General features: G+C 32.0%; 4 protein-coding genes across 7 annotated transcripts; 3 read left to right on the top strand and 1 right to left on the bottom strand.

Moving 5' to 3' along the window:
* Positions 1 to 3,556: 3,556 nt before the first annotated feature.
* LOC110998773 lies at positions 3,557 to 4,806 on the top strand. Its single transcript, XM_045630244.1, has 2 exons — positions 3,557 to 3,633; positions 4,524 to 4,806. The coding sequence occupies exons 1-2, from the start codon at positions 3,606 to 3,608 to the stop codon at positions 4,739 to 4,741; spliced, it is 246 nt and encodes an 81-aa protein (XP_045486200.1). The 5' UTR covers positions 3,557 to 3,605; the 3' UTR covers positions 4,742 to 4,806.
* Positions 4,807 to 11,078: 6,272 nt separating this feature from the next.
* On the top strand, positions 11,079 to 32,854 carry LOC110998770 (mycosubtilin synthase subunit C). 2 transcript variants are annotated; one of them, XM_045630190.1, is made up of 17 exons: positions 11,079 to 11,205; positions 22,403 to 22,525; positions 22,916 to 23,063; positions 23,196 to 23,329; positions 23,900 to 24,076; positions 25,232 to 25,458; positions 25,840 to 26,107; positions 26,245 to 26,412; positions 26,889 to 27,047; positions 27,326 to 27,465; positions 28,096 to 28,186; positions 28,423 to 28,635; positions 28,968 to 29,106; positions 29,603 to 29,745; positions 30,314 to 30,460; positions 30,603 to 30,760; positions 31,979 to 32,854. In XM_045630190.1, exons 2-17 carry the CDS (start codon positions 22,405 to 22,407, stop codon positions 32,117 to 32,119), a joined length of 2,574 nt encoding a protein of 857 aa, XP_045486146.1. In that variant the 5' UTR covers positions 11,079 to 11,205; positions 22,403 to 22,404; the 3' UTR covers positions 32,120 to 32,854. The 2 variants fall into 2 exon arrangements, with proteins under 2 accessions (XP_045486146.1, XP_045486147.1); XM_045630191.1 differs by having other exon boundaries at positions 22,390 to 22,525.
* A 357-nt stretch (positions 32,855 to 33,211) lies between these two features.
* Positions 33,212 to 41,738, bottom strand: LOC110998769 (alpha-sarcoglycan). 2 transcript variants are annotated; one of them, XM_045630162.1, is made up of 10 exons: positions 41,652 to 41,738; positions 40,738 to 40,861; positions 39,664 to 39,806; positions 39,021 to 39,169; positions 38,169 to 38,300; positions 37,509 to 37,683; positions 36,898 to 37,139; positions 35,589 to 35,657; positions 34,874 to 34,975; positions 33,212 to 34,559 (listed from the first exon to the last, which is right to left on the bottom strand). In XM_045630162.1, the coding sequence occupies exons 2-10, from the start codon at positions 40,856 to 40,858 to the stop codon at positions 34,187 to 34,189; spliced, it is 1,506 nt and encodes a 501-aa protein (XP_045486118.1). In that variant the 5' UTR covers positions 40,859 to 40,861; positions 41,652 to 41,738; the 3' UTR covers positions 33,212 to 34,186. The 2 variants fall into 2 exon arrangements, with proteins under 2 accessions (XP_045486118.1, XP_045486119.1); XM_045630163.1 differs by lacking the exon at positions 35,589 to 35,657.
* A 336-nt stretch (positions 41,739 to 42,074) lies between these two features.
* LOC110994146 (inositol polyphosphate-5-phosphatase A) lies at positions 42,075 to 59,973 on the top strand. 2 transcript variants are annotated; one of them, XM_045630099.1, is made up of 13 exons: positions 42,075 to 42,350; positions 44,446 to 44,676; positions 49,648 to 49,815; positions 50,267 to 50,392; positions 51,194 to 51,322; positions 51,693 to 51,854; positions 53,164 to 53,288; positions 53,947 to 54,036; positions 54,298 to 54,397; positions 54,657 to 54,787; positions 55,669 to 55,840; positions 56,190 to 56,226; positions 59,645 to 59,973. In XM_045630099.1, exons 1-13 carry the CDS (start codon positions 42,270 to 42,272, stop codon positions 59,788 to 59,790), a joined length of 1,698 nt encoding a protein of 565 aa, XP_045486055.1. In that variant the 5' UTR covers positions 42,075 to 42,269; the 3' UTR covers positions 59,791 to 59,973. The 2 variants fall into 2 exon arrangements, with proteins under 2 accessions (XP_045486055.1, XP_045486054.1); XM_045630098.1 differs by lacking the exon at positions 59,645 to 59,973 and having other exon boundaries at positions 56,190 to 58,729.
* The last annotated feature ends 975 nt before the right edge of the window (positions 59,974 to 60,948 follow it).

Genomic DNA, 60,948 nt, shown 5'->3' with positions numbered 1-60,948 from the left:
TGAGAGGGTGAGACCTAAGAACCTAACAAACCTACGGATTTCTCAGCCCTAAAGCCCTAACACATATGTATATAGTAAATATACTATATTAAGTACGGGATGTCTACACCAAGAAGGTAAAGGACGGAGCCCTACTTGTGAGATCAAGAGTTCAAGGTGGTGGTTCTTTAAGCTATCGGGCAGGCACACCGCGATAATTAAAGGCTTGAAGGAGTCTTCGCCACATTGAGAGGAAATTATAAATAAATAAGCCAGAACAATATTTAAATATCATTTATTGTTATTAAACTATCTTAAATACTTCTTACACTATACTACTATTTACATACATTATATAATTCTTCTCATGAAATTTTACTGTTATTCTAATTATAATTAAAGTAAAATTAATCTACAGAATTTTGTGTGTATTTTTTATTTCAAAATATATTCTAATTCTAAAGGCTGCAATTATTTTTAGAATATTTTACATTTTAATTAGTGTTACGAAACTTTTAATTAACACTTTATTGCACATAAAAAATGCAATTGCAAAAAACAATGCAATTAAAGAAATTTGCTTAGGTTTATATTATTATTTTCTAGGTAACCCCGAAAGAACAATAATACAAAACAAAACTTTAGGCGATTTTGGTTTTCACTAATAACGCTTTTCTTAAAGATGAAAAAACTTTATTCACGATAAACCATACTTACTACATTCCCTATGCTATGTGGGCAGCCAGTACCTGCCTTTGGAGTCCAAAGTTTGGACATTTTAACTGTACCTGACAATCATTTGCTACATTTTCTACACAATTTATAATTAAACAATTTTTGCACAGCAAGAATACTTTTAGTTTCTGTACCATATGACAGTTGTTGTGTGGTGAGTGTCACAAAACATTGTCTTTTATAGATATAATACTAGCAGACTCGGCCAAGCGTTGCTGTGGCTAAGGTTATTGTTATATTAGTAGTAAACTATTCAAGGAGTACGGTAGGAGAACTTATGTGAAAGGTAGATAGCTTATGTGAAACGTTGGTACATTTAACACAGCGTCATCTGTTAGAATTGTATCAAATAATAAACAAATATTTGCAATAAAATGATATTGCGGCTATAAATTAAGATTTAAGCTATCCTATCTTTTAAGTTAGACCAAACTGCACACGGTGTGCAAATTTTATTGATATCGGTTCGGTAGTTTAGGAGTCCATAGCTGACAAACAACGTGACGCGTAATTTATATATATTAAGATAAAAAGAAGAGTACCGAGAGTTTTTTACGCCGGCTTTTTCTCTCGGCCTACACCCTCTGTCTTCTTTGCCGATGAGTAGGGATCCCTACAGGTTCGAATTGATTGACGTGGAATAAGTGATACCTAGATGATCTTATGTTCCAAAATAAACGTATTTTATTTTATTTTTAAAGCAGAGCGCGATTCCGCATTATATCATGAATATTATTTATTTTATTATTAACTTTTTGTTTATATTATTAACTGCTGTACATTTGCCAAAGCACACAGTACTGGTTATTGTTCCTCGTAGGTCAGCCAACCAACCTTTGGTCTACCTAAATGTATATTTTTTATTAGCCATTATATTTACTTCCGTCACTATAGATGGTTTATACAAATTTCCTGATCACGTTTAGTGTGCTTTATAGGTTCCGTAATAAAAAGTATTGGTGTTTCGGTCGAAGCCAAATTAATATGTAATTTGTACTCCGCCTTGAATATTTTAGGACGAAGAATTCATTTCGACTGAAAACCCAAACAGTTCTGGTAAATTCAAATTAGGTTAAACATCTAGGGACCTCTTATAGTGGATGAAGCAAGTTCGTTTTATAAATATAATCTTCATAGTTAGGCATAATTATTATCTGCGTTTTCTTACACAAAGGCTTACACGGTAAAATAATTCATGATAAATTTATTTCTTTGAAATTATGTATTTACTATATAACATTTAAAACATTATTATGAATTGAACTTAGCGCATTAGTAATACTACTCCTAATATTCGAAGCAAGTGAATTACTAATCACCGAAAGCAGTGTTGGTTTAGTGGTTTCAGCATGCGACTAATATCCCTGACACAGAGATTCGATCCCTGGCCGTCGAGCGACACAGGGGTATTATTATTAACTGATATTAGTAGTGATGAAAATGGACATCCAGCATGGATATCACAGTTCAACACTTTTCTCCATACTTATACATATAAGTTAGTAAAGTTTAATACGTATATTTTTGCCCTGTAACCTAGCCTAACCGAGACGCCATAGCGACGTGGCCAACTAGTTCTTATTGAGATGTCTGCCGGCTAACTCATAAACCGCTTCGCATGCGGCGACTGGCGACGCTGTCTACCTGGCAACTGGCGACGCTTTCTACCTGGCGACGTCACCATTTGTTTGCACGTTTTTGTATGCTCCGTCACTCTGTCGCCAACCAGTTGCCGAATTGGCAGACCTTCGGACTTTTTTTATTTTTCATAGTCTCTTAATTAGGTAAGAAACCTAATTAATTATCTGAAAAGAAATTGTTAGTAAGGCTTCTGCTCTCCTAATTATCAATATTTAACATAAAACATTATTTTACATTTTTTTGATAAAATAAAAATTAATATTTGATTGATAATTTTATTTTAATTTAGTTTTGATTTTGATTTTTGTGTCGGGACAGAAATGAATGCATTGGCGCCTCAGAGCGTTTTCACATTACCCGATCCGAAATCGGTGTCGGACGCCGATCCGATATCGGGGAAAGTAAAATGTATGAAATATGTACCTGGCTTTCATATTGTCCGGCCCGATATCGGATATCGGAGCCGACACCGATATGCTGGCGGCACTATCGGACACCTGTGAGCCGTCGGGCGATAATGTTTGTATGTGTGCTATACGTGTATCTAAATTGTCTCTGTGTGCGTAGACCCCGATGCGTGGCGGCCATTGTTTACAGTTTGGTAGTCATCATGGCGTCGTCTTCATTTAAATACGATAACGATAATTGAATGTGGATTCACTCATACGAAAGTAATTAAAAAACTTGCTAGGTGCTTTTTGTAGCTTGCTAAAAAGAGTATAAAAAGCTCCCTCTGAATATCTAGCTTCCACGATGGGATGTATCCAATACTGTCTGTGAACAGATCTTTTTTTGCGTCTCAAATATAATAGATACAGCAAATAAAGTTTTCTATTATAGTCTGCCAAGATAACCTGCCCGCACTAAGCTTATAGAGCAAATGGCCGTATCGGAACGATTTTGTCGGAAATATGTGAAAATAGCATATGGTGTCGGCTAATCGGATATCGGTTATTGGGTCCTACACCGATATCGGATCGGATAATGTGAAAACGCTCTCAGTCTGGCGACGCGACGCAGGGACGACAGACGTAGCCATGGTAACGTCGCTGGCCACAATAAATAAAAAAAAATATAACCATTATTATTGAGAGCAAAATGTCGTTCGATATTGAGAGATTTATCATAGAAATTGAAAAACGGCCGTGTTTATGGAACAACGCATTGAAAGAGTACTCTGACCGCAACTTGAAAATTAAATGCTGGGGCCTGGGCTAAAATGGTGAATATTTTTTAAAGAAAAAGTAGATATGACAAACGAAGAAAAAAACCAGCTATGTAAGTGCAATGTTTATTAATTTTAAACTTATTTCCATCTTGTTATGGTAGTGGGTTATGATTTATAAAATAGTTTTTTGTTCTCCCTCCTCTTTTGCGCTCCTGATCTGTAGCAAGTTCGAATCCCGTTACTGTCAAAGTGTTGTTATGTCTAGCCATTTCTAGAACGTACAAAATTATGCAAAATACAACATGTCTTAACATCTTCTTTGCTCAATCTATATTTACATTCAGTGGCCTGTGGAATATCCTCCACTTATTGGATAATATATCTAATGTGAACTGGATATAACGGCGTGCTCGTGATAGTTGACAAGGTTTTGTTTGTATTTGAGATGGTGTCCTCCATAAGGTCTCATGAGGTTTTCATGTAGCCCGAAAGCTTCTCCTACATTTGTATACGGAATACTGTCACCATTTTCTATCAGTGGTTTGGCCTCAGGGATACTTAAAGAATTTCTCATGAGGTTAGTTTAAAAACAGCTATCCATTAAAATTCCCTGAATCGCGCTGCATTTTCCATGCACTCCAACATCTATTCATGTGAAATTATAATTGACTGAATAATTCTGACGTATTCTGTCTGATCTGACGTCAATGGTATCAATGCAATGTGGGAAATTTGAATTTTATTTTTAAATCTTCTTGCAATTCCTTTCCCAATCGTTTTCAATAGTTGGTAGGTATTATTATAAACTGTCCTTGATATATGCATATAGCGTCACACACTTTTCTAATTATTATAAGTATTATAACCGAGTAAGTATAACAACTAAGTTGTACATATAACCGAGTCTGTAGTTGTAATAAAGTTTCATAAATGTATTGTAATGTAGTGTATGTTGAAAAAAATATTATTATTATATACCTAACTTAAAATTTACTTTCAGCTGTTGCATTACAAAGAAAGTGGAAGAGTATCCGTGGCTGCTTCACAAGGGAAGTTGGCCGCCAAAAAAGTTTAAAGTCCGGATCTGGTGGTGGACCACGTAAAAGTGAATATGTCTTCTTTCAACAACTGCAATTCTTAAAAAATGTTGTAGCTGTAAAGGAGCCTGAATACGTTGTTGATAAAGAACCTAAGGAGGACTCTAAACCAGATATATAGATGGTAAAACGTAAAAAAAAAGAAGAACAGAGGCAACTAAAAAAAAAAGAACAATGTCTCGAAGATGATAAATTCCTTGAAGCTTTTTTAGCTACAGAGAAGTATCGAGACGAGAGAAAATTCTGACGCAAAAAATAACGAAGACGAAGACAGGTTGTTTATGTTGTCTTTGGTAGGTACGTTAAAAAAAGTACCTCCAGAAAGAAAAATGTTTACGAAAATTAAGATAATGTCTATACTCGACAACGCAACTAAGCCTGAATATTACCCCCAAAGCTCATGATCGCAATCCCAACAAATACAACAGTCTCCTTCAAAGGAAGATATCCTGGATATTCTAGTCATTCCGGAGGTTCTGAAATGAAACATAGTATCTTTTCGGATCTGTTAAATTACTCCGAAGAATTAACCAGACGCCATGGCAACATCGCTGGCCACGTCGCCATGTCGTCTGTGACGTATGGCCCTTTTTGTAAGATATGATTAAGGAAAATTCAGCAACTCACAGTTGCATGTAGCCCCTTTTAGGGATTTTGAAGTAAAACCTCAAGAGGGTAAAAATTTTACACAACGTCACGGAGATGTACAGCGTTTCTATCGAAGAAAAGGGAGAGAGCGATTGAGACCGTTTTATAGAGAGAGTGAGATAGGGAGATTGAAAAAAAATACACTCTATGGGTTTACGTATTTGTTTAATAGTTACATTTATGGTAAATCTACTCATATACTATTCATAATATTTTTTTTATTAATATTACGAATATTTATTTTTGTTATGAATAAAATTTGATGTTTAATGTCATCGTTGTGTAAAATAATTATAAAAAATAATAAAATTATTCGGACACTTATAAACAAACTTTCCTGTGCCAATATACCGCAAACATGATGAATATTGAATAAAAAAATTGCTGAAGACAACTTTTCCGCGCGTTTATGAAAAAACTAAATCAACATTGAATTCTCAGCGTAATACACACTTTAGATGTATAAAAAACCTCTTCTATAAAATTTCTAATCAAACAGAATAACAAAACTTTTATTACCGTTATGTTATACAACATTTTATTATTGGACCTGAATAAATTATGAGTAGACTGTTTTGTTTCCTGCTGCACAGGAGAGGGAGAGGAAGAGCTGGATATTTATCGTTTTGAAGACACGTTTTGGGTCGCAGAACCAGCGGAGAAAGTGTGCGTGCATATTTCAGAATTTCAATTTTTTAGAACTTACAAGTAAGGCTTATTAAATAGTTGACACATAGTACATATTTTAATGTTCTAGTAACAAACAAAATATTTTTTTTGGTGAACCATACATTATAATTAAAATAGGTAAATCAGAATATATTTAATGAAATTAGTTCAGCGGATTGATGTGAATTTATTAAATTATGTACTTATTTTTAATAACAATAACTACTTAGATGTCTTGAGTGAAACACAAAAAGTACCCTATAACCAAAAATGATATCAAATCAGATTTAGAGATTTTATATAATTTACTTTGTACATCATGCTTGTTATGTAGTTATGGACGTAACATACGTTTTACGGCTAGCTATATCTAAATGCGTACTACAAATAAAGGCTATTGCAAACATATAAGTTGTTTTAATGATTAATTATAAAATTTATTGAAAAACGCCGTCAGCTACAAATGCGGAATATATACTTTATTGAAATATCATAAAAACATAATCATACATAATAACTTATTCGATAATTGGAGGTAATTGCACGTACAGAAAACAAATAATTATGGGAGTTTATCTATAAGGTGGCAACAAGGACGTAGAAAATGCTAACGAACATGGACGGTATTTACATAATACATTTGTTTTTGACTCTGAAGTAATCTCAGAGTAAAAAACCAGTGGAAAGTTTTGTAGTGGTTATTGGATGGATGTTCAAATAAACGAAATATTTTAAACAAAGCTAAGGGTCAACTATTTTTAAAAGTTTTTTTATATAACATGGTGGCGGGCAGGCTTACCTGATGTTAAAAGATGCTCACCCATGGCCACTCAATGCCAGAGCGCTAGTTAAGAGTACCAACCCTATAGATATATGCTTTGCTTGCACGAATCCAAATGTAGGTCATGCGTCAGCAACAACCAATACATAGTAATTAATTTTAACGTAAAATTAAGTGCTGTCACTCTGTCATATAAATAAATTATTTTTAAACCAAAAGTCCGTTGCCATTACTTTACTGGCAACTATGGAGATCCTATACGCTGCGCCACAAACAATAATCGTCTTGATATATATTTCTTCTCGTATTTATACATTAATATAACTTACAAAGTATTGGTCGTTGCTGTTGCATGACTTACATTTAGTTTCGTGCTAGCAAAGCATATATTATTTATAGGGTTGGTACTCTCAACTCGCTCGCGAGAGTTGTTGCGCTCTTTTCTTGAATCGGATATACTTTTATGGGCAGCTGATTCTACATTGCGGAGGTGCACGGCAAAAATTTATAACTTATAACTAACACAAAATTTGGGTTACGACGCCGGACAGTTCTATACTAATACGTGGGTAACACTGAAAACGTTGAGAACTGGCCAGAAACATTGCTAGTGAACACTTTTTTTGAATTTCAAATTTAGAACTCTTTGGTAACCTAATGTAGTATATTGCATTCATTTGCATGCGGCAAATATAAAAATCTTGTTACACATGAAAATGAAGCTAACGCAAGAACATTTTCAGTCCACGATTTACTATACTTTTGTTGTGAGCTTATACAACAACAAAGCTTTGATAGGCTGCGATTAGCATTTCTTAATGAAGTCTATGACCACTATTTACAATTACTTTAACGAGTTTAAGCTTGGACATAGCAATCTCAATGACGATCCGCGTGAGGGACGTCCTTTAACAACGACTACTGAAGATAAAATCAGTGCTGTGCAACGCATGATAGAGGAAGATAAGAGAGTGAGTATCAGCAGATACGAGCCTATGCCTAGCCTAGGCATTGCTATGAGTCAAGTTCAAAAAATATCACACGAACATTTTGGCGTCAGGAAGCTTTGTACCAAATGGATTCCCCAGTGAACACATAGACTGAAAATTCATTGGTACAAACCGGAATTTCAAAGATGGCCAGAAAAAAAAAATAATGCAATACTATAGTAGAAATATATATTTGTAGTAGTTTTTGTTATCAAATCACACTTACATTGATTTGTTAAAGTAATTGTCCGTACCGACGTCGAGAGGATGTTTCCGTATATACGGCGTGTTCTATCTCCTTTTATTAATATTTTAACCTTTGCTATAATACATATAATATTTTTGTATACAATTCCTATTACTTCCTTGACTTGTATAGTTCATTTTTCTATCTGCATTTATTTCATTCAAGAGTTTCGTCGACATGTAGGCGGAGTCCAAGCGTCGAGCTGTCTGTCCCTGGAATATGGCGAGGGGCCGATGGCTGGCCATGAGTCATATTCGTGGACGGGTGTTTCTTATGGTGACTGGTTGGACTTGAATTCGTGTATGCGTGTTAGTTATTTCGACTATGTATTTGCGTTTTGTTACCACGAGAATGCGTGCTCCTATTTCACCATGCCTCGTGCTGATAGAGGACAAATCTTGGTTATTCATTTATTTTATTATCATTAATTAACTATTCATTACTTAAGATGTCAAGTCTTATTATTGCAGCTCCTTAAAACATTGTGAAAAACAAATAACTTGGCGATTGTGGCGGAGAGATTATTGTTAGTTCTTCTATTCCGTTCTACGCCAATGAGTTGAGAACTGGCTATAAATGTTTAATTAGAAGCATTTAATATATATATTTCTTTTTGACGTTCATACAGTACACATTACCTGCATAAATAAATTTTTTTGATATTAAATATAGTCTTCGTTAACCGCTACGCGACAGTTGAATTCTTATTCTCTTTAGTTTCATTCATTAATTTGCAATCCACATTCGAAGTTATGAATATAGATGGTGGTTTCACACGATGATAGATGATGATAAATAAATGGCCGAATAATATAAGAAAACGATTGTTTTACCATGATAATACATACTGGTGATACTAATCCGTAGTGTCAGTGTAATATTGCTTGTTAATGTAAAATAAATAATTTCTAAGAATATTACCAGCTCAAGAACTCACAAGTAAGCGCAATCTATTATTTTAATAATATATATTATATGACATGGGCCGGGTCAATGGTGTCTTAAAACGTAACTTGGATAAGTTTACGTGGTTGAACGATGCTGGTAATACTATTTTCATATTAACGAATATAATTGTAAAATGTATAGAAAATTATAAAATTAAGTTCATAATTAAATATATATTTATCAGATCTATAAACATGCGTATGATGATCATGAGGCATATTCCGGCCATAAAAGTAATTTGGAAAGTCGAAAATTAAATTTGTTTGAAAAAATTTTGACACGAACTTTATACTTTACCTATATCTTTACTTGCTTTAATATGTTGATGCAGCATCTAAATACACTTTCGCCTCTTTAATAGTAGGATTTTTAAGTGCGAATATTTAAATAATTTATATGCATAAAAAGAACAAAAAAATTGTCTGTTTCCAACGCCTTAAAATTCTTCAGAAATTGATGAATTTTATAATAAAAACATTGAGATTGTGAAATTCCATAACTTTGACACGACCTGGGATAGATTATTTTTCGTCCGTCTCATTGATAATTTTTAAATAGAGCAAGAAATATATAAAAAATATTTAATTCGCCAATCATTACCTAACTTTAGCATTGATTTCAGACAATAACAGTGATTACAATTGCATTATCCTCATTAGCTCTGTATTTACAAATTCTCGAAACTTCCCAAATGCAAATTATTGTATGATTCATGTAGGTATTATGGTTATTGTTAATGTTTTAGTAAAAGCCGTCAGAAAGTTTTGAGTGCCACCAAGTGGTTACATTTTCAGAGAAGCTGTATATTTTTTAATGCATACATTTAAAAAGTTAATATCAGCATTGGGAAATGAAGTTTCAGATTACTCGGTAAATATTTTTAAATCAATTCTTAATTTAAGAAAGAACAAAGATATTTTTTTTTCTGTTAATCATATTGGTTAACTACTTTGCCTAAAATAGCTAATACATAATGTGGTAACATTCGATGTTTTAAACTATGTTGTTGATGATGATGATGTTAGTAAAGAAATCGCTGTCGACAAGACAGTCAGTAAAAAACACAATGAAACGTTTTGCACTAATAATGCTTGTATATGTCAAAACTTTGTTGTTGTTTGAAATATTTCATAGAAAAGTATTTTATGGTTGTTGGAAGGGCTATTTTGATATCTTTTGTGCCTTCTATCAAAAGTAAATATCGTTTCTCCGAAAACAAAAACATTTTCTCAACATGACCCCCGGTTTTTACGCGATGACCACTGTAATGGTATTTAAACTATAATATATTGAAAGCGAATACTATGTATCTCTCTCGAAATACTAAACCGAATATATTTTTTTTATCAAAAGAGACATGTAGATAAAATTAGATGCCAAGAAGATACAATTTTTGCATTCTGTTTCTACGACCATTAATATGATTACGAGGTGTGCTTAAGAATGAAAGGTTACTGTGAAACCTGAAGGTGTATGAAGTGAGCAGGATGGCTTAACAATCAGATTTCGTAGATGTAACCTTTGAAGACAAAGCGAGGATGCGTATTCACATTCAATACAAGGCCCTTCCAGATTCAAATTCAAATATTATTTATTAATGTCGGTAACATAATGTAAAAAAGTCAAGAACGTCAAAAAAAGAAATATACATTAAATGCTTCTAATTTTACATTTACTGCCAGTTCTCAAATCCAGGATGTAGAACGGAAGAGAAGAACTGGCAATAAACTCTTATTAAATTACTTATCTTAACAGTGTGTACAAGTATTTAATTCAACTGCATTGGTAACTAAAATTCCGATAGGTCCGAAAGTCAGAAGACCTTATAAAAATTAAAAAGCATTACAAAAAAATTCCACACATTCATACGACTATATCTCTTTGTTGCCGTATTATTTTTCCTCCATAAAAGTTTAAAGTTTACCAAAAATATTGAATTCGAAACCCGCAATATTTTGATGAAATGTGATAATTTTACAAAACAGTATAGTCTGTGTTCTTATTTAACTACACAAAGCCATGGGACAACAATTGTACGGTTGACTTAACTACTCTGGTTAAAAACCTGACGCTTCTAGATACGAAATAGCCACAGGATAAAGGCCAAGGCACATGCTGTAGAGCACCGACAATCATTACCTTCTATATAAATTGGTAAAGTCCGGCTGCGCGCGCAGTTAGTTCGGTGCACTTGCAATATTGTGACTTTGACAGCTAGCCTATTTTACGCGCGTTAGTGACGTTTGGTGCGTTCTATATTTTAAAAGAGTTTTTAAGTGAGTGCGGATTAGTTTCTGGAAAGAGTGAGTTTTTTAATATGTATAAGAAAATATATTTTTAAATTACATAATTTATTTAAAAAATTTTATTTTATCTAGTATGCCGTAGAAAATAGCATTATTCGAATATTTCTATCATATATTTGGAATTAAAGCACAAGCAAAATTAAAAAAATACTAGACTTTAAATTAAATAATTTAGCAATAAATAAATTCTCGATTTCTTAAAAAAATTTAATATAATGTAATATTATTTTTATAAGTTCATAAATCACGTCAATATTTTAAAAATCCGGCCTAAGAGCCAAGGCTGAAGTTAATAAGCTAACAAATTACGATCTATTTTGACAAGGTTTGTAGGTTTTTCTTCAAATGCTAGTCAAATATGGTCAGCAACTTTGGTATTTAATTAAACGCTTTATAATTAAACTAGTTGACTCCGTTAATCTAGACTAAATAATCTCATAAATAATAATTTATTTTTGACGTCGTTTTATTTTTTTTTAGAAAGTTTGGTCAATAAGTTTGATGCGGATAAAAAATATAGAAAAGTTAAAATGCATTGACCTTTTCTTGAATTAATATTCCTATTTAATTTCATTAATTAGAAGTTCATGTTTATGTCTCATTGATAATTATTATTCAATAAATTAACAGTATCAATATATAACAGAACCATTTAATAAGTTACGAATTTACGTGTGCAAAATTTGTCACCTATTTAAAAAAAAACATGCAGAACTGTTCAAACGAAAAACTAATTTGCCTGATTTTAGTTGGTTAACATTATCAAAAATCTTCATTATATAAATTAAATATTCAAAATTGTTTGTAAAATAACTGTGTAGGTCGGTTTTTAAAAATCTTGCGTGCACTGACGTACAGAAAGTTGATGGAAAAAGTCATCAAAATTAAATTAAAATCAAGGTTTAAAAACAATGCACGATCTAAAAATAACTTCTATATGAAATCTTTATTGCGTTAGCACTGAATTAACACTTAATACAATTAATTGTAAATTCAGTTTATATTTTTAAAATTTCATAAGTGTTGATTCTTAAATACGCTTACGACTCAGCGATTAATTGTTATTTAGGTATTTTAAAAAAGTAGTTAAAAGTAGGTATTTAATTACAAAACTTAACACGTTAATAACTTTAAATACAAGCGGAAGACAAGTTTTAAGCTGTATAAAGCTGATTATACTTTTTAATTAACGGCGCGTGGCTATTCATGTTTATATCCGCCATTTTTTCCAGATAAATCTATTTATTCTTGAAAATTCTTGATATTAAAATTAATGGGTTTAATATTATGATTTTATGATTTAGGTAACATTTTATACTATATATAAATATTATGATGGCCTTGTTGATTTTGTGTAAATAATATAGGCACTATAAACGCGATTAGGCATAATTATTTTTAACCAAAACTTCATATTTAAAAGCCGATTTCTGGTATCACACTACACCTGTATGCAAGTAGTAGTTTCATCCGACCTTTTTTATATATACGTTGCATTTACAATGGAAAACAAATAACTTTCGTTTACTTAAGGTAATTAATTAGTGATCAGATTTAATACGACGACATTGATTTCAAAAGGCCGATAAATTATTATTACTTTAAATTAAAGTAATAAGGAAACATAAGTGTGTATAAGCCTTAATTATTGACGTAGGTTATGGATTACGTATAAATGAGTTGAAAACGTTTGTAATGTATGAATTGTATTAGCTATTATAGCCTAAGGATAAGATCAATAACGGTAAATACTAATCAGAGTGAGACTCAGAAACGACACTTAGAGCTAACTATGACTATGATTTACTATACCCGTATACCCGTATGTCAAAATCTAATACACTTCTCACGTAAGGTAGTCAGAATGATGATATGTGTATGGTATGGTAAACTTGGAGGTCGTGCGATTGAATCCCGGCTGCGGTTTTTTAATGTGTTTAGCACAGAAGACCTTCAGTAAACGCGAAAATTTTGCCCCATTAGTGGGACTTGATACAAAGACCGACGTGGTAAGAGAGCCTTAGAAAATAAAGTTATATAAACTCTAATATCAAGTTCACTTGAACGCGCCGGATGGCGGCGACTTATTAGTTTCCGGTGCCTCTGGGTAGGTAACACTTGAATCTGGTCCAGTGGCTGTATAAAATCCTATTTACTTACAAATACACAGAAGCTTTGACAGCAGTATGTTCCTAAAATATCGAGTGACGAATGGAAACAACGAAACACTTGACTTATTTAATAAAAAAGCCCATCAAAAATAGGCTTACTATTATTTGTAAATGACTTCTGAAATACAGTTATCAACTTCCAATCCTGAGGTTCAGATAACTGGTGTGGATGGATTTTTCTTATATGAGCAATTAAAAGAATGATTTGAAATATCCTTGAACTTTTTAAAATTTGTCGGTTTGAACTTAAACATAGACGTGACATGTTTAAAAATACATTATTATCTAACTGTGAATTATTATTAAATCTATTATGTGATTATTTTGGCACGTTTTAAATTGAACGGCTACACTGGGTCAATGTCAAAGTGGTTACAAAATAGTTGTAACCTTACTTGGTGGTCAAGTACCTAAAATAATAAACTTAACGACCGTAAATAGATGACAAATTATTTCTAATAACAGACGACGTCGCTCCTTGGTTTGATTCTCACACATAAAACTTATTTCGGATAGGCACAAAAAGTCCATCTTGCCTTAAAATGATCTGATGAAAAAAAGACTATATCGAAATTCTTATAAGACAAAACAATTTAGTTTTTTCTAGTTCACGTATATTCATGGAGACGAAAACTTTTACCTAAGTAACACTGAAAATGTTTAGAAAATGAAAAAAATATAGAAAGTTTTATTGTTTTTCGAAGTAATCTCCGTTCCGTTTACACATCGTCACATTCAATGGAACAACTGAGAAAAGCAGTGGCCCTATTCTCTTCCATGCCATTTTACGCTTTCACCGCATTTTCAGGGCTCGTAAAGCGAATTCCTCGAGTTTTATCAAACATATTTTTACCCACAGAGCTGATTGTCTCTTGGTTTCGGTTCGTAGCAATATATGCTGTCATCACCTGTGACGATATCAAATAGAGCACCTGAGTCACCGCCGTTCAACTTATCTAACATTTGGCGACACCAGTCCATGCGAAGGTGTTTCTGGTCGTCGGTAAATGTATGGGGAACACATCTTGAGCAAAGCTTCCTGATGTATAAGTGTTCATGTGATATTTTTTGAACTTGATTCATACCAATTCTTAGGCTTACCCGTATCTGCTGATAGGTCGCTCTCTTATCTTAATCTATCATGCGTCGCACTGCACTGATGTTATCTGCAGTAGTCGCTGTCTCGGGACGTCCCGCACGGGGATAATCATTGAGATTGCTACTTCCACACTTAAAGTTGTTAAACCAATTGTATATACTACATTTGGTTACTAAAAAGTTCTAAAATTGAAATTCAAAAAAAAATTATCAATAGCAACGTTTCTAACCGGCCAGTTATGAAGGTACGTACGCACATAGAACTTGTATTACTGCAGTGTTAAAATTCTAAACAATATGTGCTTACACATTGAATGTTTTTCGGCAGTAATCTTTTACTTGCACAGACTACTAGATGAATACTTCAGCTTGCATACCTTTGTTGTTTATTGCTAAGGTTTATATTCTGTATCAAAACATGTCTATATAGTCCAGGGGTTTAGTCAAGTTGTGTTACATACACTACTGTTACGGCATCGGCAGCGGTAATAATTGTTCGGAATATACAATCTCATAATTTCTCTGTTATTTACTATCTTCAAACCCAATTTTATTAAAGTTTTCTGTATTTATTAAAGTCAAAGAATGTCCACAAAGTTTTTGTGAAAAAAAAAGTTCTTATGATCCGTTTCTTAAAATCTCCAACAAGAACTTCGTAGGGTAAAGGTAAAGAAAGAAGATGTATTTTCTTTTATATAAGGTTCCAAGGAAAAAGAAGTTTCTTTTGATATTATAAAATATTCCTCTTGCGAGTAGTTAAGGAATTGATTGTTAAAATATAATTATTCCGACCGTGGAATAAGGTGACTGATCTGAAAAAACCTTCAACATGTCACATATTACGTATTATCACTATTTTTAGATTAAAGGGATTACGTTATATTGCGAAATAATTTCTGAACTCATGAAGAATTCAGTCGAATATATTTTATTTTTAATTTTACATTGACATAAATAGGAATAATAAATAATAATAGGAAATAAAAAAAATCTCTTAAAAATAATATTTTCATTTTAGGATGTATACCTCGACTTTATAGGAGAAATTGAGACTTTAATCGATGCTATTTACTCGAATAGATCTTGTTTAGTTATTAAATGAAAATTTACGTCTTTTAATATAAGTAGAACTTGTATAAACAGGATCATGAATGTCATGCGAAATTTTTCCTCCCAAAAACATTTCTGTTACTTGTTACGCTCCGAGCGGATTTTTGCTCCAGTTGGCTCTTTAATATATATTAAAGCCTATATGCCTTTTTCAAAGATAAATGTTCTGATCTAATAAATTTCAAAGAACAAAATACTTTAATTAAATTTGCACTTTAAGTACATCGTATGGTGTAGCCTTCTGCCACTCACTTCCGACCGAATTCCGAATTCAAGGTACATAGTCAAATCGAATAGTGGAAAATCAATCAATATATTTTTTAACTTAATGTAATAAATCTTATATCTAATATTTTGTTAGATTAGAACTGTTTATAATCTTGACTAGGTGGTAGTAATTGGTACACATATATATACATGAGAAAAGAGAGGAAGATTCAATACAACGCTGAATAAGAAAAAAACAACTGCTTATTAACAGATAACCTATTGTTATTCGCAGCAGATATCCATCGGTTATACTTAGCCTTTAGTTAATTAAAAAACCCTTCACGAAACAAAAGAAGGTTCTTTCTCTACACAATGTAAAAGCAACCGAAGGCTTAATAGACCCGACCCAGAATCTACTTCAAAACCAATCGTAATTGGTATGAAGCGTGGCTTGTATACTATGTGAATTTGACATCCTCTTGTATTTATAGAAAATATATGTTTCCTAATTTTACGACTTCTATTTTTGTATAGAAACTGTACATTAATAATGAATTCCAAACTTTGTATGTATAAATTATTTATTCATTTACACTTTGGTACCTTTATCATACATAATATATAAAATAAAAGGTTACATAAGTAATTATTAAGTTAAGGCAGCTATATAGATAACAAGATAATTTCCTCCTGACAACCCTAGTATGGAATAATAAAAAAAGAAACACCTACTGAGGTTAAAGTACAAAAAGCGAATAAATAATTAACAAAAAACATAAGATTACAAGTAACACTTGAAATATAAACCAGTACTCGACCAATACATTATAAAGATAATAATGTATTGCATTATTAATCTATATACAATATGTATATGATAAAGTAGACATAAATAAACAGAAAAAGAGTTATCTTATAATCCAGTGGCAACCCTAAATTGTCTTGACTTCAGATGGCATTTTTTCTGACATATGTCCTAAATTTTTTGGCTTTGAAACATGAAGTTTTCCTCACGATGTTTTCTTCACCATACGAGCGTTTGATGCGCACATAGAATCTTCATTGGAGCACTAATCCATGTGCGCTGTAATAAAAAAGTTCAAATTAGGAAGTAAAAAACCTAAACTTGTCAATCATTTAGATACACTATATGTCATTAAACGAATATTGTCGACAATTTTTATTTCCGCTATTCTTAATGGAAAATTTGTCGGCGTTCTTTGAATCAAATGTTAAAATACCTCTTATTGAATCAATTCCTGACAATACGTGTTTGGATACTATTCGTAGTAATAAATTGTCTTGCATTTTTTTAATAATTATTATTAAATTTTTGCGCTTAAGCAGTCGCAAAGCAGTTCTCTGGTCTTGTCACAGACCATGAATTAAAAGTTAGGTGTAGTATATTATTTTAATAAGTTTAAGTAAGTAAGTAGTAAGTAATTTTGAAAATCAATTGTCATCCCGTCTTTAGACGATAATTTAATGATTTGATTTTTATTTTTAGTTAATTTATTCTTATTTATCATAAGGTATTTTTAAAGTAATACGAAATAAACAAAGTCATACTGTATATTATCTTTTATTACATAATGTTTGTCATCAAACTTGCTTGACACTAAAAAATAAATACTGTATTTATTCTTCAATCTTTTGAACCATGACAAAACAATTTCTCAGGAATCGGAGCTGAGGTCCGAATTATAAACGATAGGCGTTTAATTTAATTTTAGTCTTAATAATTATTAACAAAAAATTGGACGAGGTGTTTCAGAAACAAAAGACTGATAAATTTAAGAAATAGATGCATCCAGGACCTAAGACTGATAGAAAGATCTAATATTAGTTTTCTATATATCATAGTTTTCTCGACAAATGTCCTACAGAACATTGTTTAAAGCCAATAGCCGCCAGTATACAACTTGAAGGATTCCTATAGTGAATCGTGTTTAGAGTAAGAATGAAGGATTCAAAGTGAATGGTACAAAAGAATAATCGAATCGGCGACCCATGAAACTGTGTCAGTGATTAGGCCTTGGGTCTGAGTAACCTTTTGGTTATCTCATGTTTTTGTCCGTTTGCTATTGAAGGCAGGTAATGACAGCCTTTGGTTTGGCATGTCATATTATTTTTATTTGAAATGTTTACAAATACCTGCACTACGTACAGCTGGTGTACCGTCTTGAGAACCTGAAGAAAAACGTCTATTAATGATTAATACCTGATTTGTCTATTTCATAAACTCGGCCTGTACAAACGACGAAAGACGGCCTTTTTTATAAACTCTTGCTTTCTATATCTTTAGTGTTATTAAACATATATATGCGATATTATTTTACTAATAAAGACTTATACACATAAAAAACAACTCTTAAAAGTACGCAAAATATACTAATTCTTAAAAAAAAATATTCAGAAGAAGTCTAAATGGTGTTAGATGAGGCTTTTTATGATTGTACCTACTTTCAAATAATCAAAATTATCCTTACTTCTATTATACTAAACATCATAACACATATTTTATTGTGCCATAAAAGATTACCCTTGAGATAGAGCAAAACTATTTATTATCCTTAGTAACAATACTTCCGAAAAACCATAAAGTATTCTATTGCTTCACAACCCCTTGGTATCTTTCTCTCAAACGCTGTGTCTGTAGTAGTCTATATAACGTCATGTACTCTATATAATTTCGCGCATTCATTTATCAGCAGGCCATCCATCAAAATTAAAATTGGATGCCTGGTTGATTCGCAGTGTTCCTAAATATTTAGTTCCTAACAAAATATATACGTAAAAATGTTGACCACTTCTGTCTTAACTGCAGTTAATGTCGGCATAATTGAAGATGTATTATAAACATTAATGCACAGTAAATCACTGACCACGAACTATTCATAGAATGCTAATAACATTTTATGTATTTTGAGCTGCGAAATTCATTTTGTCTTTAGAATTATGATATCAAGTGGTCACATTTGGATACGTGACTTGAGATTTATAATAGTAAAAAAGACCATCAATACTAATTTTTCATTTATATATATAGAATCAAATAACATACATTATTAAGGCAACGTTCAACCTTATCTCTAACAAGCGACCTCTTCCAGGCAACCTACTTAATTAAGTTTTATACAGTTATTGGTTATTTCATTAAATAATTTATAAGAAAGTTACACCAACTATTTGTTTTATATCCGGCGAACATCCTATCACATACATAATATATATTTGTACTAAATATAAAAACAGAACAAATTTCTGAACAAAGAGACAGAAGATAAATAAACATTGCAACTAGGAACAGATTTATTTGGAAAATTCAACTGTAGTTTTTAGTATTGTTCTTTACTTATTTGAAGTTCATCAGTTAAATCGGTACAGTCATATTTGAGTTATAGCGAGACAAACGAACAGCAATTCATTTAAATATATATTATTTTCTTCAAAACGAAACTCGCACGCCTCATATTACATTTTTATTATATCCTTATGTAACCGTTCGTTGGCCCGTATGTAGGTCAATATCAGGTCAAAAACCTTATTTTTTTGTATGTTAAGATGTCTATGAGTTTATTTACCTGTACAAGCAAAAAGCGAACTTAAAACTTCAAGGCAGTTGTTTTTCATTAGCGCTTCGTCCCGATATTTACTGGAAGAAATTTCGAAGCCTAATCAAGCCACAAATTCTGATACAAATGAAAATGCAATTTTTTTATGAAGTGATGTAATAGTATTGATATATACTTACATATTTATGAAAGTAAAAAAAAAATATAAATATATATGAAGCAAAAAAATAAAATATTCTTTGGGCTAGATGAGGGCCACTTTTCAGCTCTTATACCTTTAAAGTCAGGTTGGTTGAACGAACGTTGGTTTCAGGCCAGGCTTGGGTAGTTCGTAGCTTGTGTATATTTTTAAAAGGTGTATGTATTGTTGAGAGATTTCACAACATGATCCATTCTAATTTCAAAATAATTAAAATTTTGAAAGAAAAAGAAAGTTTTTATGTTACAATATTAAAGGCCAGACGATGATATCTTGAAAATCAATAAAATGATTAGACTGAAATTGATGTAATTATTTGAGTATTAGGTGGATCAGGGAATCGCTTAGATTTACAATTACATTTTTTTTGGCTCGTGTAAAAAAGGTTTTGCACGGATATGTTATAGTAGTATAAATTATTTACTTGTTAATTGCGTTTCCATGTATAGGACAAATTTTGACGAAATTATCTGCCTATACAAATATTTTTAAATGGACCTTGGTATATAAATAAGGCTACAATTTACGCACGTGAAGTCAAAAAATAATAATAAGTACACATTAGTCTTGCGAATGTCAATAAACTCTTAAACTTTATATATATTAATAAGTTTTAAATTGTGGTGTATTATCTACATAATATATTTTAATAATTAATTTCTCATGTAATACATATTTTATGGAAATTTTGTTGGAATATTTTTTATTAAAAAATACTCCCGTTTTCTACTAAAGTCACCTAGTATTCACTGAGCTTTGCAGCTTTTTGATGTTATGAAATTGTAACAAAGTAATTGTCACAAAAACTTAATTTTATGAAAACTCTTTGAAGACCCTGGTGTATTTGAAACGATTAACGATTCGTCTCACGATTGCTTTGCCGACCTTTTAGGAATTGGTATGTTATTTTCATGAGAGATCCTAAGTCCAATTGGTGCGTTAATACTTCAGTGGGTGACTTTTTCCTGGACTTGTTCCATACAGTGATGCTATCAGCTATATGAATAATACTTAGTTCTGGATCATATAAAATATTTTACATGTTTATTTAAACGGTCTGTAGGTAGGTAATAGGTTTATAGCTCCTCCATGGCTGACGTGATCTTGTCATACATATACATGCTCCATTAACAATGGCACCACAAATATAGGTACTATATTCTACGTAAAATGTCAGTACTAGTTTAGCCAATCAGACCGCAGAACTTTCTATAGGAAGGTATTTATTGCCAACTGTACATTTTGTAACATGTTTTTAATGCATTGTCCTTACATATGCGGATATTTGTAAAACTTGTATTCTTAAATATCCGATTTAATATTACCGTAATTATATTGTGACGTAACATGAACTTGACATCTAAAGTTTTAACAAAAAATGGTTTTTATCTGATATTTTACGCAGTCAAAGTGTACAGTAAAATAATCGGTAAATTATAAAAAAAATTGAAGTGTATCTCTATGTGGGTGATAATTTACTTACTATGAATCTCTTTACATGTTTGCCTCAGAACTAATTCTTTTTCCTTATAATTTGACACAGCTATAATTTTATTTTAACATGTATTTCATCTCATCATTTAATCTCCTAGGTATGAATTAGATGGCGTCCGCCAAACGCGTAAGTGAAGGTTACTCGTGCTTAGAGTAATAAAGTGAATTACGAAATGGCCTACTAACTTTGCCGGTACGGAGTTATGGTATTTAGGTTTGAAACATTAAAAAAATTGCACCTAGTCCAATATTAGTTAAAATTATTTATTTTGTAATACGACTACATTGCATATAAAAACGACTACTATTGATTTAAAATTAAAAACACAATAAACTTGAATTTTACAAACGGGAAATCATATTTTAAATTTTTATTACAAGAGCTTAATATATGACTTATTTATAGAAAATACATTAACATTTACAAAATATGCTGACTATTTTATTGTTACTTAACAATAACACAAAGCCAAAACGGTGCGTTCGAAAACTAGAAAGTATGTCGGAATGTATAATATTTTTGCGTGTTTGTTTGCTTGAAGCAGCAACCCTGCCAGTGCTATATTTAACCATACAGATAATTATTGACATTATTTATTCGATTGTTTACGATCTACTTGATATTTCTTGTTTCCACAAAAATCAATGTAGGCTCAAGGGTAAAGCAAAACTTATTCCCAATTAAAACGCATTTTATCAGTGAATTATTCAGCAGTATATTTACGAAATCGATGTTATAATTATATGAGTCTCCAATGTTTTGTAAAATTTGTGTTTCTTAAAAACTACTTATCATATATTGTTTGGAACTTTATTCACTTGTACTGAGTAGGGTTACAATTCGGTAACCCTACTCAGTACAAGGGTTAAAAATAAATATGATCGGGCACATGTTGATAGAGATTATATATAGTATTGTCTTTTATTAACATAACTTTTACACATTTAAAGAAAAACACTTTTTTAACGGATTGAAGTTATGTATTATTGTAAACTTTTAATTATTTAAACATAATTTTAAATTTAAGAAACGTCGGTTAAATTTAAAATTATGTTTAAATAATTATAAGTTCACAATAATATATAACTTCAATCCGTTAAAAAGTGTTTTTCTTTAAAAGAGATTATATGGTGTAAAAATGTATAAAATGAATAAATTCAATTTTGAAAACTGAAGAGCCTTTATGACTCTCAAAATAAACTTATTTATATGAGCATCACGTAAATCTCCTAAATCAACGTATTAGAGAAGGTCTCCATTGAGAAATTGTCTGTTTATTTTATATTATACCGATATATTTATATAGCCATGAATTTTATTTAGTTTAATATTACAGAAATGGGTTCGCTGCCGCGTGTCTCTGTGGTGAGTGGGGCCCGAATAGCTGTTCCAGCAGCGCCGTTGGTTACACACCTGCAGCTTCTCCGCATGCATGACAGAACCGCGCTAATTTATTCAGGTTAAGTTCTAATAATTGTAATTTGTATGTATTGAGCAGGTATATCGGGTTATGCTTTTTATATCTCAAATTCTGTTTTGGACAATCATAAGATATTCCTGAGGTTAATATTTTTAATCAAACGGAACTATATAAATTTAATTTTTACATGCACTACATTACTCGCCTTGTTTTTTATCTTTTATTAGATTATCAAATATATTTCTAAGTTAGACCTTAATTTGATTAAATACTGTTACAACAACGGAAACATATTTAGATACATGGTTTTATACAATTAGCAAGGATTATGAGGTAGGGACGGCAATAGTTATCCACACATATTTTTATATATATATAAATACAAAAACCAAAAATTATTAATTCTTCATTTCAATTATTTAATTACAGATGAAACGTGCAATGTGCGCGTGAGCTATGCAGAACTTGAAGGCAGAAGCAACGCCATGGGCAGAGCTATAGCCGCCCATGCGAGACCAGTTGGCCCCAACAGGGATAATGACTATGTTATAGCTGTCTGCATGCAGCCTACACATAAGTATGTAACAATTAGACAAATACGCACTCATTCAATTGTTTCAGAAGCAGTGAGCAATTCTTCAAGCTCATCTCGAAGCTTATCTAAATTTAAATTATCAAATAAACGACATGAAAATCTTAATATTTCTAGCACAATACTATCACTTCTATCGACGTGGAAGGCTGGAGCTGCCTACGTGCCTTTGGAACCAAGTTTTCCTCAAGCCAGGATCAGTCACATCATGAAGGACGCCCAGCCGTCACTCATAATTTATGACGATACTGGTATGAGTTATTAAGCCAAAATATGTTAAATATTGGTAAATAATTTAATAGTTTGCTTGTTTCGTATAAAATTTTATTTATAGAAACATATATAACGGAAACACTACAGGGTTACTGTAAAACATAAACAGCTAATTAGATTTTGGTATTGAGTTTTTGTACCACGTATAACTATGTTTGGGATATCCTTACACCTCTATTGAAAGAACGAAAATCGAAATGTAATCGTGAGATAGTGCTATTTTTAAAATTACGACGAAACGTACCGATCCTTACGGGCCGGCAACGCACTCGCGAGCCCTCTGGCATTGAGAGTGTCCTTGGGCGGCGGTATCACTTAACATCAGATGAGCCTCCTGCCCGTTTGCTCCCTGTTCTATAAAAAAATCTTTCGGAATCAGTATCTACTAATATAAATGCTCTGCGTATTTCCGGCGAAATCATAATTGATTCGCCGTTACTTGTTTAATTGTTGACGAATGAAATTTTAGTGAAAGGGACAGAAAATTTCCTGTATTATGCTCTATGCAACAGCACAGGAAGTAATATAAAGTATAAAATCTTTTTCAGCTAATCCATCAATGTTTGCAAATAGTGGAGTACCGTCAATCTCATTTGAGGAGTTGTCACTAGACGCCAGTTCATTACCATCCGACAGCCTGACAGATAGAGAGATGTTGGCACCGGCTACAGTTGACAGCATTGCTATAGTGTTGTATACTTCTGGAAGTACTGGAATACCAAAAGGTGATTTTTGTCAGACTTTTGACAAATTACTAATAATGTATTGTGAATCCATTTGTTGTTTAATTTGGTTTCGGCATGGTCACGGTAAAATACAGTTTTGATTTTGATCTAAACTTGGCTTAGTAATTTCAGATATATTTTTCACCATATATTAAAAGGTATCTCGCGTCTGTATGTACGTTATTTAATACTTGCTATACATCAAGGTTTAGGAATAATTAAGCCCAGCTTTAATTAAAAGGCACGTACTTCTTCCTGCCTTTGTTTTTTGCCTTTGCCAAATAAACAAAATAAATTTAAATTACTTATTAGTGTAGCTAGTAGAGCATCATATCCTCTTTAAACTTATGAAATCGTGACCTTTATATGATGAATCTTTACTTTGTGTGAAGGTTATTTTATTAATGTAATTGTATAGGTTTATTGTATCCCATATAATTGGAAGGAGATAAAAGCTTCCGTATGATTCATTAAATTAAAAATAAATGTTGGTTTGTTTACATCCAAAAATATCTTTTTTATATACACAATGGTTGAGCTAATTAAAAATAATTAGTAATAATATGATCTTGAAAGTGTTTACGTCACTTAAAACACACATACGGAATTAAAACAAGTTGCGAAAATTATTTATTATTAAATAATTTATTGATTATTTCCAATAAATGGTAGCTTAATTCTATATTGTTCGTATAAAGAAATCATTTTTACTTATTTAACTGTATTTTAGTGGTCCTTGTTCTCGTTGATACATAATAATTTAACTTTAACATTGATTTTCTACAATCAAACCAGGCACTACACAAGTTACTAATATCAAGTGCAATACAGTCCTATTTAAAGGTAAATTTAATAATAAAATTATCTATGTAAATTTTTAACTGTAAAAAGTGAAGAATATGGAATAGAAACTACTCATACTTACAAATTCTGACTCGAAGGACCAATACTAGGGCCATGAAAGCTCTAATAAACAATAGTAACGTTTTTGTAATAGTGACATTTAAAACTAATTATTTCGTCAGCGTGTTATACCTTGTTGAATGATTAACTTATCCCAATTTAGTAATTATGGTTGTAATTATCTGAGAAAGTAGATAGTACTATTGCTTATACAATATTATAAAATTTAATGATGGCATGTTAAAATTGTAGGTGTCCGTCTACCGTATTCCGCGATTTGCAATCGCTTATGGTGGCAGTTCCGTTCTTTTCCGTATTCCGACACAGAAAGCGTTTGTGTTTGGAAGACTGCACTTACGTTTGTAGACTCAGTTTGCGAGATTTGGGGTCCTCTTTTGCATGGAAGGACTTTGTTGATATTACCTAAAGAAACCACGCGTGACCCGCAGAAGTTGGTGCGTGCTTTGGATGATAATCGAGTAAGTTTTACACTACCTTATTATTTTTTTATTTGATTTCACCCAAACACGAGTGGAGACATTAAAAAGTTCAATCAAACATAAATATGTTTATAAATATTAAATATGTTTAAAAATATTGCTATAATCGCTTTTATGAGATAACAGTTAAACTTCAAATTTAATCAAGATTTAAACTATTTCTCAAGAGAACTTTTTTTTACATTTTTAACGTAAGCTATTGAAAAATTGTGTTTTATTGTAAAATAATTAATTTAATTTTAATTATATACATTATATTCATACAATTTATATTTAAATTTAATAAATTTAATGTATTTCCGTAGTCCGTCGAGTAACCCTTATTTAATGAAAGAAACTGCATGATTTAAATTCTTTCAGGTGGAACGCTTGGTTCTAGTACCGACTCTACTCCAATCCATTCTCATGTACCTCTCCTTGAGCCCAGAAAATTCGTTAAAACATTTGAAACTCTGGGTGTGTTCTGGGGAGACATTGAGCAAGGATTTAGCAGCCAAGTTTTTCCAGCATTTTGGAGTTGGTTATAGGCTCGCTAATTTCTATGGAAGTACCGAAGTAATGGGGGATGTGACCTACTATATCATTGAAAATAGTTCTCAGTTGGAGATGTTTCCTACTATACCAATAGGTAAGATTTGGGTTATTTAAAAAAAATATTATAAAAAAAAAATAACATCGAATTCCTGTCAGTTTAAGAAATTTCGATCTTGAGGTGAATTATTATATTTTTTATCACATTACATACAATATAATTGACCGTGGTAGGTGCACCTCTGGACAACAGCGCCGTATACCTTTTGGACGAGGAAATGAACCCGTCTCGTGAATCTGAGCCTGGTGAGGTCTGGGTGGCTGGACGGAACTTGGCCAAGGGATACGTGGGTGGACAGGCACCTGAGAAGTTCTGTGACAACCCTCATGCTGCTCATCCAGGTATGTAAGGGAAAATGGGAAAGATATTACAAAAAAATCACCGTCGTTATATAGAACTACGAGTATATTTCTTATTACTAGTAATTAGTCTGTAATGGAGTTAAGTAAAAGTTAATCAAATTATTAATATACGGGATATGAAGAACATGTCGGGCTGTTTGGAAGTCAGCAACTCTTACTCAATTCACACCCTGACCATCTAGATCAGTCTACGGAGGGAGAGCTCGTATGCATAATATACACAAAAAATTCCAATACCGTCTACTTGGTTTGATTTAAAATCGCTTGCATATTACTTCATTGAAAGCTGCCACGAATTTAAACTTATTAAACTAAAGCTAAACTGTTTTAATAAGTCCTATAATAAAAAAATACAGGTAATAAACAACATTTCTTTTAAAAAAAACACAAACATTTATGATTCTTAACACATCTCCGTAGTCAAATAGTCTTAATATTTTTTTCATTTCACTCAGACTTCAGTCGCCTTTACCGTACCGGTGACTTTGGCGTCCTCTACAAGGGAATGATATTGTTTGCTGGTAGAACAGACTCACAAGTGAAGATCAGGGGCCATCGAGTGGACCTACAGGAAGTCGAAAGAGCTGTCATGGGTGTACAGGGTGTCGATAAAGGTAAGTAGTAACTTCATAATTTATGATAATTATTAATAGTACATATTCAATGTCTTAAATTAAGAACAAGACAGAAATTATCGACAAAAACTTAATTCAATTCATTTGATTTGAAACTTAAACTTCAGTGCTTATTTGTTAGTAATCGTGAAAGGCCAATTGTTTTATGATTAGAATATTTATTAAAGTTTTAATTATTTATATCAATTCTTTCATATTCAAATTCTGATATATCGCACCAGACCTAGGGTCGCTTATGCTGTTTAAACACATTTCAGGTGTTGTTTTATGCTACGGTCTGGATCGGGGCAACCCAGAGATTCTCGCGTTTGTTACCATTAACCAGAATGCAAGATTAAATGGAAAGCACATAGAGAATGCTCTGAAGGATGCACTCACCAATTATATGTTACCTCAGGTATGCTTTAACACTTAGACTTGAAGCTTGAAGAGGAAGCAAAGTTGAGAAATTGTACTTACAGTGAAAACTCCATGTACTTGTTTCATTATCATTTTATGAGCATTGTACAAATTTAGTTAATTAACACAGAATTGTTTTTATAGAGCCATTACTAAAAACTGTGTAGGTCTCTTGATGAAATAAAACATATAATAATAAAATATACTAAAATAAAAATAATCGAAAATAAACGTTGATAAACGAAGATAAATGATGATAAGAAAATTTTGGTTTTCGGAGTCTCCAAGTAGGTGTGATCACTAAGAGCCTGATGGTTCCTGTGTCTTATGCTTACCGTAGATTTTTAGGGCTATGCATGACGTCATGTTTTATCATGATGTTTTCCATCACCTACGGTGCCGCGGAGCGAGCGAGTGCGTAAATTGTATTTTTATTTTTTTAAATATGCGTCTTCTAAGACATCATGGAACATTCGATCTAGCCTAACTTAAGACTAATAAGTAATATAAGTCTAACCTATTTTTTCCAAAAAGGATTTCGTACATAAAAAGAAAAGGTTCCGAATTATCTACAGAGATTCGTATGATTAATCCAATATTTTTATTATTAAGAATTTCTTTGTTCTAGGTAATCGTTATTGACAGCGTACCATTGTTAGTAAATGGTAAAGTCGACAGACAAGCACTGCTAAAGATGTATGAAAACACTAATAATAATGGTAAGAAAATAGTTTTGCGAAGTATTTAAAAGCACGTTGTTTGAATGATAAAAAAATCATTTTCCAAAAAAAAAGGCACAGCTGAGTTTAGAGTTCACATGTTATATATTATATAGTAAAACTATAGATGTCTACGCAAAAGTTAGAAATAATGGAACACGGGCGAATCTTCACACACAGTTGCTTTTACGTCCATATAAAAATGCCATATTAAGCTCTATGTGATTTTATTTCAGATGACACAACTATTAATCTAGACATAGACTATTCAGGAGTTCGTCCTGAAGAACGAACTAAAGCTCAGATATTATTTGAGACAGTCGGAGAGGTTTTAGGTCGAGCTGCAAGAGGTGCTATATCACTTAGAGCAGGCTTTTACGAGCTGGGAGGGAATTCTCTTAACTCAATCTATACCATTACTAGACTGAGGGATAGGGGATATTTTATTGGTAAGTTTTGATATATAAACATTTGTGTCCTCTAGTTTCAGTAAGAGAAGATACAATAAGTAGGTGATCAGCATCCACGCCTACCAAATAGAAGCAATAATTTGCTGAGGAATTGAATCCAGTGCCTAGTAGTAGGTCAGGTTTGTTAATTATCAAACCAAGATATATCGAACACGTCTTTTCCTACAAATATGTGAAACAAATGTATGACACGATTTACATAAGATGACATTACTTTCTTAAGACTAATATAGACTACTATATATCCTACACCATACAGCAATTAAGTTTAACCTCTGCTGCACAGTTTAAAACTTGAATTATTTGTATAGAAATTAGTGATTTCATCGGAGCATCGAACCTAGGGGAAGTGTTGCAGCACTTAACAACAAACCCCGATAGTGGTAGAGATGAAATCCCAAAGTTTACTGTTGTACCAATGAGTGATTCTTACCGAGAGGATGTTATAGAGTAAGTTTTTACTTTTTGAATAAAACTTTCAAAATTAGTTCGCTTGAGCAATGTTATTATGATAATTTACTAATGAAAACACAATATTACACGATATGAAAAATTGGGATTATAAACGACTTGCTTTTAGCAAAAAATAAGCTGCAATTATATTTAAATAGATTGTAAAGGTTTGTTTTTGGATCAAATCTGAAACGGATAATATACGACACGCAAATTATGGTAAAATTGGAGAAAAAATTTGTGAAAACGCACTGTTAATGTGAGCTTCTATCTTTTTATTATTAACTTTTTATTGATTTGTACAGTTGTGTTTCCAACTTCGATGTTGTGTTTTCCGCGCAAATCTAAGGTGCTACTATTAACTATTTCGATATCGATATATTCGTATATAAAAACGTCTGGATTAATATCACTCTTGGAAGTTACTATATACTATGTACCAGTTTGTATCAAAATATTTATAGTGCTCTTGATATAAGATTTTTTTTCTTAGGATGATAGTATCGTCGTTCTATGAGAAAGCCGAGTTGGAGCAGTTCCTACGACATGAAATAAACACACGGGATTATGCACACTGTGTGTCGGCGTGTTGGGAACCGTTGTTGGAGGCTGGATTGAGTGTTGTATTGGAAGATTGTAAGTATTTGTCTAACACGTTCCATTCCTAACGAAAAGCGTAATGGCAATGACAATTTACTATTATACAATTTTGTTAAAAGACAAACGTTAAATAATTAGATTATTTATTATAATTACATCTGTTAATTAATTATTTCTTAACACTATTGCACATATACATGAAAAAGAACAATTAAACAAATAGCAAAGCAAGAAAGCGGTCTTGTCGGTAATGAACCATCGAACCCAGGAATTAATTCTAAGGATTATAATATTTATTAGCTACTGTAACTTTAATTCTATACTAGTTTTGTTATACAACGAGAACAAAAAAATACCTTTTTACATGCAAAAACCACTTTATTATCTTTTTATAATTAATTAGCAAGCTCTTAATGGGCTTACCCCATACTATACATATTATGAGACTTTACTGTTCTTGTAAATTCTTTACTTAAAATAAAGTAAACACTACATGTAACTAAATATACTTTAGTAAATAAGACGTTAGAAGTCAAAATTTATTGACATTCATGTGATTAAAAAGATAATATTATATTGAAATTTCTTTGAATATTTTTTAAAGCTTCCGGCAATCCAGTAGCAGTAGCATTAAACTTCGATGCTAGAGCTGAACCAGACCTAGAATTAGTTGGTGGTCTGGCGAAGATCATGACATTCTTGGAGTATGTGGAAGGTTCAGTGAGGGATACAATGTTACCGGAGGGCAAGGGTAAGAGTTCTTATGCATGCAGGAAACTTCAGTAATTTATTTTATTTTTCATGGATCTTAACACACATTCATTCTGAATAGTAGATTATTAGATTTTATAAATTTTAAATGCCTTTTTGCATATTTTTTTGTTCTCTTTTAGGTACTATCCTTCATTCCTTCATGATGGCCACAGCATCAAGTCTTTCAGGCGCAGACAATGTAGCAGCAATTCAAGCTTTAGAAGTAGCCACAATGAAAATCGCACGGGAAAGACGGTTTCTTGGGATTTTCACAACGAACACAAGCCCTTTGACACAGGTAATTTTTACAGTAATACGAACTGCCCCCGCGAAGGTCGTTTCGTCTTAATATGATTTTTTACTTTGCCTACCTTTTAAGTAGCTTATGTAGTTACCAGTGTACCTAGTGGCGGTTTTACAATTTTTCAAGGTAGATGCTGTAAATTGTGCCGCCTTCGCCTCTTCAATTGTTATGTCCTAGATTATTATCACGAACAATTTCGTTGCAATTGCGTGTTAGTATATGTATTTCATTACAAGTGCGGAAAGCCTGTCGTTGTAATGACAACGAGTTCCGACAAATGTTTGATAGTCGGGACAAGTTGCAATGACGGTTCCGCACCTGTACTTAACAACTATTTTTAATGCAGTTGCAAAAAAATTTAGCAATTTAATAAAAATATTTGCTTTTTTTTCTCTTCTCTCCACGCAATAAATTCGTTGCACGTATATATGTAGCGACTTTTACGTTTCCGGTAAAATGTTCTCCGAAGCATTTTATGCAATTATACTGAGTTCGGGTGATATTAATTCAAATAAAATATCGTCGAAATTACTCATTTTGTTTGTGAAATTACATTTTTGGAAAATGGCGCCAACCGTCAAAGAATATGAGCAATTTTTTTTTTTCGTTTCTTCACCCATTCTGGGTAGGCAAAGGGAACTTCGCCCATACAGCCAAGGCTTCAGTAGAATATTTTTATTGATATGAAATGAAAAGAAACCAAACCTAACTCATTGAATCCAATAATTAAATCTGGTATTGAAACAAATTTGTAGCTTCTTTTTAAAATATTTGCGTTACATAGTGCACATTTTTTAAAATTTCTTGACGTTGTAGATGAGCAATGTCGGTTGTGCGCCTATGGACCTTTTTATGCGCCCATTTTGTACGATAAATCATCGTAAGGAAAATAACCTGCCCTAGACCCAAAAAGTCGACGGCGTGTGGCTGATCACCTACTTGCTAATTACAAAAATAATGATGGACCGTTACAGATTTCGATCTGAGGCCAAGCCCAAGGGTAGTAGCGCTACTGGCATTTTCGCGTAGTTTATTATTTTGTTTTTGTGTAGTACGCTGTCTGCGTAAAATAATGCTGACTTTTGATCGAGAAACAAATGAAAGAACAGTATTTACATATCCTTAATGTTAGTCTAAGTGAGGAAACTGAGTCCACCTATCCTTAATTTCGACTTTTTAATGCCACTTATATGTTTTCAATATTTCTTACAGCAACTTGGAACAGATGTTCTAGGCTTCCAAACGCTTTTGGACTATCAAATTAACCAGTATGTGGATTCAAATGGAGACAGAATATTCGGCGAAGCCCCTGATGATATGAGAGCTATTGTTTGCTGGAAGCCAGTGGATTAAGTTGTTCCCAATTCTTAATTATGAACGTGATACCAGCATTATATAGTTTTTTAATACATTACAGTTCTGTTCGGTTTTGATGAATTTGTTAAGGCAAAGATAGTAGTAATCAATTCGATTTCACTTAAGCGAAATTATAAAAATGATATTTCTATTAATTTAAAATTTTTAGAATGTAGCTTTAACGTTAATTTATATTTATCAAGGTAGATATTTCTGTAATTTAATAACATATTAATTTAAATACGTGCAAATTATTGTGTTAATTAGTTTTTTAGCTTTCGTAAAATGTAACATGTTTTTGTTACATTATTTGTAAGCTTCTAGACAAACGTAGATCTATATTTTTAAATTGAAAATGAAATTAGTTTATATTGTACATCCAAGGATGGAACACAATGGATCTTTGCCTCAAATTACTGTAAATACTTATAATGGCGTAGATATCAAATCACTGCTGAATATGTACCTACATAAATAAAAACAAAACCATTAAAATTAACTCAAATATTTTTTATGTAAAAACAATACAACGATATATTTCATCAGCAGTGGACAGATTATTGATAGATTTCTGGTTAATTGCCAGAATTATTGTAATATTTTATCAACAGCATCAACACCGAATTGTTAGTTTAGCCTTCAATTAAACAAAATAGGAGTATTTAAGTTAGTACTAAATTAGCTTTTTATTTATTTAAATGTAAATATAATTTAGATATGTACGTAAGATCTCCAATCTATTGTAATATATAATTTTTGAATATGAAATGTTTTTGTTATTTTCAATGTGTTGAAGAAATCATTTGATAATAAATAATATTAGAACGTCTTTTTTGTTTTGTCTTCTCATAAGGTGTAAATATCGAAATAATTATTTAACTTGTAAATGTCTTTAACATGTAATGTGCTAGGAACAACTTTACATTTACGACTATATAATAAATCTTTTATACGAGAATGTAATTAAAACAAAACTCCTTGTTTAATATTTGATATAATAAAACTTTTTGAAGGGATATTAAAAACCGGCTATGGAGACTGGTATACAAGAGTCGAGCCAGTACAATAATATAAAATAAAACTAAATACTTTATCTAAATTTTTATTCGCCTAGAATTTGAAACATTGACTAGTTATTTGACTTAGTTATAAACAGATTAACTATTCTAAGTTCTAAGTAAAACAGTTAGCTTTCCCTACTCTGAATCTAACCTTAATTACGAGAGTGCAGATAGAGAATACAACAAATATTCAGAGGTAACTAATTTTAATGTTGTAAGTAATGGTTAGTAATAGAAATAGAAATTCTTACGTCAATCCTACAATATTAGTTAATTAATAATTTTAAATTTAAAATTAATAATTTATTTGTTATACAAATTGTATAACAATAGTTTTTGAACGAATTTCATAAAGTGGTCGATATTCGGACGAATTCGAGATTTCGTTTAATTCCAAACGTCAACGGAGGGTAGGCATAAAAAATATTTTCTATTCTACTCGGTTATCTATTCGAACACTTAAGAATACCAATACTTAAGACTCCATAAAATATTTTTGCTCTTTGTCTTAAAATTAATTTTTCGTTTAATTATTCAATAGAAAGAAAACAAAATATCTATTCTGGCATAAAGTTTGCTTTTGATATTATGGCAATAAAACTCATTTTTATTATTAAAAATTTGAATATTCTAAAAAATAGCGCGAAGAGTGGAGTTTTCACCTTTCTAGAGTGCCGCAAGATGGCAATCTAGTGATAAACAAACTAAATAATAAATGGTTTCATCTTTAATTAAAAATTAAAACCAGTTTAAAAAAATATCTGTCTCCTTAATACTAAAGCAAACTTTTAGTTATATATTTTTTCGTCTAATTATTGTTCTCTTAATTGTAATCAACACGTCCTCTAAATACGTATGTATATGATACAATTACTATATGAATGTATGTTTACGAAATATAGCAAATATTTAAATGCCGAAGAAATGCAATAAATATATATTTATTTATTCATTCGAAGCATTAACAAAACCAAGTCTTGACAGCTCCTCCATTGTCATCTTGTCAAATGGGGCCCACGCCGGCAATACCATACCTGGCCAAATCCTCATTAACCGGTTTAACCGTAAAACCGATATCTGGTTTCACAAACTCCGGTTTCATTGGGACGTAGTCATCAGCGCCATCGTTGAAATCGACGATTGGGTTCTTCAATAAATTATCGAGTTCTGTGATATTTGCTTCGTTTAGGAGTTTAAGGGATTCTTCTAGCGCAAGATGGCGATGTTCTGGGGTGTGCGATGGTGTGTGTGATTTGCGATGGTGGAGGGAGTTGGTGGCCGAGCCGAGGTAGGGCGGCGGCTGTGGTCGATTATAATTTCCAGCTAAGTTTGTCGTTGACTTTGGACTGTATGGGCGAGGTAAGCTGTTGTTTGGGCTGAAAAATAAAATGACAATTCAAACCTATTAGTACGATTATATTTAGAAGGTAGTAAAACTATATGTAACATAGGCAAGCTAATAATACTGCACAGACAATTTTTTATATAGGAGGTCTGATATTCATAGGAGTATCAGACCTCCTTAAGATACTTGCCAATGGACAATCTCAATGCGAAAATTCGTTGGCTATTCATGTACGTAATCAATACAACAAATGCTCAGCCTACAAAAGTTAAAATAAAACCCTTAGCTTGCATAATCTTACATACACACGAAAAAACACAAACACAAACAAAAATGAAAAAGTACCTGGTTCCTAAGCTTTTGGTGCTTACATCATCAGCTATTTGGCTTTGCTCAGTGTTGCCAGTTCCATATCTGCAAAGCTCGACTTTAGCTGATTTATTAGCTCTGAAATAAAAAACAATTTTTAGTGATTCTGCGAGGTATATATTTATGTAAAATTTTATATATACGAGTTCAAAGCTTATATGCTTTACTTAGAATTTCATTCAGTTCGCTTAGTACATAACATAAACCACTCCTCGTATGGAAATTGTATTCGTTTTACAATAAAATCCCAAGCGAAATTAGACAATGAATAAATTAAAAACTCGTGAAACGTGAATTGAACAATAAAGCTTTTGTAAATTTGATGATTATTTAAATGATCCTAATTAATTTAATTGCTCCAATTCAACTATTTTTGGCTTACGTACACTTTGTATGACTATCTACGGCCTTGACTTGCAAAATGGTAGTAAATATAAATAAAAGTTCAACTATTTTTTTTTGCTTAACTTATTAATTTTTTTGCTGACGTTACTTGTACTTATTTAGTTATTTTAAGTTTAAGTTTGTTAATATTTTAACTAAACATTTTCTACTATTTTAATAATTAATTAATTAATAACACTATTGTTCAATTAGTAGTTTTAAATTTAGAAGCGAATACAGATTATAATTGATTAAAAATATAAGAAAATATTAGTGGGTTACAAAAAAAAAACATATTGTTCCGAACCTCCTCTTTCTATAATCTATACAGATATGGAAAATGTCGTTCAAAAAGCGTTCTGATTCCGGATCACTCCTGAAGGAAAAATAAAAAGAGTAATAATACTAGAAGTGTAAATCCCACTCCTAGTATTAGGGGATTAGTGGTAATACAGGTAATTACCACTATAATTTACACTATGACGTCAGTTTAAGCGGCGTTACCTTAGTTCTTCAATAGTAATATTTTGTGTCGAAAAAGCGTTATTTTTTCACAAAATGAGTATGGATCTCAAACTATGCGGCATTCAAACCAAACGCAAATGCAACTAAACTATGAACAGATGGAGAAATCCTTAAAAGTGTTGCCACTGGTCGCCTCCTAACCATAACTATCACGCTGGCGCAATAGTCGGCGCCAGAGCTAATCATGTAACTTTATCATTTATGGTCATGACGGATGGATGATAGAATTTGAAGCAAAGTGTGTCCGTTTTTGATGGACAAACTCCTTCTCTTATTCTTTTTTTAGACATAGGTTCGGCCACGACTACTGTCCGTCAGACACAGTCATGTGTTTAAGTGAACATCCATATTATTACCAGGTCTCTACTTGAGACAGTATGCTAGAATATGGAACCTTTTTGCAAAACTAAAAAAGGTTTTCTATTCTTCTAACCTAATTATAATAATAAATTCAACACAGCAACTACCCACATCTTTGTGAGGATTTAAAATTGGAATGAAGGTAGAATGTTTTTATGCATGGAAGGTATATCATAAAACAAGTAACTAACAAGAAATTAACGTTTCTTTAATTTTAAGATTATTTGGCCCGTATTCTAGAACATTATTATTTAGTTAAGTTTACCATCATACATAGTACTAAATCTACGGTATATGTTAACAACTAAATAAAATATGATAATTAAATAATTAAAACAATTAAAATATATAGAAGTTAAAATAAACATTTCTTATAATTAATAATGTTTTCTTAAAAACCGATCAGCCCACAGCCGAATATATCCAGCTCCGGATAAATACTGTTTAATCTGTTAAATCGCGAAGAATTCTTAATACAGGTTCCTGAAATCCCATGTTGGTTTTCGCAGGTTTTGAAAAAAAATCTGATTTAAACTCTTGGGAATAAGTAAGAGAGGACAGTTTTAATATCCTGTAATAGATCATCGATCAAACTTAAATCTACTTTCAACAGCTGTAAATTTTTGTAACGTATTTGACAGCGCTAAAACCGAGATACTGATATCCGAGGATATTAATTAGATAATTATTGACCCTGGATTATTTGTTCGTTTAAAAAGTACTATACTTACATAGAAGCATAATGGAAGCAGAGAACAGCACTCAATGCGGCAACAGAGAGCAGCAACAGCACTAATGGAACAGCTATGGTCACGGAAACTTGGTGAATGTAACTTCTACTGGGCAGATCGTATCTGCTCGGAGCTGACCAAGAGTTGGATTTTAGAGGAAGTTTTGAATCCACTTTTGTGTTTGGTATTTCCGTTAAGTATTCTAATCGGAGTGTGCTGCGGTCATTGTATATTGTGTTGTACTGAAAGTAAATTAAAAAAAAAATGAAACTCGATTTGTGAAGAAAATTGGATTTAAATGTGTGTTACTGTAATGTATTAAAAAATACATATAATAATAATTAGAATATCTGATGTGTATGCGAGAAGTTTTCACAGAGATCCACATCCCTAAATTGGTACATTTTTTAAAGGCGTTAAAACAGCTATTAAAAGGCCGGCAACGCAATTGCTAGTCCATAGGCATCGAGTATCCATAGGCGGCGTTGTCACTTAACATCACAACTCTTACCCGTTTGTCCCATGTTCTTAAAAAATCTAACTGGAAAAAATCCTTAAATAGAAGATTTTCTAAGAAATTAAAGTGTTTAAGGATTATCATAATCAAATACCAGTTCAAAGCTGCACCAGTCAAGTGTCAGTCCAGCGTCTCTAAACAGCCTTTCGACTGTAGTCCGTTTGAATTCACGAGGACAGCTCGGAAGACGAGACAGCGGTCTCACTTCTTCTCGTAGTCGTTGTAATTCACTTGAGAAGGGTGTCATGCTGCCTAAGCGGACAACTAGACTGTAAATTTAATAAGTTTAATTATATTTACTTTTAAAAACAATTAAAGTACTGGCCAGTTTGAAAAAAGTAAACCAGTTAAGATTTTATGATGTCAAAATCATTCTATGTTTGAAAAATAAAATCAATTAATGTGCTGGCCACTAAGAAAAAAAAGGAAACCGATTAACAGTTTGAGTTTTATACAAACATTCTATGTTTGAATAAAAGTTAATAAATAAACTGGTCACTATGAAAAGAATGAAACTGTAAGATTTAAGATTTTATGTCAAAGAAATTCTATTTTTAAAAAAGTGTTTTTCTGATTTCACTTTTAATATCATATCATCAGTTGTATGAAGGTATTTGTGTAACCAGTCTTTGATAAAGGTGGATTTGGGTGTACTTTGTGATCTACGTACAAAGCTGGAGGCTTCATAAAGCAATATTACCACACCTTATAATTTCAACTACAATATAACTGTAGTTAAAAAATAAAACCTTACCCTTCTCCATCACTAGGTTTCAACGGATGTCTAGCACCTAAGTCAATAGCGGAAGCTAAAAATGTAGCATAGAGGTCACCACTACTTTCCGTCCATAACTTTGTTCGCAATATGTCTTTGAGGCGGGTCATTCTAAAATATTTATAAATATTATCTATTAAATTCGTCAACTTATGTCGTGATTACAGAAATCAAAGGGAATTTGATTATACTACAGTTTGATTATAACCTTAGTCTTATTATCCCTCACACATTGAACTTTAGATCGAACACACATTAATTTTAAGCTTTAGAATTGGTATTAAATACTCTACCTAAATGTGGGTAGAACCTTTGTATTTATCGATAATTTAGCTAGAATTTTTAGCTTCACGTGGCACAAAGGCATAGTACAAAGGCTTTCCACACAGACAAGCATAACAATACTTTATGATAAAATATGAAACAACACATGTACATATAAATTAAAAAAACGTGATATCGTAATTGTAATTCTTATCAAATCTATATGGAAACAATATCATACTAATAAAAGAGAACGAAGAACATCATAAGAAATAAATACATTTAGTATAATGGTTTTGCAAGTTATTTGAATTTTTTAATTGGTAATTTTTTTTTTGTTGGTGGCTTTGTAAATTTTGCTCAACTTTAAATGCCGGCAACGTACTTGCGAGGCTTGTGGCGGTGTGAGTGTCCATGGGCGGCATCTTCAGGTAAGCCCACTCTTAAAAAACACCTATCCCAGTATTTTGAACGGCTCTATCGGCTTATTGTCGATTTTCTTATAGACAATAGAATATCGGAAGAAGGACTTCTTCTATCTACTGGAATAATGTATATTCCATCTACCTGTGCTCATCCAGTAAATCCTCCACATTTAGATTGTCAATTTTAAGCTCCACTTCATGCTTTGCCATATTCAATTTTGGTTGTACACGAAGCGTTAGTAAAACTCTTCGTGTTTCATAGTCTTGACGATTTAAACCAATTACCTCTAACTGAAAAGAACAAAGTATGATATATTATAACTAGCGGACCCGACAGCCGTTTTTCTATATGATATTTCAAGCGATCAGGATCACAGTTTGAACGTACCGACTGCATTGCCATCTGCCGCCAACCAGGGCAACCAAACGCATACAAAAATCATTCTAATCGGCACAGCCTAAGAGAGTTTAAGAGGGGTTTATTGTGTTCATACACAATTTCAGTAGAATATATATATTCTGTAGAGTATTATTATATGTAAGCTATCCTATCTTTTAAGTTAGGAAAAACTGAACACGGTGTGCAAATTTGATTGAAATTGGTTAAGTTGTTTAGGAGTCCATAGCGGACAAAATTAAAACGGCATTATTAAATTTTTAAAGAATAGTTTGCATTATAGGTAAGCTGCTCCCGCGAAGTAACTTTTTGAATTCGAATTGCGAAATGGATTGAGATAGATTTCTGGGTTTGGGCGTAAAGCGAGATAGTACGTATACGAAATTACCGTAATAGGCGATTCAGTGCCTCTTGGTGGAGTTCCAAAAATAAACCCTGAGTGATGTCTTCCACTGTAGATGTACCGCAACCATGACGGAAGCTCAGGTTTGCCTATTAGGGATGCGTGGAAGCGGTATTGCTGATCGAACTCTAAAACAAAGTTTTACACACTTTCGTTTAAAAAAAAGTGTGTGTGTGTTGAATGAATGAATGAAAATGCATTCAAATTCCACATGTCAGAAGTGAAACCTTTGTAAATTAATTATTACTAAGGTATATACCCCAATAGATGATCATGTACCCGTATATGATCACTCCATGTATTTGTATATCTATATTCACACTTTTTACACACTGCATACAAGCTAATGATAAATTTAAAAATCTGCGTTAAGGGCACTAGACGTTATGCGACAGAGTTGCCATCTAAAGTTCTAATATGTAACTACTAAACGATTTACGAATACATCAATCAATAGCGTGTATTTTTTCTCGATCTCACTTACTCTCAATGTTTCTCACTTGCTTGCTCCTTACTCTCGTTCCATGCCTATTTGCTTTACGCTACTTCGCCCTTTCTCACTCTCTCTCAATCGGTCTCAATCGCCGCCTCCCTTTTATTTAGTATACATATATGAATAAGCAGGTTAGGCTTTAATCAACCTTGGCAACAGTACAAGTTAGCTCTCGTCATAACTCCCGAAAGCGATAATATTTGTTTAAGGTTGCGACAGCGTTACGGATTAAATCGAAATTGGGTACTGAATTAAGAAGTTCGTTATTGCTATTGTTTAAAATTACCAAGATATTCCTGCATCTGTTTAGTCAAGTAATTTTTTTTTGGTAAAATCAAAACTGCTAAACGCACAAAAATTACAGAAATGTACTAGGCAACTGAAACAGCAATACAAGAAGGGGTATGTGTGCAAGTTGGAAATGTATGTATCAATAAAAATCGGAATCGAATGCATCGCACAATGCAATAATTTAAAACTTACCAATATAGCCACAACAGTTAGTGTAAACTACAATTACTTTGTTATATCGGTAAAAAGCTATCTATTTTTATGAGAAAATTTACCTTGGTATGTCCAATTAAATAGGTTAGGGCTTATTGGTATCGCGAACATTTCGGTTTCGATTGCATTATATTCGTGCGCATATGCACTGCTGAATAACAGCAAACACAGCGGTCCAAACATTTTCTATAAAAAATAAAGAAGATATTCGTTAGTAGATATGAGTACGTGGAAGTAATAGCAATATACTTTTTAGTAAATTTAATGTAAAATTTAATATTATAGTATGCCTATAGATACGTTTATTTATTTATTTTATTTTTACATTTAGGTACAAAAACAGAAAACAGATTAATTACATACATACACACTAAACAACATTTGAAAATCTGATTTCCAATTATATCTGTACACAGTATTTTACACTAAATTATTGATTCATAAATTCGGCTCGAGTTGAATCATAATCAAGTACCTAAATAAATTATATCTTTTTATTTATTGTACATGCATATAGAACATAGATTGAATTTTTTTATTATTATCAATTCGTACAAAGAAATTAAAGAGAATGTTCCATTACGAACCAGACCCGGAAACCAAACCACTGTTCTACGAGCTCGAAGACGCGTTGAATATCTGCTGGATATTCAAAAATGTTGTACTTTTTTCTTTAGTACATATCTTAAATACGGTTGAAAAAAACTTTGAAATAAAATTTCAGTCGATTAGAAATATTCTATTTTTTACTACCTTTTAAAAATATAATTATAGTATTTAATAATTTAAATAATAATCCATATTATATATTCACTAGCCTAGCTTCATGCACACTTTAAAAAGGACGACGAAAAGATACGTATAAAATCTATTTATACGATTGTCTGGTTTCTCTCTAGATGGTTTATTGCACAGGAAAAATTACGCATACAGAAAAAGTATGCGTGTAATTTAAGAAATCCATTTATTTACTCACAATTTATTCCATTTATTTACGTTATTGACCGATTAAAATAGCAAGTACGATCCCGAAATAGGGCGTGACGTATAACCACAGACCATGTTAAGATATGAATGTTATAGATGTATAACTCAAGAGTAGAAGCGTGCATAGGTTAAAAACTATTTATTACCTATGAATTGACACTCCATACTACGAGAATAGGATCATGAAAAAAAGGGATAATGGCAAAACTCCATTTTTCTATTTAGCTAACGAAATCTATTGTATCAATTGTTTCTCAATTTATAGTCTCCATTTAATAAAAAAGGAATGAAAGAACGATATTGGACAATTCAATTTCATCAAATTGTCAAATTTTCAAAATATGTATTGTGACAGATTTAGCAAGTGTTTGACATATCACTTAATAGCAATACTATGTTGTCAAAATAATTATTGAAAGGGCGAGGGCTGAAGACGAAGGCTGAGCGAATTTAAAATTTTACGAAATAATTGTTCATGTTGGTTTAACAGCTCAATGATTTTGCAAAACAACATGAAATTAAACATTGTTTATTCGTGGACTAGTGAGTGACGAAATCTTAGTGCCAAGGTTTAACACGAGTAAAATTCTTGTGATTGATTTTCGCAATGTTGAAGTTTAAAAAAATGGGTTCTGATAAAGTCCCTCTACTGTTAGTAACTGCCAATGTCGGTTCAATATTTGAAGACGTAAGTTTCGTTTGTTTTACATACATTCACTTTGATCCTGCCACCTAGAATAATCGTTAACTTAAACGACTGCTTTAAGTCTTTGCGCATGTTTAAACTGATCTAATTATAACATTCGTTCGATTAAGGCCTTATTTACACCCACTTACGAAGATAACGATTTTTTTGAATTAAAACACATAAGTGCCTTTGGGTTTCAAATTGACATGCAACATAATTTACAAAACATTTGATTTAATTATTAGGTCATAGTGTCTCTACTCTTATTTAAAAATTAATCAATCTTAATTAATTGCATGTTAGGACAAATTTATAATTTTTATTTAATTAATATACCAGTAATGTACAGTCCTTAGTTTTATACCCTCTGTTCCTTAATCATGAACAGAATTATGCATAATGGAAGATGTATGTAGGATTCTGTAATCAGAAGTTTATCTTGATACATAGTACAATGTTTACAATATTCATGAAGCACCACCTTTCCTATTTTTCATTTGTATGTTGATTTTACATTAATAACTTGTGTACAATATATATTAATAAATCCATATTTTAAATTATTAATTGTGATTTAACTATGTTGTATCTGTGTTATCTTGCCCTTACCTTCTACTTAGTTGTTAAGATTTCCAGCCCATCTTCATAATTCAAAAACGTTATCAAAATCAAACACAATTTATTTCATTTTAGTTTAAATTAAATCAATTATTATAATTCAGTTAAAATATAAAGTTGTAGTTTACAGACTTTTGTCATTTTTTATAAATATCCCTTTTATAAAATACATGTATGTACTCGTCATAAATAATATTATTAAGATATAAACTATTAAGTCAGTCAAGGTTAAGTATGTATTTTTTGACCAGAAACTGTAAGCATAACTTTTCCTGAAGCAAGGAGTAATTGTAAATCACATTATTAGTTCCAAATTGATTTAGAAGGTTCATGATAAATATTTTATAAGTATATTATTTATATGTGAAATAAATCCTTTAATATTTTCGAAATACCATAAATTTGATAAACGGACAAGACAAGTGATGTAAATCTATTGTCTGATGGATTGTATTGTATTCCGGCTATGTGATATTTTTTACAGAATTGTTTAGCTGGTATATTACTATATGCTTGAAGCTCAGAAATGGTTACGATGTTGTGTTCTTTTCATATATCATACATCCTGATAATTACTTATATTTGATGTTCAAATCTTAAGACAAACTTATTAAAAATACAAAAAATTGCATGATCCCATTAATTTAAGGGCATTGTTACAAGTATCTTGTTATAAATTTTACTTCATATTCTTCTACATCTTTATATATTTATATAGTATGGCCTATCAAACACTTCCAAATGTCAGTTAAGAATGCAATGTGTAGAGGATAAAGACAAGGTCTATGAATTGGACCAAAAATTTAAACTAAACAGCAATCAATTTCACTATCTATATCAAATCACTTTTGTTTGTTAAAAATTACCTGGAAGTAGGTTACTCAGTATTAAAAAGTGTAAAGTTAATACTAATATAGTAGACAAAAAGTATTATGTTGCGAAGTTGAATCACTTGTAAATCTATATTTTATTTAGATATTCTGTCATCACTTAACAATGATGGCAATTACAAAAGATATCCGGAAAGACCACATTACAAGAAAATTATAATTTCAATATATATGTAACATAGTTCATAGTAAACAATATATTATAATACCGTATTACGTACGTAGACAGTCATTGCGATATGACGCGTATTTTCGTCATTACGTCCTTGTCTAACTTATTCTCGTTTATATTATAAATAGAATTTAGTTATGAAGTAGGAAAATGTAATATAATAAAAATATTTTATAAGCTTACAATAAAGCATTTAGTAAGCGATTTTATACAATATCAGTTTTATTTTGGTCGAAGGTTTTTGTATACATTCATATAATGTGCTATGTGCGGCTCGCTACAAAATTAACTTATTTAAAGTAATATTTGTATACTTAGACTAAAACCATAGAAATTTGGTTATATTTTCTGACCGTTCCAACAGTGCTGCTGCATCCATATGCATACAAAAGTAAAACTTTTTTTATTCTTACAGCCATCTGTCATGCTACCAATATGGACTTCAGAATTCCTTCAAGCCGTATCAAGAATGGACCCAAAATTCATAGCCTTGCATTTACAAGAAGTTGGTGGGAAGGCGTACGAGAAGTCGATGCAGTATGTAAAAGATTTTGTGCAACGACTGTGTGACTGTCCTGAGTTAAGGCTCTATGACAAGATCAGGATATTTCTTGATGAAGACTTTAGCTCGCCTGAAAAGTTTACTGTGAGTATTTTAGCTATTACATGGCAATTCAACTTACTGACGTTAGCTATTAAGAATGATAGCAATTAAAACTTATTAGCATATTTAATTAACTATATAAAATAAATACGAGTTCTCGATAAATACAAACGCGTAAAATTATTTTGTGTAACATTAGTTTTCAATATAATGAAGCGACGCAACCGACCCATATCGCTTCCTATAATTGATAACATTAAGTATTTTATTTCATCAAATATTTTTACTAGAAGAATTTCGCAGTCTGAAATCAGAATTGATAAAACTACATCACTCCACGAGGCCTGTACAAAATCAAGTGTACTTTAGAAATAGAAACTATTAAATAATAATAAACGTATATAAATACAAGTGGTAAAGCGGTTTAGTGACCTTGTAAGTCCTGGCGAAACATTTATTGTTTAGGGTTAATAAAAAGGCCAACCAAACATCAATGACTAAAATATTTTTAGTAGTAGTCTATTGACAGTGTCCCGTTAGTTGTGCTCCATTATAAATAGTCATAAAATTTTAAATTAAGAACTGCTTATGTGACTTGGATATAAATCTGAAATAAATATTCCACACATATCTTCCATGATCTGATTGAAATTCTCAGTCGATGACAAAGCGATGACGTCTTAAATGTTATAACTTGGGCCTATCGGAAGACCCTTATATGTGTAATGACGTCAATGGAACCGGTACATTGCGGTCGCTCTATGGTGGGTGGCATTGGCCTGTCATAGTATTATCGTTATAATTTTATATAGTCCGACCTGTTGTACTACGAAACTTATTTCTCTGTTTTTTATCAGTAAAAGTATGTTTTTAAGATCATATGATATTTCATAAAGGTTTCGGAGGCCTCTTTTTACGTATTCAAGCGACTATTTTTATGCTTATGTACTTTTAAACTAACAGCGCGTAACAACGTAAATTGACCAAGAAATATATTTTTATAATGAAATTCTAAATAAGCTAGTTAGCTCGCGTTATTAAAGCTATAAATCGAATTGATTGACACGACGTAATATAAATGGCTAATTATAATTACTAGAGCTGCCCTTAAAAGGGAGATGTTAAGGCTTGTATAAACAAAGTCATTCTTTTTTTTATCTTAAACAATTACGAAGCTAATTGCCAAAGCGAAACTTTGTTTCTGTGGCTTTAAAAAGGCTTTACATAAAAAATGTGTGTGTGTACTAGTGTACACACGTAAGTGAAATTTCCTTATGACCTTATTTTCCGAAAAATTATTTACTATATACTTTACAGAAATTGGTTAAATAAAGTTTAACAAAAGGCTTTTATTATCATAGACATTAATACAAATAATACAATTATTTCATTGTACCTTATTACTACTCAGATTATTACAGAATTTTATTAATTGTAATAGAATTATTACTATCATTGTTATCGTTATTATATATTTTATCGTTATTATATATATGTTAATGGCTTTAAATCTCTTCAAATAAACCGTGGTAGGGGCAGGAAAAAATGGCGCGTAACGAAAAATGTGACGGTAATTTTTTTTTCAACGCCAATAAAGAAGTTTCACTTCAAAAATTACTGTACCGATTTACCATCAGCTTATAAATGCTGAGACAAATCAAAATATTCGGTCTAAGTCCCCGTGATTAAGGGTGAGATACAGAAACAGACTTAGTGCGAACTATGACTCCCGTACGTCAACATCCAATACTTTTTTGACGTGCGGGGAGTCTTGTTTCTGAATCTTATCCTAAGCAATAGAGTATTTAACATTAGCGTTACATAATTTTAATTCATAAGTTACTTAAAATTTACTTAAATAAAAGAACTGTATATTAAAGTGAGAACAAATCTGTACGTGTAAGAGATGCAAATAACAAACCAGCGAAAACAGCTTTATTTTCGTAAATCATATACAATGCATGTGTGATGCATCTGTGTAAGTATATTGTATAGTGTGTACTTACAAAAAATATGGTAAGAGTAGGTATGAATTAAAAAATATATGTATGGCCACAAGTAGAATGGTTTGGTATAGCCCTAACTGTTAATAATTTTCCTAGAGTCATAATTGAGTGATACGATCCATAAGGTATCTTATTAACACCAACAAATGCCTTTGATATGTTATTAAATTAGTTACAATGTTTATTCAGTATTACTGATCGTTGAATCTCAATTCAAACCCAATTTGTATGCCCGTAATTTATTTAGTTTCACACAAATTACCTCTCATCCAATGCTCATCAAACCTATACAAAGAGAAGGTTCGCAGAAATTCTTTGAATCGTATAATTAAATCTTTTATCGTATAGTCGTAGCAAATATACATAGACGTTATAATAAGTTTTATTCTGACTTAAATAGGTTAATGCCCCATACATTCAAATAAATGGGGAATCAATCCCAAATGTACCTCTCACAGATGTTATTTTTATGCTTGTTAAGGTCAAAACGTGCGATGAAGACTCAAAAAGTTGTAATATATTATTTTTACCCCGTAGACTTTCGTGGTGGTAACAAAATTGGAGATTCAAATTGTTTAAAAATATTCCTCTGTTTACGTTGACTGAGACTGAATCCTCACAACAGCTATTGGATTATAATAAATCTTGGTGCGTATATTTTTCTTTGCGAGTCAAGGTGATAATTTAAATAGTGACGTCAATTATTATATCTACATAATATATTTTTATGTGCGGTAATGACTCGTCGGAGGATATTTTATATACATTGTGAAATAACATTGTACACTGTTTATGGTTTTGCGGTGTTTTTTGGCGTTGTAAATTTTTTAATATTGCTTTGTAAATTGTCAGATCGTAAAACGTAAGGTTCGTAAATACTTTATTTTTGGAATTTTAATTACATTGCGATGTTTGTGTTATTGCGACGTATAAGTACGGCCTTTACCGCAAACAGTACGTAAAGTCCACATGACGTAATACAATACTTGACTAGACGACTAGGCAGGTGGCGTTTGTCGTCATTGTTTAATGGTTATTTTACAGGTTTTGTCGGGTTTAACCAGCTTAAACCTTTCGTTTTATCCATCTTGCACTGTTATTTATTTATTATTATTCTGCAGTTAGGCTTAGCTCCTTCTCTATCTTCCTTTAAATATCTGCTGTACAAACATTACCTGTCCACGTCATATCCCTAATTTGCGTACTAACTACTAGCTGACGTGAGACTGATCTTGAATTAAATTATCGTGATTCATGTGCACTTTTTACTTTTTGTTTTTCATGTATCCTGTATCAGTTTAGTTTTTTTTTGTTCCCGTTAAGTTTTTTTTTCTCATTATATATGTGTAATATGTATTTTTGCACTTCTCGTCTACCTTATGTAATTTAATTTTTTTTTCCTTTACTCACAGTGGCTGCCTGGAAGAAATCGCTCGAAAGCGATAAAGCCGCCAGTTTCCTTTTCATTTAATTATGTTCAATTTTTATATTGTAAGGTAACGAAGAGTTAATAAATAAATTAATGTTTTCTTTTGATTTGTTATATAACTACCTAATTGCTATTTATATTCACGGATGCTTGGTGGAATCATGCGACTTCTCCGATACAAAAGTCCCCTCCGGAGTTGTGTGCTGCGATATCGCAGGCTACTTGATTGTGAGGAAGTTGCACGGATCTGTTGCGTCTTAAGTTCAGATCTCATTTTCACACGTGTATATCCTTTTTGTATAGTTTTTTCGATTTGATGAAGTATTTGATTGTCCTTATTAAAACATATGTAATACTTGAGTAGTAGATTCTGTATATGACCAAATTCACTTGCGTCGTATTTTGAAATGGATCTGCTTTTAGCTGTAGACGAATAATGGATGGATGCGGGGTTAGTTCTACGTATTTGGAAGTACCACGAACGTAGAGCTTTTGTAGCTTAAGAGATAAATTATTCGTGTATTAAAAGTTTTAAAATCATTTGTGTCAGAAACTGAAAGTTACGAATATTTGCCATAACTAATAACTTTATGATGTATATTTTACTTTAATATAACTCATGTGTTCACACTTCAAAACATTGTATGTCAAAGTTATCGGTATCTCTACTATAGATATTGTAATAAAAGTAATTTAAAAGATAACATGTGTAAAAGCCGCTAATGAAATGAATTTACGTTGGTATTATGGTGAACCGTGGGTAGGTACTGTAACAAGATTGCCACATTATTATATTAAATTGTCGTGTTGCGTATGAAACGTATTTTACAATGCACTAATATTACCTAATAACTACCTTGCTCCGCGAACTTCGTTTAGTCTTACTATTTTTTTTATATAGCCTGCCTTTTAATAGATACATACCAACATATAGAAGATTTTGCTGTACTACCCATATCAAATAAATAAATTATTCATAACAATAACTATTTTTATATTTTCCAATTGTTCTCCATAAAAACCTTTTATAGAGTTCAATGAATAAATAAAAATTACTCGAATTAGTACTGCCGCCTTTGAGTTGTGCGCTCAACAAAACATTTAGCGATTAATTTTTATTGATATATATAGATTTTTATAACATAAATAGAAAACTCGGAATGTGATGTAAGCGACATGATTTCGTCGTTGGTATGATCGTGATTGGTCACGGCATGTATCAATCCCAATCAAACATTTTAATAATTTGGCTTTAACATTACATCGCACATACTCTGCTTGCCAAACCCGACGTTTTTGAATGCAATTCGATATATTGTAGTACTCTCAATATCGGTAGCGAATATATCGGTACTCTCAAGGTTACGGATTTAAAAACTTAATTTTTAAGTTTTTTAATAGCACTTCAACAGCGATTCCGAACAGCAATTGGAATTCTATTAAAATGATAATATAATTTCGAGATTCGTTTTAGAATAGTCAAATTAATTTTTAAATTTTACCGGTTTAACGTTTTGGGTTCTTAAATTAAATAATCTATCTTCAATTTCGATAATTTTCATTCGGTTTTATTGACAGGCGCTTGGCAATATGTACTTTGCACATACATCACTGACTGATCTCAAAATATGGGACTTTGAGAGACGGAACTACGTAGAAGTGACGGGCAAAGAAGTCAACAGCGGTAACATTGAGAAGATCACCACTAAGGAGAAAGTCAAGTTTCCACAGCACTTCTTTCCTGAGGTAAGAAATGCTGAACTGCGTTTAATTTTTTTCAAAAAAAGTCGAAACGAATTTTAGTTATATATGTATGTAGAAATTTAACATGACATTGATATAAAAAAACTGAGTATTTCTGAATATAACAATTAATTAAAATGCAAAAAATCCTTCAAATTCACTAGAATTTAATGAAATAAACTATCTTTCTATTGGTATTAGATAGATAAATTGAACTTCCAAAAGTCCGGTTCATGCATAGTGAACATGCCATGTATTGTATTACATCCCGGTAAATAATTTACAGTTCACAAACGAAATCACTGATCGTATCGCGTGACTGTGATTGGTCTACGCTGTTGGCCAATCACATTGAAGTGACTTCATGTTTCGTTTAATTTCAAAATGAAACAAATATTTTTGGTTGTAAGACAGAAGTACGATATGCCTATAACCACAATTAATATTATTTCAGTGCAAATGGTCTCGCAAGGGATTTCTGCGTACACGCTGGTCCATTCGCGGTACAGCTGTGGAGTTTGTGAACATACATTTGTTCCACGATGCTTCGAACTTATTGGCAATGGAGCCTTATCCTTCTGTAAGTCATCTTTGATTATAACTAATAAGACTTGCGGTTGTTTGCACCTTACTTGGTGGAAGGAACAGAATGTGACTTACAAGTCCTGCCTTAAATATGACAAGCTTATTGCTCTATCTATTAATCTTATTAATCTATTGCTCTTCTGTGATACTTACGTCTTTCTACAGATATTGAGAGAATTACTACAAACTTGCATACAAAAGCGGAAGTTACAGTGTAAAGGCACATTTCTTTTTAAAAAATAATGTGTATTTTTAATTATAACATCGGATTAAAATTAGATTTGGGAACCATTTTAAGAAAAATGTTATATGTGTCTGTGTTCCCAAGTTAATATTTTTATTGTTTTTAAAAAATTAAAATAGTTTATAACACCTGCTTCTCCCCATTTTTTTAAACAAAAGACATTACCCGATTACTTTGTTTTATGCAATAGATGAATAAGGATTGTTAAATGGACATCCTTTGAGATTCCTTATTACTTAACAATTGACGAGTCGCAATTGTATGACGTGTCATTAATTAATAAGATTTTATGTGATTTTTTTTGATTTTTTTCTTATTTTTTATGTTTTCTGAAATAAATTCGAATCTTTCCCAGTCTGAATCCCCGTGAAGTAATAATTTGTTAAGAAAATTCATAATCATAATTTAAATATTTATTTTACGTACATATTTTAATTTTACGTACACATTTTACGTACATATAATAGTATTTAGTTTAGCGGTTTCCTTATGTCAGTTGAGGATATGCAGAATATACTGCTGGAAAATTAAGGGAATTTTTGTATCTTGCAGGTGTACTGCCGTAGCCGACGGCGTGCTTTACGTCATACTTTACGACACTTGCATTCTGATGTCAACGCGGCACCTTACTTCATATTTGGAGACTTCAACTTCCGAACGGATACTGGAGGCGTTGTAAAGGTTGGTAATTTAAAAAAAAATATTAAAAAGTTTGTTTAATTATGTCAATAAAACACCTAGTTCTGGCAAACATTTTAAGTCTGACAGAAGTCAATATCTTTGACAAAGATCTTGTTCAGGTAATTGTCAAAATTACGGTCACTAACCTAACCCTCATATTGAACAAACCGGTATGTTGTTCTAAACGATGTCGTCGTAAACGGTTTTGACTTTTTTATACATAAAGCAAAATAAATTCAGATATGGAAAGAAAAGTCAACACTGTCTTTGTTAATGTTTTTAAGGCATTTAAAAAACCTAATTCACGTTTAGTGACTCACGTGTTTAATTATTTACCTTGTGGTATGGTTTAAAGATGTTATATTTACAGAGAATAACAGACAATTTAATCGCAAGTCGAATGTCGAATGGGGCGAATGTTGAATCGTCGAAGATGCAATACCGATCTAAGAGTGAAGACAGAGTGGTTCTAACAATTGGCAAGAAGGAATTCTCTCATGTTGACCATCAGAAGCTCTTCAGGGAGTCCTGGGTAAGAAGTATGATTAGTGGGTAGTTAATTAAAATTAGTCCTACATTGGTAGATGGATCCGGCATTGCACAAAGCAAGGAAACTTTGGAAGGGTTTAGAGGAGGCTTTGTTATTATTACAAGTAAATGGAAGGAAAATGAGGAAAAAACAGTTTAAAAATAATTACTAAATAGACGTATTCCATGCTATTGCAGACTATGCGTGCACCATTAATACATATTTAAGATCTATAAGCACACATAATGTTACGGAAATGGAAATATATTTTTAAAGAATCTTTAAATCGAGCACTTTTACTAATCTGAATGACATTTGTGTGTTTGTCCTTCGGCAAAATATAACCTATTCGAGAAAATGTATTTTTATTGAAAAACTTGTTATTTAATTAATACATCTTAGGCCATGATCACACGTCATTTTCCTGCACGTTTTTTTGCAGAATACGTATTAACGAATAAAAAGTGGCGCATACAGTGTACATAAAAGTACGCGATATATTTACTTTGTACTGCAAAAAATCGGATTTGTCAGGCAAATCTAATGAACTTTAATGTAATTCGGTTTGCAGTGGCATATAGGGCAAATAGCAGTTTTGAGACACTGTTCATTTTTACACATATAAAAATCTGTTATATGAACACCTAGCTGATTGTACGTTAAAAGAACGTGACAATGCCATGTGCTCCGGGCCTTATTATAATATACGTTAATATGTAAAAATTAAATATATTTATAGAACTCACATCATTGACATAACGTTCTCTAATTGAGGCATATTTAGAGCGGCGCCCACAAGGCCACATAAAATGAAACAAGCTACCAACGTGTGGCCTCGATAGTAGGACACCGGTAATGAATACAATAATATGAATGAAATGACAAAAACAAAAAAAAAAGAAACAAGAATTGTGCATTGCTAAGATAATGTTATTCCTTTATAATTTCAAGGACTGTCCGAAAAATTATTATAATCGTTCAGGCTCTGCCTTATATATATGATATATAATAATAAGTTGTTTATTTTTATTATAATAATACATATAGATATATTTTTTTTACATTTGACCACATCGGTGATCATGTTTGGTCATGACGTCATGTCTTCAAATCCCCGGGTTGGTATGTAAAACATCAAACGCTTCCGAGAATAATTTCTTACTAATTGACACCCTCTGAGTACGGACACTTTATGCTAAAATTCTACCAGTTATGAATAGAGAGTTACATAGTATATTAGTGAAGTACATTTACATGAAAAAAGTAAAATATCTGGACGGTTAATTTTAACTTATCTGTGTTGTTTTCACAGCTCCAAAAGTACGATCGTGAATTAGAAGCCTTAAAACCGCATTTGTACGAATTTCCGGTTAAATTTCCGCCATCTTACCCCTTCGAGGAGGACGTTCATTTGCCCACACATTATATGAAAACTAGGTAGGTTGAATTTATTAAATAATTTTTAAATTTTGTAGGGCACACATGTTACGTCTGGTTCATTTATCACATTGAAGCAAGTTAGTCTTGAACAATGAATGTTTCTCAAGAAAATTAAAGGAGGGACTTCCCAAGCTATACTCATAAGTAATAGAAGCGGAGATTTTTAATATGAATATTTCATAAAAAAATTACAGTAATGCTTTATTACTCGCTTTATTTCTGGGTTCATTTGTGGCGTCTATAAAATAACAGTAAACAGACGACTACTAGAGTTACTTTAAGTTCTGTGGTTTGAACTATGCTATTAATCGTAAGTCACGGCTATCGTCGCTAATATTATATTTAAAAAATATAAAAAAAATAAAATGGCTCGGTGGTGTTACAACCTCTAGGTCTAGGCCTCTTCTGAATCTGTTTCATGATCATGTTTCAATCTAAAAGGCAAGTAGGTGAAAAGCCTCCTGATCCTGACATACGTCTTTTTGGGTCTAAGACATGTCGGTTTCATCACGATGTTTTCCTTCACCGTTCGAGCCAATGTTATACGCATATAGACAGAAAGTCCATTGGTGCACGGCCGGGGAACGATCATACGACCTCAAGAGCTGCGACTAATTCTCTATATTAAAAAAATACAGATGATAAATTATTGCAGATGTCCAGCGTGGTGCGACCGAGTGCTTCTCTCACAGTCCGCGAGACTTTTGGTGCAAGACAGAGCAGAAAATCGTGTGCATAATTCTAGGTAAAAAATTTAAGTTTTATACCGACGATTGAGTGTGTGTGTTCGTGCGTACGTGTGCGTGCATACGTGCGCGTGTGTCAAGTAAGTACACGTTGCAAGTCGTTAATGGTAAATAACCACGTATTCGATTACAAGTATTCTTGGAACTTCTATATGTTAATAATGTTCATAGTTGGTTCATCTTTTTAAGGCTTTAAGTGAGGCTTCTTGGTCTTATCCAAGTGAGTCTTATCATTTCATGATTTCATATACAATTTGCAGGAAGTCCGTAACAGACTCGACGGACAGTGGAAGTGGAAGGTTGTCTTCGTCAGATAGCAGCCCGGCCAGATCCGCATCACCAGCTAGGCATAACAACCAGGTACCTAAATTATAAATATCACGTCAAAATTCAATTGTTTTGGAAAGTATACCCTTTCTACAAACATAAGGTACATATTTGTTTTGTTTAGTTTCAAATAAATTGTTTAGTTGTTCTTAAATTATTTGTGTAAAATGTTGCGGAATTTGCCGTCGTATAACCATTCAATATACTGTTTAATTAATAGGTTTTTATGCAAGTGGAGATATATGAATAGTAGTAGTATAATAGTCAGGATTTAATAAAGATAATATTTCAGTGGAGTCCAAATAAAAAGCTCGAGAAAAAAGGCAGCGTCGCTGAAATAGATGGTTTGAATGTTCCTGTAACTACAGTCAGTAGAAAGAGTATTGCTGATCCCACCAGCGTGCAACAGGCTATTAATGCGAGGTAAATATATAACTAGTGGTTCGTTTTATGGTATCTATTATATATCAATTGTTGGAATACAGTTTCTATTTACTAAAAACTTTCCATACGAATATGAAAAGTTATCGTATATAGAATAAAATTCATACATATATCTTGAAGGTAGTTTGAGAGGCAACACGCAATTATCTTCACGCGAGATATTTAAACTGATAGCAGATGGCACCATTATTTTGACAACGAATGCTACGAACTCGATATCTCGAGTTATGTAAATGATGTAAAAAAACCGTTTATATATTATATATCTAAGTATAATTGAGGTAAAATTCGTTAATAAAAAATTACAATTATCTAAGCACATCCACCCATTCTTATGCTAGTACGTCACCTAAAACTAATAGCGTACATTAAATATTTATTGATGCATATTAAATATTTTATGTACAAGTTTTTTTTTAAATATTGGTTGGGACACATAAATTAATAGATATGCCAATTTTCAGACTAAAGTCGCGTACATTTTTTTCGAAAAAACAGTGAGTAACTTGTAAGGGTGTAAGTGTATCCAAAGTATATGTTGTCTTGTGTATATAATGTTGAGTTTAAGGTGTATAATTCATCATGTACTATCTGGTAGCCTTATTGTGAATTGATGTTTTTGGTGTTCCATATCTTTGTAAATCCTATAAAGTATACCTTGTGTAAACAGATTTAAAGCGCTTTTTTTGCTTGATAGTAAAAACCCGTTTTAAACCCGTGACAATTGCATTCAATTGAAATTTTGAACAACGTGCGTTATACTTAATATTTTTTTACATTTATTTTTGTTTAAATGTTTTTATTTTTTCACATCAGTACGATAATAGATATTGAATCGTAAAATTAAATTCAAATTGCAGAGTTTCAGACTCGGACGCTTCGCCCGGTAGACGTAAACTAGTCCGCAATCAATCTGAGGGTTCGCCGAAAGCCGGTGAATCTTCTGAAATAAGACGTCTTATAGATGCACCTTCTAGGCGAAGGAATGAGTACGGAGTTATCGGAGACGCAACTTGTATGGGAGATCATAAGGTAATATGACTGATTCTAAAACTTGTAGTCTTTAAATTTCTGCATATATTTCAATACAATATTTTTTCGAAACATTACTTACTAGCACATAAAATGCATTTAATAGTACGCTTATTTTATAAGTACATTTCATTTCGATTCTATATATTATTTAAATTAGATTGAAATATGGTAACTTTTGTGCATTATCTGAAAGCGTAGTTTCCTTCAACGTACGACCTTATCTTAGACTTAATAAATTATATTTATTTAGTGATAGTGAATTTTAGTTTGAAATAGCATTAGCGAACGCTTCTTTTGTCTGCCTTAACCTTACTGTTTGTATCTTAATCTAGATATTCTTTTTCAGCCAATATATTTACGGGTGATGCTGCAAAGCGATCGAGGTACCGATAAAGAGAATAGACCTCCCGCACGTCTAACCCCTACCTTGCGTAGAATTCCAACCGACCCCGATTTGATCAAAACCCCAAAAATTCTATACAGCAGTCACCCAGACAAACTATTATCCGACGAATTTAGACTCAAAAGGACGCGAACGGGCTCTCTCAACGAAAAATTATTTCGGATTCCCTACGTACAGATAACTAGTGCGGATTATTGTAGTTACAACGATATATTCGTTAATGATATCGACACGTCCCTGTTAAGTCCCAGACAATGCTTGGATCCATACACTCCGGAAAGTGTCGATTCTCATTCGCCTGATGTGTCGTCCGAGGAACAAACGGAAATTATCGATACGATCGATTTAAAATCGAAATTGTCGCGGGATCGTAGTGTGTCGCCCACGCAGTTAAAGAGTCGATTACACAGATTGTTGAATGAGTCAGATGACGTTCCTAAATTACATAGATTAGATAGTAAGGAGTCTTGCAAGTCGGATGGTAGTCGAAAGGGCCTTTGCTGTTTAGCGCTCAAATGTTATGGTTTTTGTAGACGTGTGAAGTTGAAGTGTAGTTGCTTCAAATGCACCTGATGCTTTATTGATCTGATGAAGTACTAATGTACTTATTTATTAACAAGTCTGCTATTAACTATATAGTTTTTTGTGACTCGATGTTTGACGGCAGACTTTCACAAGTGAATTTTTACACTCGACACGTTTTGGTAGATACCAGTTACATTGTTGTGCTTAATGCAATTGACTTGCATGCATAGCATGCATATGCAATAGCCTTAAGATTCTGTCTAAAAGCGTACTGAACTAGATGCATTACCATTGCATGCATGTACGTTCGTTTGCAGCGTATAAGTGCGTTGAAGTCGAACGTACTGTGACCTAGCCTAAAAAGGCTCAACATTTCTATTCTATTGTAATCATTATTTTTTAATCAAACTTATAATATATATAATACATTTTTTGACGGTTTTACATATTATGAAGTTAAAGGAGTATGCGTTTAGTACTATATGCTTCGCGACGGGTGTACTTATAAGTTTTCTACTAGTCGAATAAAATGCATGGCTACTTAAATGGTGTTTAAAAGCTCGGATTTTGTGTCAAACATTATTATTTTACTATTGTACTGTACTTAATTTTGAATATATGTTTTATATGACTTACGGGATTTGAACATGCAAAATTAAGAAAAAGAAATAAATATAAAGATTTTTTAACTTTTCGTGACCGTGAAGTCCGAGCGATAATAAAGCATTTAACTGTTTACTTTAAGGTTCTATGTTGTACTTTTTAAATGTTTTACCAACCGAATCGTTAATTTTTAAGTGCGATTTCATTGAACATATTTTTTTTTCTATCACGCACGTACAAGTAGCGGCACGAAACTCTAGCGCTGACCGTTATTGCGCAAAAGTAAAAAATAAGGTACCTGAGGGGGGCTAGCGGAATGAAGAGTGTCGATTGGCTCTCCAGTAGCATTCCGTCCCCCGCACCACAGTACACATGCGCAGCAATCCCCTCCACGTATCGGCCAGCGCTAGACTTACGTGCGGCTGCCTATAGATGGTCAGGCTGAGCTATCTTGTTAATCTCGAAAGAAATTGTCGGTTCTGGACGAAATTTTCGTCCAGAATCTCGGGTTCATAAAAAACCAATGAAATAATCACATAGAAGTTGGTAAAAACTTGATTAATTTGAAAGTAACCTGAAAAACTATTTAAATGATAATACAAAATAGGACTATATTATTATATTTTAATTAAGTTTAAAATGATACCAAATCGATTTAATTCTAGTCTTATATGAGTCTGTCCTTTTCTGGTGCTATTTTATAATCTAGGGAGTGCAAAAAGGACAAAACACTTGTACTCGGTAAAAGTATTATATTTATTTATACCAGTTATTAGATATACTGTGGCTTCTCGCTTTTACAAACTTCAAATGCAATGTTTTGTTCAGATTAAATCAGAAATGAAAAACAGTATGAGAGAGAAAAAATAAATTAGTTTGTTCAAAAGTAAAAAAGTATTTGCTGTATAAGCGATCTTACAATTACTTATTGGACAAAATATCTTGTAAAAGCAAGAAGGTAAGGCTATTCTAGATATCCAACGAATAACATAACATAATTTTGTTGCTGAAACTCGAATATTTAAAAGAAGTAGTCGTGATTTTAGTTTCCTTTTAAATGTTTTTTGACATTTATTTAAGAAAATGTTTAAAAAATTGGGGAATCGTGCAAATTATAGTTTTTACATTTATTTTGTAGGCTTTTGTATTGATTTTACAATGAAAGATTATGACTTTGTGTTGTGTTAACTCTCTTAATTGTTTTGTATGCACACATGATTTGTTATAAATAAAAGATTTTTGCTTCTGACTAATATTTAGTAAAACATTGACGTACAACTGACTACAGTTAGTGATTTAGCTATAAATAATGCTTGTTATTGTTAAATAGTGCTTAATAAACATTCCGTATTTCATTTTGCTTTTTATTAGTCACGCTTGATTGTTGTACACAGATTAATTAAAGAATAATGTAATTGCGGTGTTCCTCGAAAATTTTTGAGGTAATTGTTTCCTTCACATTTTTATTTTTAAGGGACACCGTTTTTTTGTTAGTCTTTTGTAGTTGTACTAAGTTATGTGTTTCTTTCCAAGCACGTAGATGTATTACGTAAGTAGAATTTTTTAATGTTAGTTGCTTTTTAAGTTGATTAATGTGTTATTTAAATATGCAATACTTTTAAAGAAAACACATTTGTACCGGCTTGAAGCTATGTATTTTTATTGTAGACTTGTAATTATTTAACATAATTTTAAATTTATCCGACGTTTCGCGTACTTTACAGCGTGCGTGGTCTCGGTGACTAAAGACAAAAGGTGTTGAAAATTTCAAAAAAGTCTCACAGCTGTAGAAAAAGTTGTATTATCTGTACTTATTTCACCGGAGTTGGTAATTGGTATCGACTAAAAGATGAAGGGCTTCTGCAGAAATTGCTCACGGTGTCCTCCATTTTAAGTTTACAATAAAAATACATAGCTTCAATCCGGTAAAAAAGTGTTTTCTTTAAATGTGTAAAAGCTATGTTAATAAAAGATAATACTATATACAATACTTAATAAAGTTTAAAGTTATTGATCAATCACAATCTATTGACGCGACTTAACGTGTCATTTTAAAAAGTAAATCCTTGGGACTGAAGACAAATGTTTTTGGGTAGCGTAAATCGACATCGTCATACGATTTGTATGGAAATGGCTACGTGACAAGGCTCATAGACTGAATCTATACCTTCTGGTTGTACTAAACAATTAAGAATAATAATATTGATATTTAGCTAAATTTAATGTAACTTTTAATCGTTAAAATGTAATTTCTTTAATTTAAATTTCAGGCACATACAGACACGAGTTTCACACAGAAACAGCGTCAAAAAGCGTGAATTCTGAAGATGAAAGCGCTGAAACAACTGAGAAGAACAGTCGATATATTTGTTTTAACAATTCACCGGCTAATTTGTTTAAAGAAACTGATATCTAATTATTTAGATTCTATGCGAGGTATTCGCTCCTGTTTGACTTTATTTACTTATCATGGCTATTTGATTGTTGTCTTACGTAAAGGAATTTTAGGGGTTTTATGCAAACTTACTTTGCATTTAAGACCATATTAAAAACCGTATTAGTTGTCCTGTAAGAGAATAATAAACAGAATTTACTCTTACCAGTACTGTATGTACCGAAAAATAAAAATGGAGTCAATCTTAGGTGAGCGTATGATGAGTTGTAGAATATTCTTAGGTGTCGTATGGCTTATAAACTGACATTTTGATATGCTAGAATTTCAAATTAGTGATTTTTTTTAGCTATTGCATAGATTTTATCGCAGGCTTTGAGCGTGGCGATCGAATTAAGAAATTCCGTAACGAAAATAAACCTAATACGCGATGATGTAATAAGTTCGGCCAATACGCGTTAGAGCAGGACAGAACGCATAATGCGTATACACATCTCTGAAGAGATCGGTGACGTTGCGTAAGCTTGGCCGGTGGGCGTTAGAGTGAGGCAGACTATATAGGCGTGTTTGTCTGAGTCTCGGAAAGAGGTAGAGTGGTAGATTGAAAGAATATTGAAGAAAATAAAATGCATAAATAAATAATTATACTTGCATAAGTTGAATAAAATGCTATGCAATAGCTTCACGGCCGCAGTCCCAAATAACCCACGTTTTTACTGCTACTAAGTAATACACGACATAATTTGTGCTTTACTGCGTAACCAAAAACAAAGTTGGTGCCAAAGGTCATGTTTATTAACGTGAAATATTTATTTATGAAGCTTTTAGTATAATTATTTAAATTTCAAGAATTTCAGTTTTATCAGCTTACTGTCAGAGATAGAAAAGGTTAATATGGAAATAATGGATACTATAGAAACGTTTATTACTACTACTAGGTGTGGTCTGCTTAATATTCAAACGTGAAGTAGGCCTCTGAGCAAAAAAATCTTAGTAAAGAGCTCCCACAGCATTTGACAGTTCATTTTCTTTATATGAATTTGTGGAATGTAATGGAATAATTAAAGAACAATTATTGTTCTTAGCTGTTAAACATGTACTCATTTTATCCCACCCTTATAGCTATTGTGGAAATCATTCATATATTCTAGTCTTCCCCAATTTTTAGGATAGAAATATTTA

This window comes from Pieris rapae, chromosome 11, assembly GCF_905147795.1.
Source record: "Pieris rapae chromosome 11, ilPieRapa1.1, whole genome shotgun sequence".
NCBI lineage: Eukaryota > Metazoa > Arthropoda > Insecta > Lepidoptera > Pieridae > Pieris > Pieris rapae.
The sequence above is the reverse complement of the archived record's forward strand: the minus strand, read 5'-3'. Positions and strand labels throughout refer to the sequence as shown.

Coding starts and splice junctions, on each gene's coding strand:
- LOC110998773 (XM_045630244.1), top strand. CDS start 3,606: ATGACAAACGAAGAAAAAAACCAGCTAT. Junction 3,634..4,523: donor CGAAGAAAAAAACCAGCTAT/GTAAGTGCAATG, acceptor ATTTACTTTCAG/CTGTTGCATTACAAAGAAAG.
- LOC110998770 (XM_045630190.1), top strand. CDS start 22,405: ATGGGTTCGCTGCCGCGTGTCTCTGTGGTGAGTGGGGCCCGAATAGCT. Junction 22,526..22,915: donor AACCGCGCTAATTTATTCAG/GTTAAGTTCTAA, acceptor ATTTAATTACAG/ATGAAACGTGCAATGTGCGC. Junction 25,459..25,839: donor GTGCTTTGGATGATAATCGA/GTAAGTTTTACA, acceptor AAATTCTTTCAG/GTGGAACGCTTGGTTCTAGT.
- LOC110998769 (XM_045630162.1), bottom strand. CDS start 40,858: ATGTTTGGACCGCTGTGTTTGCTGTTATTCAGCAGTGCATATGCGCAC. Junction 39,807..40,737: donor ATTTAATTGGACATACCAAG/GTAAATTTTCTC, acceptor ACTTTGTTTTAG/AGTTCGATCAGCAATACCGC. Junction 37,140..37,508: donor ACTGGTGCAGCTTTGAACTG/GTATTTGATTAT, acceptor ATTTACTTTCAG/TACAACACAATATACAATGA.
- LOC110994146 (XM_045630098.1), top strand. CDS start 42,270: ATGTTGAAGTTTAAAAAAATGGGTTCTGATAAAGTCCCTCTACTGTTA. Junction 53,289..53,946: donor ACACATTATATGAAAACTAG/GTAGGTTGAATT, acceptor AAATTATTGCAG/ATGTCCAGCGTGGTGCGACC. Junction 54,788..55,668: donor CAACAGGCTATTAATGCGAG/GTAAATATATAA, acceptor TTCAAATTGCAG/AGTTTCAGACTCGGACGCTT.